This window comes from Sorex fumeus, unplaced genomic scaffold (genome assembly GCF_029834395.1).
Source record: "Sorex fumeus unplaced genomic scaffold, SorFum_2.1 ptg000063l, whole genome shotgun sequence".
NCBI classification, from domain to species: Eukaryota; Metazoa; Chordata; class Mammalia; order Eulipotyphla; family Soricidae; genus Sorex; species Sorex fumeus.
The window spans coordinates 70,981,131-71,049,707 of record NW_026606120.1 but is presented as its reverse complement, the minus strand read 5'-3'; the positions used below and the strand labels follow the sequence as shown (position 1 = coordinate 71,049,707).

General features: G+C 54.4%; 3 protein-coding genes across 7 annotated transcripts; 1 reads left to right on the top strand and 2 right to left on the bottom strand.

The window, feature by feature from the left end:
• Positions 1-9,589: 9,589 nt before the first annotated feature.
• On the bottom strand, positions 9,590-12,565 carry GNGT2 (G protein subunit gamma transducin 2). The gene is made up of 3 exons (XM_056127907.1): positions 12,338-12,565; positions 10,954-11,059; positions 9,590-10,197 (listed from the first exon to the last, which is right to left on the bottom strand). The coding sequence occupies exons 2-3, from the start codon at positions 11,035-11,037 to the stop codon at positions 10,072-10,074; spliced, it is 210 nt and encodes a 69-aa protein (XP_055983882.1). The 5' UTR covers positions 11,038-11,059; positions 12,338-12,565; the 3' UTR covers positions 9,590-10,071.
• Positions 12,566-13,746: 1,181 nt separating this feature from the next.
• On the top strand, positions 13,747-25,177 carry ABI3 (ABI family member 3). 2 transcript variants are annotated; one of them, XM_056127616.1, is made up of 8 exons: positions 13,747-14,153; positions 19,659-19,826; positions 21,113-21,289; positions 23,371-23,456; positions 23,596-23,691; positions 23,795-23,931; positions 24,329-24,466; positions 24,694-25,177. In XM_056127616.1, exons 1-8 carry the CDS (start codon positions 14,037-14,039, stop codon positions 24,855-24,857), a joined length of 1,083 nt encoding a protein of 360 aa, XP_055983591.1. In that variant the 5' UTR covers positions 13,747-14,036; the 3' UTR covers positions 24,858-25,177. The 2 variants fall into 2 exon arrangements, with proteins under 2 accessions (XP_055983591.1, XP_055983590.1); XM_056127615.1 differs by having other exon boundaries at positions 23,792-23,931.
• A 1,054-nt stretch (positions 25,178-26,231) lies between these two features.
• Positions 26,232-32,037, bottom strand: PHOSPHO1 (phosphoethanolamine/phosphocholine phosphatase 1). 4 transcript variants are annotated; one of them, XM_056126942.1, is made up of 5 exons: positions 31,819-31,911; positions 30,425-30,467; positions 28,571-28,677; positions 27,741-27,856; positions 26,232-27,208 (listed from the first exon to the last, which is right to left on the bottom strand). In XM_056126942.1, exons 3-5 carry the CDS (start codon positions 28,613-28,615, stop codon positions 26,323-26,325), a joined length of 1,047 nt encoding a protein of 348 aa, XP_055982917.1. In that variant the 5' UTR covers positions 28,616-28,677; positions 30,425-30,467; positions 31,819-31,911; the 3' UTR covers positions 26,232-26,322. The 4 variants fall into 4 exon arrangements, with proteins under 4 accessions (XP_055982917.1, XP_055982918.1, XP_055982920.1 ...); XM_056126943.1 differs by having other exon boundaries at positions 31,709-31,834; XM_056126945.1 differs by lacking the exon at positions 27,741-27,856 and having other exon boundaries at positions 26,232-27,081.
• Positions 32,038-68,577: the final 36,540 nt, after the last annotated feature.

Genomic DNA, 68,577 nt, shown 5'->3' with positions numbered 1-68,577 from the left:
TCCCATATGGTCCCCCGAGTACCTCCAGGAGTAATTATTGAGTGCAAAGCCAGGAATAACCCCTGTGCACCGCTGGGAGTGACCCCCACAAAAAAAGTATTGAGCATAATGCAGACCCACAAATATAAATCCCCTACACTGATATAACCAAATATTGCATACTGTTCAGCTTAGCCTAGATGGTAGAACTCTGAAGCAAAACAAGGAAGTGATGCACGTGTAAGTGAGGTAACTTGTAGTGTTCCTTTCAGGAAAGAAACAGAGACTTCCCCAAAGGGGGAGGGAAGGGTCCCCCAGCAGTGTCTGGGGGCATGTGGTACTGTTCTAGCTCTTTTTTTCTTTGGGGGCAGTACCAGGACTCAGACCCAGGGCCTCACACGTGCAAGGCAATTGTTCCACTACCGAACTCCAGCCCCTGTCTTTCTTCTTTATTCTATTTTAAAACTGGTAACAATTTACTAAATAGAGGCACATAATGTGTGGCGCTAGTGCAAAATGAAAATGTGAGGCCCTTGCTCAAAGCTGGGCAAGAATTCAAAGCTGGTGACATTAACCCTAGCACAGGCTTTAAAGGCAGTCTGTAAAGCAGTAACCACCTCTGTCCACCCCATTCTGTCCTCTCCAAGCCCCAGCTTCCCTGAGACTTCCTTCTGACTTCCTTTTCTTTGGGGCCCCAGAAGCTCACCCCTCTGCTTGCTCTCTGAGGGGACCCAGAAGAGGGCATTTCCCATCCTAGGAACACTCCCATTCCTGACAAGTGGCCAGCAGAGGGCGCCAGGAACGCCAGGAGAGACAGGTGTGTATTGGTCTCTGCCTCTTCCTTCACAGACATTTTAGGGTGTCCATCAACTTGTAAAACTTAATTTAAAAACTTAATTTAATTTAGTTCTAATGACAATATCCAGGGAGTGTACAATGTTCGGGGCCAGAGAGAGTACAGAGGTTGTGCTTGTCTTGTGTGGAGCTGACCCCAAGAAGATTCCTGGTACCACATGGTTTGGTGTGGGCCCCCCACGTCCCTCCAAAAGAAAAATAAGAAAGTAAAAAAAAAAAAAGAACAACACAACTGGATTCCTGCCCTCAAGGGGATTACAAATTTTTTTCCCTTTTCATTTTTTAAGCTAGTGCGATGATTCATCCATTATGTAAATGAACTAGGGCTTAAAAACTTTACTGATTCATGAAGAGTAGAGTATAAAATGAAAATAGGCAGACCCAGGTTGTCCCTCCCCGGGTTCCTGCCAGCCCAGAAGACTGTCATCTTCACAATTAGCCTCCGGGCACCATCTTAGCACACCAACAGCCCTAGCCCAGAGACACAGCAGCAAGTCCCAGATGACACCACAGCACCGGAGATCTCTCCAGGCCCCATATCAAGCCAATATTACCGGGGAACCCCAGATGGAGCAGGTGCAGTTTCCCCGCCTACTCCAGATGGAATCCAGTGACCAAGAGCTTCCACAAGCAAGGCCCAGGTATACGGGTTCCAGGACTACATCTCCAGGTCACATGGTGGCAGAGGACCTGGGCTGCACAATTTGCCTCCGATGCCATCTTAGCACCCCAACAGCCCTGGCCCAGAGGCTCCCAATTGAATCCCAAAATGGATTAGTGCCATACAGAGATGTCTCTGTAACCCAACCATTTGCAATCTAGAAATTTACATTTACAATCGCGCCTGCGTGAGCTCTCCTGACATTCGAAATGAGCTATGGAAAATATATTATCTAGTGTCTACCCCTGGCAGGTAGGCTTGAATGGTGGGGGGGAAATTTGAGCAAAATTAATGCCCCAAGTTAGAGAGAGAGTTTTGGGGAAACTGTCTGCCATAGAGGCAGGGTGAGGACTGCACTTGTGTATATATATGTGGGGGGGGGGATACTTGGGACAATGGTGGTGGAAAATGTGCACTGGTGGAGGGATGGGTGTTTCATCATTGTATGGCTGAATCTCAAACATGAAAGCTTTGTAACTCTATCTCACGTTGATACAATAAAGTAAAAAAGTAATGTGGAGTTCATGCCCAATTCAATCAGCTTAATCAATAGCTGAACGAATAGGAGTACTCCTACATTATTTTTTAAAAAATGAAAATAAGCTATGTGGACACAAAAGTAAGTGGAATTCAACCACAGAAAGTTTTTAGAAAGAAATCCAGAGCTGGAGAGAGAACATAACAAGTCGAGTGTCTGCAAGAGACCCAGGTTTGATCCCCGGCTCCCCATGGTCTCTGAGCCCCCAAGTGTGGCCCCAAAACTAAAACAATACTATACATCCAGACAATAGTATGGGGGTTAAAGTGCTTGCTTTGCATACAGCTGATCTGGGTTCAATCCACAACACCATATGGTCTCCTGAGGCCACTGCCACGAGTGACCCCCCCCACCCAGCACCAAGCCAGGAGTAAGCCCTGAGCACGGGTGGGTGTGGCCCCAAACAAGAGCAACCCAGAAACCTCTAGATAAAAAAATGACATGGAATTTCTACCATTTGTATAAAATGGGGCCATGATTCACTTTGAAGGGACAGTATAAGCCCAAAAGACCCCAAAAAGCTGCCTGAGAAATGGGAACACTGGTTTTTCTGGGAGAGAGGGCAGACAGGGGGAGGACAAGGAGGGATTGCTGACCGTTCCCTCTTTTTCTATTCAGAACCACCATGCTTAAAACTTGGGGTGAAACTGAGGTCTCGACTGTCTGGCATGTATTCCCACTGAACCATGTGGCACTGTGGAACCCAGAGCCCCCCCACTGTCAAGGCCAGCGCTCGGCACCCCGCTGTCTCCACTGCTGAGATCGTCTCCTTTGCACTGACCCATACTCACTCCTCGGAGAGCCCTGGAACATTCCCTGGTAGTGATGCTCAACCTCGATGATGTCCATAGAGTCAGCTACTGAAGACAGCCCCGAGAAGCTGCTCCATCCATGAAACAGCGGGGAAGGGGAACCAGGAGAGGATCCTAGTTAGGACCCCACCCTAGCCAGGATCAGTGGGCTGGAGGATCTGTCCAGGGGCTCCATGAGGCCACAGGGCCAAGTAGGGGTCCGTGGCCTGCTGGAAAGGCCTGGGTGTTAAACCCTAAATTCCGGACTTGACTTTAAAGAATGTGGAAAGTAGAAAGTAAGGGCACTGAGAAGAATACACTTGGTTCTCGACAGAGGGGACTCGGGGCGGGGGGTGTGATCCTGGGAGACTAAGGGGGAAGGGGTGAGTGTTTCACTGAGACTGACCAGGGCAGCAGAGGGATAAAAACTGCTGCAGGCCCGTCTGGGAATCAGCATCTGCTCAGATGACAAGGGGGAGTGGGTAGGGTCAGGAGAGTCCTGGGCCTGGCCTCGATCTCTCTCTCTCTCTCTCTCTCTCTCTGTGTGTGTGTGTGTGTGTCTCTCTCTCTCCCCTCTCCTGCCCCAGCCCCCACCCTCTGTTTTCACACCTCCCCAATGAGTCACCCCCCAGCTCATTTCTGTGGCCTGGCAGAGAATAAGAAAGTCAGCAGAACAGGATGGTGAGAAGCTCCTGGCCTGGTGAGTTATCTCCCTCTACCCGGCTCTCACCCCTCCCCCGACTCTGTGGCTTGCTGTTGTAATGGGAGTGTCCCCCTCTGCCTGGCACACACTGGTCACAACGTTAAGCTCTTGGTTGATCACACACTCTGTTGGGACACTGGAGATCCCAATCTGGGATGACACTGGGGTACCAGGGAGGGAAGGCTGAGCTCCAAGTCAGCAGAAGGGCTATGTCTCACTGAGCACCCCCAGGCCCAACCCAACCCAACCAACTTCTACCCTCAGGAATGGTGGAAGTAGACAGGGAGGGGAATTATTTGCAGGTTTTTTTTTTCTTTTTGGGTCACACCTGGCAATGCACAGGGGTTACTTCTGGCTCTGCACTCAGGAATTACTCCTGGCAGTGCTCGGGGGACCATATGGAATGCTGGAAATCAAACCCGGTTGGCTGCGTGCAAGGCAAATGCCCTACCCGTATGCTATTGCTCCAGCCCCTGATTATTTGCAGGTTTTCTGGTGGTGCTGGGGATTGAACCCAGAACCACATAGGCATGCCTAGGGCTCCATCCTTGGGTCACTTCCCTGACCCTTGAGCCCCACCTTAAAACTTGTTTCTTCCCAGGGAAGTTCCAGGAGAAGTGTTTCTACAGGCCTCTGTCTCCTGACGATGGGAATGTGGGAGGGAAGAATTGAAAGAGGAGAATATTTTTGGTTGTTGTGTTTTTGTTATTTTGGACCACACCCAGCTGGGTGCTCAGGGATCATTGCTGGCGGGACTGGAGGGACCATATAGGATTCCAGAAATCAAACCCAGGTCATTGTGTGCAAGGCCAATGACCTTCCCACAGTGTTATCCCTTCAGCGCAAGGAGAACAGTTTTATTTATTTATTTATTTATTTTGCTTTTTGGGTCACACCGGTGATGCACAGGTGTTACTCCTGGCTCTATACTCAGGGATTACTCCTGGCAGTGCTCAGGGGACAATATGGGATGTTGGGAATCGAACCCAGGTCGGCCGTGTGCAAGGCAAACACTTTACCCGCTGTGCTATCGCTCCAGCCCCAGAGAACAGTTTTAAATGATGAACTTTCCTAGAGGCTCTGAGATCAGGCAGAGTTGTCACCACGGGCTGAAGGACCACAATACTTAGCAGATAAGATCCAGTACTGCCCCACTATGACCTGGTGGCTGCCACGGGGGGTGCATTGGGGGATGCCTGATCCACTAGGAGGATTTCAAGTTGCATCACCGGAGCTGAGCCTGTATTAACGTCAGCGCTTGTCTTTCCCTCTCCCCAAAGCCCAAGGGTTCTGTCGTGGGAGGCAGGTGCATGGGAGGTGTGGAAGGAAGAGGCTTCAGGAGTTTAGACCTGGAGATTCAGCCGGGCGTGGGAGATCAGGAGTCCAGAGCGTGGCCTTCACTCCTCTCTCCTCCAGCTCCCAACCTGGCATCATGTGAGGGCTCAGGCTAATCAGAATTTCACTTCTCCATCTCTGGCCTGCAGCCTCCTCTGGCCCGCCCTCTTCTCCTCTTCTGTCCTTTTCCCAGCTCTTCCTCCCAAAAGTTGTGGATTTCAGACTCTGTTCTCTCTCTCTCTCTCTCTCTCTCTCTCTCTCTCTCTCTCTCTCTCTCTCTTTCTCTATCTCAGCGGGATCTGTCTGACATGGGCTCACACCGGCTTCTGCTGTCTCAGCTACTATCCCTCAAAGAGCAGAACGCAGAGGAGGGAGGAGGAGCCTAGGGGACGAACTCTTTTACAGTCACCTGCTAGGGTGGCTTCTAGTGGGTGCCACCAGTGTCCACTCAGCCACCCAAGGGAAAAACTCCGCTCACCCTGATGGTTTCCATCTCCCAGACACGCATCTCCAAGGCCCCAAAACTACTTCTGGATGGGCGCTCGGGCTCTTGACTCCTTATCCAGCTCCTTGGTTCTTGGCCATGTCCCCAGTTCACTTCCTGGGTGCCCAGGTCATGTAACCCCTGGCCCAGGGAGGGCCCTGACACTTAGTGCTCCTGGGAAGTGATTAAGGTTCTGACCAGATAATCCAGGACCAGGAGCCCTGAGCCCCTTCATGCGGTCACGTCAGAGACTCGGCCTCTTTTCCTTCTTTCTCCTCCACTCCCTTGGTGGTGGGGCTACTCAGCCCTGGGCCAGCAGGGGCACGCAGTGAGCACCCCCTCCAGGATGTGAGCAGGACCCTGGTGAGCCCTTACAAATCACAGTCTCAGGCTCATTCAGATTCAGGTGTCATGACTGAGGGGTTTGTGTGTGTATGGGGGGAGGGTTGAGGGGGTGATGTTTGGTCAGACCTCACTGTGCTCAGGAGTTATTCCTGACTTTTCACTCTGGAGTGACCCCTGGCAGTGCTGCTAAGGATGAGCCGGGACCAGACAGGCATGAGGCAAACGCCTTAACCCCTGTTCTAGCTCTCCTCTCTCTGGCCCTCCCCCCGCCCCCTTTTTTTTAACAACCTATAGCAGAATGCCATGGGCTGGGGAGAGTTCACAGAACAAAGCAGTCAGAGATCTGGAATGACAGATGCATGAGTGAGCCAGTTCTGCCTCCCTGCCTTAAAGCTCCATCTTTGTCCAATGAGGCAGCAAAGGTGGCGAGGTGAGACACTCCTGCCACCCCAGATCTCGGGGCATCCAGCTGGTTCCCAGTGGAAACTGAAGGAGGGGACAGAGCTGCCCTCTCTGGCATGGGCCCCTATTCAGGAATTGAACCTTGTCCCCTGCCTGGCGCAGCCCTGCCAACACCATCCCAGACCCCGACTCATGGACTAATGGGAGGTCTTGTAGTCCCCCGGTACTCTCAGCCCCTCTGTCTAACCAAGAAGCCCTTTTCAGCCATGAGGAAACAAAACACAAAGTGCAGTGTGGATCCTGGGAGGGGAAAATCTAAACGGAACTGCAGTTCACTCAACAGCGTGGCAGTAAGGTGAACCTCTGGGCTTTTCTGAAGTGCCCTGGTTATGTAAGATGTTGACATCAGGAGGAGCTGGGAGAAAGAGCTATGGGAACTCTTTGTCCTATCTTTGTAACTTCTGTAAATCTAAAATTATTTCTAAATGAAACACTGAGTTAAAAAAAAAAAGAAGAAGAAGAAGGAGAAGAAGAAGAAGAGGAAGAAGTGAGACAAGGGCAAATGCCCCAGGATTGTTGAGTTTTCTGTGTGATCATCATCTAGAAGCTGGTGACCGGGCAGAGAGATGGGCTGGCCTGATGTCAAGTCCGTGTGTCTGGGGCTAACTGGGGGCTCCCTGCTCTGCAAAGTTGAGCTTTTGCCCAAAGGCTGCCATCTGTGTTTAGTCAGAACCAAATGACACCCAGAGCTGGTCCTACCTGGCTGAAACCATGAGGTTTCAGCACCTCCCACGGTGCGGGCAGAGACATGGCTCGCAGGCTTGGCCTGTATGAGACCTGGGCCTGAAATACCAAGGCAAGCCAACTCCTCAGAACGCAAAGCTCTGTCTGGGCTGGAGAGAGATGGCATACAGCAGCTAAGACATATGGCCGACCCCAGTTCCATCATCAGCACTTGGCAGGCCCCCTGAGCATCCCAGGAGGGATCCTTGAGCGCAGAGTCAGGAGGAAGCTCTGTCTACTACCAGGTGTGTCCCACAAACAAAATCACCTCAAGGTTCTGTGCTGGGACAGGGCTCGGCAACAGAGCGTTTGCCTTGCATGTGTGTGGGGGCCCTGGGTTTGACCCCCAGAGTCACAAGGAAAGCCACACCGAAGAACCAGCGACCTATGGGAGAAAGTGGGGCTGCCCCTGAGCTGGGCTCTAGTCTCCGTTCTCCTCCTTTGAATGTTTTGATGAGAAATTCCGGGCCTGTCAGGAAGGAATGTTGATGTCCCGGCACCAAACAAGGGTTCCCCTGAGGTCCAGGGACCTACCCAAAGGGCTGCTGTGTCTTGATCCCCAACACCGTGTGGGCCCTGAGCAATGCCAGGAGCCACCCCAAGCACCAACCCGTAAGTAACCCCTGAGCACTGTTAGGTTTGCCACCCTCGAAAATCAAAAGAATGTCCCTGAGATTCTTGGGACGCTCTGAAGATGATGATTCTCCCCAGAGCAGCTAAGAGTCTCCTCAGCCATCTCCTGTCCTTCGGAAAAGAGCTCTCTGCCATGACTGGCGGAGGTTGGGGGCCAGTGGCTGTACCCACACCTAAGCTGACTGGCTGGGTAGGCTCTGGGGGAAGCCAGGCCCCGAATGGAGGTGAACAGAGGAGACTGACCTCTCCTTTGCGCAGCCCAGCCCAGGCTCCCTCTCAGGAGCAGAGACTGGCTCCAGTGGCTGGACCCAGAGTGCCAGCAACTGGCCGCTGCCCCAGTGGAGGACGTAGCCCCGGACATTCATCTGTAGCTCTGTGGCCGCAGCCCCTCTGTGGCTCCTGCCTTTCTGCCACAGCCCTGTGCAATCTTTTCTTTTCTTTTCTTTTCTTTTCTTCTAATTTTGGGGCCATACCTAGTGATGCTCAGGGTTACTCCTGGCTCTTCACTCAGGGATCACTCCTGATGGTGCTCAGGCGACCATGTGGGATCCTGGGGATCCAACCTGGGTCTGCTACATGAAATGCAGGTGCCTTACCTGCTGTATTATCGCTCCTGCACCCCTGTGGGATATTTTTTCTGAGGGAGAAAAAGACAGCAGGGGTGAAGGGGGAGGAAGACAGAGAAGGAAAGAAGGAAGGAAGGAAGTGTAAAGGGTGGGGAGGACAGGAGGAGGGAAGGGAGGAGAGGAGGAAGAAAGAAGCCAGGCCTGGCATCCCTGGAACCATTTGCTCCTCCCACCCCCACCCCAATACTGCCAGGTCCCAGGTCTCTAAGAATCCCTCTGGGTCCCATTGGGGAGGACCACATGAAAAATTGACTTTTCAGTTTTTGTCTTTTAAAACAGCTTCCTTTGATCTAGCAGACCAGCAAGATGGTTCTCCAAGACAGGACAGTTTGTTGCTAATAAAGCTCTTTTTTTTTCTTCCTTTTTTGGGTCACACCTGGTGATGCTCAGGGGTTACTCCTGGCTCTGCACCCAGGAATTATTCCTGGCAAAGGTGGGGGACCATATGGGGTGCCAGGGATTAAACCCAGGTCAGCCACATGCAAAGCAAACACTTTTCCTGTTGTATGATCACTCGGTCCCATAAAGCTCCTTCTTGACCCTTTAGGGATCATGTCTCTTGATTGGTTGACCCTCAAGCAGCCATGCCGCCATGGACTTTTGAGGTCACACTCAGCATATCCCCAAATCTAGGGTTAATTTCCCAACATGTCAATCTGGGTGATGTTGCATTTGGACTCTGTCTGTCTCTCTCTGTGTGCTTTCTCCTCTCTCCCCTCCCACTCCTATAACTCTGTTTATGTTGCCCCTTCAGCAAGTTTTGTCACCCATCCACCCATTAACAACTGAACCCTGTAGGACCCAGCCCTGGAATAGCACACCTTTCTGGAGGGCTTTCCTGCCCTTCTTCCGGGCATGCAACGTGCCCACCATCTTGGCTGAGCCAGGTGGCCCTCCTGTGGCCCCTCTGTCCCAGACCTCTTTCTTGCGCTGCTGAAGTTCTGTTGGGTGCGTGTCTGTGGGCCCTTTCAGAGGGTGACCTCCTTGCTCATGGGCCTGGGAATTGTTTTCCAGCACTGAAGCCCGTCTCCCCTCCCAGTCCTTAGCAGGATCCCAGCTTTCTTCTGTGCATCAAAGCCAGCAGCCTCCAGAGCTTTCTCAGAGCCTGAGATTGAAGAGGAAAGCGCTTTGCAGGCTCAGGGAAAGCTCCTTTAGAACCTGATCCCTCTCCCTCCCTAAGTCTTAAGTCCTCCCCTCCCCCCCCGCCCCCCCCCCCCCACACACACATACACTCCTCTCTGGCCTCTCAGCCCCCAAACAGCACCCCTCACTTCCCTTTCCCACACTTACAAATCTACTGGGGACTGGTTTATGTCTTCTCTGCTGAATCCCATGAAAGAAGGAGCCGAGTTAGTCCTGTTCACTACATCACCCCTAATGCCAGTCCATAATGGACACTCAATTATGTGACAGAGACTGGTTGATCATGAAATGACACTCTTTAATCATCATCAGGCCATCTAGAATGACTAGAAAGAGGACAAACGGGTATACCTACAAAAGGGTATAACATGAGACAGAGAAAAAGGATCCTCCCTGACAACTCTGACCCTGAGCTCAAACTAAGAGGGAAATTCTTATTCCCAGGAAGGGTGTGTGGGAAACTCTTATTCTCAGGAGGGTTTCTAGGAGGACGTTTCCTGAGGGCTGCCCTCTGGCAAGCTTTCCAGATGCCACCAGACAGGGTGTTAGCTGCTGAGCCTGGAAAGCTCTCTTCATCATTCCAGAAGGGTCCTCAGGAAGCCTGTGGTTGGAGGAGATAATGGGAGATAGCCTGGGTAGAGGTACTGGGGAGTTAATTCACAGCATAAGGGTACAGGGATCCTCCCTCGCCCTGTGACAACAAGAAGGTGAAAAGTCACTGGTCCCCTGGGGGTGTCCCAGGACATTTGGTTCTGGGTGAGTGGGGGGACAGCCACCCAGATGATAGGTGCCATCAGCTGATGACACAACCGCCTTTTTCCTTGAAGGGGTTCTTGTCCTCCGGGATGCCTCTGAGGAGAGGATCATTTCCTGCTTGGGCCTCCACATACTCCTTGATTTCCTTTCCAGTCTTAGAAACCTGTTGGGAAAACAGGGCCAGAGCGATAGTACAGCGGGTAGGGCATTTGCCTTGCATGCAGATGACCTGGGCTTAATTCCCGGCACCCCATATGGTCCCTAAGTCCACCAGGAGTGATCCCTGAGTGCAGAGCCAGGAGTAAGCCCTAAGCATCTCCAGGTGTACCCCTCCCCCCACAACAAAAAGCAAACCAAAATAAACAAACAAATCTGTGGGAAAGCAAAGGAGGGAGAGCCAGAGAGATAATTCCATGGCTGAGTTCATGCTTAGCATGCAGGAGCCCTCAGTTCCATCCCTTGCACCATGTGATTCCCTAAGCCTGAGTTGGAAGCAACCTTGAGCACAGAGCTGGGAATAGTACTGCTGACTGCGGCCCAAGAAAATCAACCAAATTAAAAAAAAAAAACACCCAAATTTTTACAAAGGAAGGTTCCAGCTCTTGCTTGTGTTTCCATATAATTTGAGAAAACACCGGGTTCCAGTAGATTGGGGAGAGAAAGTTGAAGGGGACACACAGGTGTGAGGATCGAGACCACAGAGGCTGACCAGCTTGGGGACAGCCAGCCGGGGCAGGGGCCTTCCAGCTGCCTCAGGCTCTTTACTCGGCACTTCACAGAGTCTCCACATCTCAGTTCACCCCCAGACGAGTCTGCAGCTCCTCTGCTGCCCAGAGCCAAGCTCCCACCGGCCCACCAGTACTTCCTCCCACAAGTCCTTGAGGAACCTGAGGAGAACCGGGAACAGGAGTGGCCTCACCGGAGCTCTTGGGTTCCTCACTTCCTTCTTCAGCTGCTCCACCTCCATCTTCAGCAGCTCCTTCTCGCTGAGGTCCTGGGCCATTCTGGCCTGCAGAAACCTAGGCCTGGCAAGGATTCCACAGCTGAGGAGGCAGTTTCCTCTGGACACCGCCCCCCACCCCAACCTCTACCCCTCAACCTTTACCCTCCTCCCTGTCAGGTCCCTCTGTCAGGACGGTTATTCACCGTCCCTTGCCTGAGGTCTGGCGAGGGGCAGTCACCTCGCCTCACACAAGGGCTTATCTGTGAAGGAAAAAGGAAGCAGGGCATGGAGTTGATCTCTGTGAGGAAGATTTGGGAAGCAAAGTTCTTCTTTTGCAGAAATACACAAAGAAAACTTTTTTGGGGTACCGTTTCAAGATATTTTTGCTTTATTTTGTTTTATTTTTTTAATTAATGTTTTAAAAATTAATACACCATAATATAGAATGTTACTTGTAGTCGAGTTTTAAACACACAGTGTTCCAGCACTGATCCCACCACTAGTTGGAAACCTTTTTTTTTTTTAAACTTTTTTTATTGAATCACTGTGAAATAGACCATTACAAAGCTGTTCATGATTGGATTTTAGTCATACACCCATCTCTCCACCAGTGTTCATTTCCCAGTACCAGTGTCCCCAGGTTTCCTCCCATCACCTCCCAGCTCCTACCCCCTGCCTGCCTCTATGGCAGGCACTTAATGGGAAATCTTCCATCCTGACTCCAGGACCTGTCCAGAGCATCCCCTGGGGGGTTAAGAGAAGAGGATCTGGAACCTGCCACACTTCAGCATTTATTGCAACCCTGCCACTTTCATGTGGTGTGGACTTAGGTACGTCACACACCTCTTTAAGTCATTCTTTTCTCACCTATAAAATGGGTAAAATAGTGTATGTGTGTGTGTGTGTGCATGCAGTGTTGTGTATACTGCATGCTTGTGTGCGTGTGTGTGTGCATGCAGTGTTGTGTATGCTGCATGCTTGTGTGTGTGTGCATGTGTATACACGTGTGTGTGCATGTGTACGTGTGTGTGCATATATGAGAGTGTGTGTGTGTGTGTGTGTGCACACGCGTGCGTTTGTGTGCATTGCCCAGAGTTGGAACCCAGGGACTTGTGCATGCAAGGCGGCTTCTACCCTCAGCCACATCCTCAGCCAAGAGTATGTATCTTAGATGATCCTTGTGCTAAGGAAAGAACCCTAGTCAACACTGGCTGCTCCGGCACGTCCCCGTTCACCAGCTACTGAGAGCAGCAGCATCACCACCATGGGAGAGCAGCAGCATCACTACCATGGGCTCCCGATGCCTAAACTCACTGATTCAAAGATTCCACCCCAGCCCAGGGCAACCTCAGCCCCTCACCTGCCAGAGAAGAACGCACTTCAAATCACTCTCCCCGGCCCCGTGAAGATGGTGTTGGCGTCTCCCAGCTCCTTATCTGCTGGAAGTCTCTGGATGAAGCAGATGGTCGGGAAGCCCAAATCTTTCGCAGCCTAAGCTGATCATAGGCTCAGGGTCCTAAGTCCATCCTTCGGCCTGAGTAGCCAAACTCAGAGTGCCACCAAAGCAGAGATACACGGCCCAAGGCATCTGCCCTGCCCCCTGCTCCCCAGTGACCCCCTTGGCTTAGGGAACCCCAAATGGTTCCTCTTGGCCAGTTCTCACCCTGAGGCCCTGTTCATGGCCCCTCCCCTTCCTGCAGCTTGGTGGGGCCCCATTACTCCCCTGGCCCCAGACATCTTTGTGCCCCTGGCCCCATGGAGGTCTTTGATTTTACTGTCAAGGTTCTCCCTACTCAACCGTCATTCCTTCCCCCGGGAAAAATACCTTTCCTGTTCATGATGCTGGCCAGTAGAGACTGAATGCCTGTGCCCACATTTTGCTGCCTCCAGCCTCCTCGGAAGCCCTTGGAGTGGGTTTCCCCCATCGTCCCCAGCACAGGGCGGACATGCTGATCTTTCTCTCTGCTCGAGGGACCGTGCAGGGGATAACGCTGCTTCACAGACCCCCAGCTCCCGCTCCACCAGGAAGGCCCATCCAGGAGCAGAACTGGGGATCAGTCTGCTCAGATAGGAAGCCGGTGTTCTCCCCAGGATGTGCGGCAGGAGAGATGAGGAGGAGGGCCGAGGCTGAATTCCCCTTCCAAGATCCAGGTCCCTTTCTCTTCGTTCTGGGGCATCTAAGAATCTGAGCTCTGTCCGCCAGGTCCCTGGAGGGCCTCTGGTCCTGCTCATGTAGGAAGCACAGCGCCTACCTCTGGAGACCTGCTTGCTGCTCCTTTCACCGCTGCATCTAAAAACCGCCCGTGAATCTGGAACCGGAACCTTCTCCGAGCCCAGTCCTTCCCGGCTCTGAGTGCCTCCTGCTGACCTGGGCCTGTTTCATCGCACCCTACGTCCATCGAGGCTGGGAGCATGTCCGCCAGCTCTCGGAGCCACGGAAGCTTCCAGAGACGGGCGAGAGTGCGCTTCTTGGAGCTCTTCCTACATTCAACCCGACTCCTTGGGCGGCTATGGGCGCTTTCCCATTGTTACTCCTCCACCGCCCAAGTCCGGCTGACGATGTCCATATCCTACCCGTCCACTCCTGTCCCTCGTCCCTCGGTGACTCATCCCTGTGTTTCCCAAGGAAGCCCCCACCCTCTGCCCTTTCCTCTCTTTCCCTGAGTGGAAAATCCATCCCCACCCCCCGGAGCAGGCCAGCCCCCTTCCTCCTCTTCTCCCACCCCCCACAACAATTTCCTTTCCCGGTCTAGAGAGCAATCACAGCCGCCAACCCTTGGCTTCCTCTGCTGGGAGGGATTGGGGGACTGGGCCCCCAAAGGGGCCCCTAGCTTCCCCCTTCCTCCGAGCAGGGGACAGAGAGGCGCGGGGCGTCGGGACAGACTTCCTCTTGCCCGGGACTGGCATGCCTGCTCGGAGGAGCGAGCGCGCGGCTCTGGGTCGCTCCCCTAGAGGAAACCAGAAGCAGCCGGAGGAGGGAAGAGCAGACGACCAATCGAGGGCCGCGGGAGGTGCAGAAGCCGCGGCTTCCCCGGGGAGCCAGCCCAGACCTGGGGACCATGGCCGAACTGCAGCAGCTGCAGGAGTTCGAGATCCCCACGGGCCGGGAGGCCCTGCGGGGCAACCACAGCTCCCTGCTGCGAGTGGCCGACTACTGTGAGGACAACTACGTCCAGGTAGGCAGGGCCGCCGAGGCCCGACACCCCTCCTCCCCTCCCTTACCCCTCTTGAGGGGCCAGAGTCCAGCCTCTAGGACAGGTGCTTGTCTGGACCAACCCTCCCACGCGCTGCTTCAGGCCCAGCTCCCTGCTGGCCGACTCCGGGTGACATGTCAGATGGACAGTCCAACCTTTCTGAGAATTTGAGCTGGACCCGTGAGAATAGAGACGCAGACAGACCAGGCTTCGGGCCTGGCACAGGGACAGGGGAAGGACCCAGGACTGCTGGGAGCAAATGACTAAGGTGGTGATGCTGTTCAACCACCGTCTCTGCTGTACAGGAGGGCCGGGGGGTGTATTTCTGGATTAGGGGGAGAGGCACCGGGGAAAGCTCCCCCTCCCCCATGTCATTTCACTAACCCTCATGAGCACCTGGTGAGACAAGGGACCTTCTCTCCTCCTTGCTTGGAGACCTTCAAGGAGGCGGGGAACGGCAGCAGGGGTGGGGACACAGAGCTTGGGAAATGTAGGAGACTGGCGGTGGCACCTGCCTGCCTCTCTGACCTCTGGGCTCTCTCATGGTTAATTTGCCCCCAGCCCCTTATCTGCACCTTAAAAAGAAAGTGTTGGGCCATGCTAGGGGAAAAGGCAGCTCAGATAGAGAAGGGAGCACCAAATAAAGGGTGTTGAGAGGATCCTCCCAGGATGGGAGAAGCATGCTGAAAGTAGACTATAGACCAAACATGATTGCCACTCAATGCCTCTTTTGCAAACCACAACACCCAAAAGGAGAGAGAGAACAAAAGGGAATGCCCTGCCACAGAGGGGGGAATAGGGGGTGGAAGGGATACTGGGATCCGTGGTGGTGGAAAATGGGCACTGGTGGAGGGATGGGTACTTGATCATTGTATAATTGAAACCCAAGCACAAAATTTGTAAGTCTACAACTGTACCTCATGGTATCTCACTAATAAAAAATTTTTAAAAAATATATCTTAAAATAAAAAAAAAGAAAAAGAAAGTGTTGGGCTGGAGTGATAATATAGCGGGTAGGATGTTTGCCTTGCACGTGGCTGACCTGGGTTTGATTCCCAGCATCCCTCGAGCACAGCCAGGAGTAATTCCTGAGTGCAAAGCCAGGAGTAACCCCTGTGCATCACTGGGTGTGACCCAAAAAGCAAAAATAAATAAATAGATAAATAAAATTAAAAAAAAGAAAGTGTCACCAGGGGTAAAGGTGCCTGTGGGGAAGCAGCAGAGACAGGCAGGCCAGGTGCCTTCAGACAGCCCTGGTTGGGGAGACATCCCCACTTTGACTTGGAGGCTGAGGTTCTGAGAGGTTTGGAAACCCTTGAAGGTCTCCAAGCAACTGGCAGAAGCCGGATTTGAACCCCAAACTCTGGAAACCCACCCCTCTCCCTCAGGATCTAGAAATGTTACCCCCAGGGGCAGTTTCTGCCTGTGCAGATTTGAGGGACCAACTTGTCCATGGAAGAGAGACGGGATGTGATTCGTTCTCTGGGCTCTGAGAGGCATATCCTGACCCCCGATCCCGCCACCCAAGTCTTTTCACCCTCCAGTGACTCGGGCATTTCAGCTGAGTCCTCATTTGTACATGCCGGGTTTGTGACTCTAATTTCCAATCGGCCACTCCTGCGTGTTGTTGAGCAATCTCATAAGCCCCAGGGCTGGTTTCCCTTCCGATGCTTACATGTTCCTTTGTGGTGATTGCACAGGTTAAATGTTCTAATAATGTATGGAATCCCAGGGGTGGCCTCCCACGTAAGAATATATAAAAACAAATCAGATGAGGATGAGGATGAAGACCTCCTTAGCGGAAGGGTGGAAGGCACATCCAGCTAAGGAGCCTATGCATGGCAGGGCAGCAGCCCTGACACCCAGGGCAGCAAGAAGCCTCTCCACAGACTCCTGGGGGCGGGCGTGTTGGTGGTGAGCGCTAGCAGTACTTTGGGGGAACAGAGGTCTAAACACTCGTGAGAACTTCTAAATAAGGCTTGGTTCCCACACTCGCCTTCCCTCCCCACCCCACCCGCTTCACCCCAAGCAGGTGTCAGGAAACTCAGGGGGTGTGGGGGAGGGCAGGCTGGGGTCCCCGAGGTGCCCTCTGTCAGGGCCTGGGGAGTCTGCACATGGGCTGATTTGCATGAAGAGGAAGTGGTCGCCATGGAATCCCTTGTCCCTCAGACTTAATTTTGGGTTAAGACCAGAGTCAGGAGGGGGTCTAGGCTCTAGCCTGGGGGAGCCAGGCCCGAGAAGACACTTCCTGCTGGGGCTGACCATAACACCTGTCCAGGGAGGGGCAGCCCAGGAGAGGCAGTGACAAGCCCAGGGGGAGACCGAAACAGAAGAAAGTGCTTGGCACTGGGTCCCTATGGCCTCCCCCATTTGAAAAAGATCCGGACTGAGAGCCAGACCTGCTTCCTCTCTGGTTTGAAGGGTCTGCGGTGGTTTCTGCCGCTTTTCACGGCTCTTGGTTACCTCCACCGCTGAGATACAGGCAAATGAGAGAAACAGGATTGGGGCTGTGACTCAGTGGCCAGCAGAGCCCTGACCTGGCGTGTATGAAGACCTGGGTATGATCCCCAGCACCACAGATTAAAAACGAAGAACAAGAATGAAATGTGGGGGCTGGAGCGATGGCACAGCGGGTAGAGCATTTGCCTTGTACCTGGCTGTCTTGGGTTCGATTCCCAGCATCCCATATGGTCCCCCAAGCACCACCAGGAGTAATTCCTGAGTGCATGAGCCAGGAGTAACCTCTGAGCATTGCCAGGTGTGACCCAAAAATAAGAAAAAAAAAAGAATAAAATGTTCATGTCCAATTCAATCGGTCTAATCACAGGCTGAATAAACAGCAATCCCCCTACATTAAAAGAGAAAAAGAAAAGAATGAACAGTTCAACAGGTACAGCACAATCTGTGTGCAGGTGCAGTACCACACAGCTGAGCACTGCCAGGAGTGAGTCCTGCATACAGCTGTGTGTGGCCCAAGCCCGGTAAAACGAGCAAATAAGACTAAGACAGACAAAACACAAGAGCGTGCTCAATGGACTAGACATTTTACAAGCAGGGTAATGGGTTTAATCCCTGATACCCACTGTCTCCTGAGCACCTCTGGGTATGACCCCCAAACCAAGACAAATGTTTTTAAAGAAAGGAAGGGTGAGTCCCTAAGGGAGAGCCATAGGGGCTGTCCATAGTTCTGGGTCTCTCCTTTAGCGCCCACATGGCAAGGCTCGCTCGGAGGGTCCCGGCTCTCAGCTTCTGGCTCCAACAGTATCTGACCTGTTCGCCCCGAGGAGTGTCCGAGGGCCTGAGCAAGACTTCAGTGCGAATCTGTCCTCTGTCCTCTGTCTTGCCTCCCTGCTCCCTGGGCCTGGCCCTGCCCCCACCCTGGCCCTAGGAAGGCTCAGTCACGAGCACAGCCATGCAGGCCATCTGCTGGGAGGACCAGATGACCGGAGAGTGGCCCCCGCCCCCATGCTCGGACCTGAGGCTGAGCAAAACCTCTTCTCCCTCTGCAGCTCTGGGCACCCCTCCACCACTGCCTGGCAGTGTGACTCTGGTCAGCTCTGGCACAGTGCCTGGCATGAGGAAGGAAGATGCCCAGCAAGTATTTGGGTTCACATCCAAATCATTAATCAAGTCACAAATGCGTGTGTGTGTGTGTGTGTGTGTGTTTAATTTGGATTGGGAGGTCACCCAGGACGCTGGGGGTCTAGTCTCAGTTTAGTGCTGGAGGCTGCTCCTGGCTCAGTGCTCAGGGACCGTGGGGGGAGGGGCCTGGGAATCCCAATTGGGCCTCCCACATTCAAAGCATGTACTCCTGCACGTTGAGCAATCTCTCTAGCTCCCAGATGTATTTTCTCCCACTACTTTAAACATACCTGGCAGTGCTCAGGGGCTGCTCCTACTTTGGTGCTCTGGGATCTCTCTTGGTAGTGCCGAGGAGCATCTGGTGCTGGGACCTGGGCCTTCCCCATGTAAAGCCTGTTGGGCTATCTCTCTCTGGCCCCCAGGTTCATATTTTGCTGGCTGGTTTGCTTCTGATCCTCCCAAGTGGGGCTCAGGAGCTCCAGGAGCCTCACCGGAAGTTCTGGGATGTAAGGCTGCTCAGGCCCTGTGTTCCGGGGAGACCTAGGCCAGCACTGTGCCTGCTAGTGCTTGGGAGATCACGTGGTGCCAGCATTAAATCCAAGTTGGGCATATACCAAGCATGCACCCTCACCGTTTATAGTATTTCCTCGTCCCCCAACTTTAAATATTTTTAAGTGTTGTCTGTATGTTGGGTGTTATTCTAGCGTAGGACCTGAATAAGATGAACATGCTCCCTACCCTCATTGCACTTACCTTTAAGTGTCTGTGTGTGAAGGGGAGTGAGGCGGGGGGAGGGGGGCGGCAGGGATGGATAATGAGCAAAGGGATAAGAAACTCCTGCTAGGGCTAAGTACTTTGAAGAAAAGAGTAGAGAGCAAGTTGCGATAGAAGTGGGCTGAAGTGGGCTGGGGAGATCCCAGCAGGGGGCACTACTCAGGGGTGGGCGCACTCAGAGGTTCCCACCATTCAGAGGTACAGGGTCTCTGAGATGCTGACACTTAATGAGAGGCTTCTGGGGGCTGGAGGAAAGTTCCATAGGCCAAACATCAGAGCTCTGAGCCAGAAGCAGCCACTCAGCACAGCCTGGAGGACCCCCCCCCCCCCTTGCAAATAAGGATTCTAGGGACATGGAGATGGCTCAGAAGGCTAGAGCACATAATTTGGCTGTGGGTGCTCTGGGTTTGGTCCCCAGCACTGCCAGGAGTGGGTCCTGAGCCCTGAGCTGGGAATCACCCCTAAATACTCCCCATAGAAGCAAGATTCTGGAAAGAAGTGTAGCTCATGGTCCTGAGGTGGAAAGAATCTTAGCTTGATCTAGAACATTGCCCCTAGGCCTCTGGTGCAAAGAAATAAGTGGGGGTGGCCGGTACCAGGTAAGGGTGGGAAGGAGGGTGGAAACTGAGGCAGCAGCATGCCTCTGGGGCCCGCAGATGCTGCAGTGAGAAATCTGGGTTTGATTCTGTGTGTCTCCTGGCAAACTATTGGAGGGATGAGTTAACACATGAAGTCAGTTCTCTCTGGGCCTCAGTTTCCTTGTCCATGAAATGGACACGATTATCGATTCCCAAACACCAACCTGCTGACTGAAGCCAGAGACAAAAGAGCCACCTGGGTTGCTGTTTCAGGCCCAATTCACAGCTCCCCCACCCCCAAAAACCCCACTGGAGTTGGGATTGGGGCCTGAGGTTGGTCAACTGCTTTTGAATTTGGGGAATCCGGTGGGCATTGCCTTCTTTCCTTCCTACCATTGACCCTTTAGACTCCTTATATCCCACTGCTTGGCCCAAACATTTGTGGAGGGGTCCCTTTTCCTCCAGCACCAAAGGGGGACCACTTCTTTCACACCCACCCCCACCCCAGGGCTCTCTGGGAGACACCACTCAGGCCGGGCTGTGTGTTTTGCAGGCTGCAGACAAGCGCAAGGCACTGGAGGAGACCATGGCCTTCACCACCCAGGCGCTGGCCAGCGTGGCCTACCAGGTGGGCAACCTGGCTGGGCACACACTGCGCATGTTGGACCTGCAGGCGGCTGGCCTGCGGCAGGTGGAAGCCCGAGTGAGCACGCTGAGCCAGGTAAACAGGGCAGGGAAGCTTCTGGAACAAGTTCCAAGTCTTTCCCATTTCCGTTTGTGTCCAAAGGCTGCCTTCCCACCCACAGCAAACGCTGTCCCAGCTCTGAGGCTCAGAGTTTTAACCCAGTTCCCTTTTCAGTGTGCATACCAAATTCTACCAGGGGTGTTGAGAAGCAGGGCCAGGATGCAGCTCAATCCAAAGAGAGGGCCTGGACAGACAGTACAGTGGCTATGGTACTTGCCTTTGTGTGTGCCTTTGTTACATCTCTGGTACCACCTATGGTCCCCTGAGCACAGGGCCAGGAAGAAGCCCAGAGCCCTGCAGGGTATGGCTCAAAAACTAAATACTAAAGCATGTGAGTGGCAGACAAGAGAACTGGGTTCAATCCCCAACATCACAAAAGTGAAAAACGGAACACCAAAACACATTCAGGCCGGCGAGAGGGGTAAGGGACAGAGCACATACCCAGCCTAATGTGTGTGGGGACCCCGAGTTCAATCCCCAGCTCTGCCATGGCTCCCAGTCACTGCCAGGTGGGGCCCCTCAAAATAAATAATGAAAACTGGCTGGAGCCTGTTTCCTTGCAAACACAGGCAGCAACTCAATAACATGGCCCCATCAGGGCTGCTTGGCAAGGTCATCTTTAGTCCTGGGGTGGAGGGACACTGCCACCCCACAGTGCCCCCCACCTTCTGTGCGCATGCACACACACACACACACATACACACACCCTCCTTCTTCCTTCCTGGATCCTTGGCAGAGGAATGGCCCCACGAGTCACATGTGCTGAGCCCACGCATCACCCATGTGCTTGCCACAGGCGTGTCCTTCCGTGTCACCCCCGCCTGGAGTCTTGCCCCGCCTAAGCTGGTGTTTTGATGGAGAACTCGAACGTCCCCAGAGGAATTAATTCACTTTCCTCTCCCTGAAAATCCAGCCCCACCCCCCTGTACCCCCTCCCCAGTTTCCCTGGCTGCCCCCTGGCCAACCTGGTGCTCCAATGCTTTCCCAGCAACCCCAGCAATCCTGTTTTCTCTTTTCCGTTGGTTCCCGCTCAGCTAATAATAACCCTCATTCTCTCCCACCAGGAAGTTGCTCCAAAGTGGCTCCATCCTTCCCCTGTTACCTTTTTTTTTTTTTTGCCAAATGCTATGTGGCCCTGGGGACAAAATTCTTTTTCTCTGATCCTCACAGTCTCCCCTGGTCCCTTGCCCCACCCTCAAAGTCACTTAACCACTCTTCCCTGAAGGGGCAGTGGCCCCACAATCTCAAACCCTGTTTTGCAGATGGTGAGCATACATAAGGACAAAGTGGCCCGCAGGGAGATCGGTACCTTAGCGATGGTCCAGCGGCTGCCCCCTGGCCAGAAAATCATTGCGCCTGAAAGCCTGCCTCCCCTCACACCCTATTACAGGAAACCTCTCAACTTTGGCTGCCTGGATGACATTGGCCACGGGATCAAGGTAGAAGACCAGGACAGCTCTTCTCTTCTTCCTCCCATACTCACCCTTCCCCCGTCGTGGTTTCTTCCTCTCCTGGCCCTCAGTTCTCTTGTGTCACCTGCAAGCAATTCCTTTCTTTGCTTACTCCCTAAAGTTATCACCCTAAATCCCTCTACACCGCCAAGCAAGTCCTTAGAGAACTCCTCCTCCCCACTTATTTTGGTTTGGCTTTTTGTTTTGGAGCTTCAGCCGGCAGTGCTCGGGGCTTCCTCCTGGTTTTGCACTCAGGGATCACTCCTGACCACGCTTGGGAGATGATGTGGCGTACCAGGGGTTGAACCCAGGTCAGCCTCAGGCAAATGCCCTACCTGTTGTGCTATCACTCTGTTCCCCCCCCCCCCCCCCCCACACACACTTTTTAAAAAATCCTTCATGGTGGAGCTGGAGATGTAATATAAGAGTTAAGACCTTACCATACATGCAGCAGTGTGGGGGAATAGAACCCTGGTTCTATTCCCCCACACTGCGTTTGGTCCTGAGCCCCATCAGGAGTGATCCCTGAATCCCTGAGCACAGTCAAAAAAATAAGCCTTGAATACTATTTGGTAGTCTTGAGTATTATCAACTGTGGTCCAACACCCTCCATACACACACAAAAAAAAAGAAAGAAAAGAAAAGAAATCCCTGAAGGGTCAGAGATGCTGCTCAGTAGTAGAGCAGTTGCCTTGCTTGTGTTTTCAATTTTCGTGCCACACCCAGTTGTGCTCCCACACCCTCTAACTCCTGACTCTACGCTCAGGAATCACTCCTGGTGGTGCTTGGGGAACTATATGGGATGATGGGTGGGGTTTGAACCCGGGCCAGCCGCCAGCAAGATAAGCACCTTACCCACCGTCCCGTCTCTCTGGTCCCTTGCCTTGCATGTATGAGGCCCTGGCCCCATCCCTGGCCCCATATAAATGAATGTCCTTCACAAACCACCGCCTAACTGGCCTCTCCCAGAGATTGTGACTGGCTGCTGAGCCTAGCCTCCACGTACTAGCCCTCCCCCGCCATGGGTGCTGGGTGTGTGGAAGGAAGGGGAAGAGGGAGGAGAGAGGGTGTCGGGTATGCATGAGAACTTCTCCCCAGCCACATGTGAACAGCAACTTCCTCTGTCTGGAGGTTTGAGGTCAATGCACGGAGCAGTCACCCCGAGGAGAAGCCGTTGCTCGGGAGAAGGGAGGTGATGCAGGCACTGGAAGGGGACAGGAGGAAAGAGGCATGACTAGCATTTCCCCCTGTCCTCTTGGTCCAGCTCCTGAAAAGTGGGGGAAGGTGGACACGCGCCTCTAGTCAATTCCTTGTCTCCACACTTTCACGGCCCAGACCAGATGAAAGCCCCCCCCCATGTCAGCGACCCCCACAGCATCCTAACACTCCCTGCTTCAATCGCTGAGTCTCACCATCTGTCAGCTATTCTCATCTTTCCCTGCAGGTCCAGCTTCAGTCCTTCAAGCCCCTTCAGTTAGTCTTAGGCAAGTTTCTCAGAGGACACCTTTCCCCTACACCCATGGGGGCTGGGGCTCACTGCAGGTGGGGCTGCACCCCAAGTCATTTGCACTCTCTAAACTTTGCCCTGAGCTCCCCAAAGCCAGTTCCACAGGTGTGGAAAGGACCAGTAGGGCACCCCAAGGTGTTGACCGGTTTCACTTTCCCTACTCCCAGCTCAGTTGGCGCTGGGGCTGAGGTCTCCTTTGCGTTGGGAACCAAGGCTCCCGCTCTGAGGGGGGATGGGGCGGGGCAGGGGTCTACAGTGTCTGGGGAAAGGGGTGGGGCCTGCAGCCGCGGAGGTAAACAGAGGAAGTGGACGCGAGACGGTGTCTGCACTTGGAGGTTTCCGTGGGGCTGCGGACTCGGTGCCCAGAGCGAGGCTGTGAGCAAGAGCGGATGGGGGAAGGGGGCCGGGGTGTGAAAGTGGGAACTTGCAGGGCGGGCTCTGCCTCCCACTTCTCGCCTCCCTTTGCCCCTCTCCCCCCTCCCAAGGGGACCCTGGCGGTGGTGATCCTGGGGTCCCCCATAGATGTCAGTCCCATCCCCTGCTTTCCCCCCGCCCCCCGCAGGATCTGAGCACGCAGCTGTCGCGGACCGGGACCCTGTCTCGCAAGAGCATCAAGGCACCCGCCGCACCCGCCTCCGCCACGCTGGGGTGAGGCTTCGTGGCCAGCCCACCCCCACCATCCCATAGACCACCCCCCTCCCAACGCTCACCTCCCCAGCGCCCCGTGCCCGGGCCCCGACCTCTGCCTTGCTCCAGCCCCCAACACCCCTTGTCCGTCCCCCCCCAGGAGGGCACCCCGAATCCCCGAGCGGGTGCAGCCCCCCGTGGTGCCCGACGGCAAACTCTCGGCCGCCTCCTCGGCCTCGTCCCTGGCGTCCGTCGGGTAAGCCCAGCCCCAGGTGCGGGTGCGGGGACGGGGGAGGGGGTGCGGGGCTCCCCAGGACCCCGCTGAGCGCCGCTCCCTCGGCTCTCTCGCATCTCAGCAGCGCCGACGGCGGGGTCCTCCCGGCCAGGGTCCAGGCGTCACCTCCAGCGCCCCCGCTGCCCGGCGCCGCAGCCCCGCCGCCACCACCGCCACCGCCCCCCGCCTGCCCGCCGCCCGCCGCTGCAGTCGCCCCGCCAGGTAGGAGCCGCGCTGACCGCGGGGGGAGGCGGCAGACAGCTCGCGGGCTTCCAAGCTCCAATCCCATCTTCTCTAACCGCCCCAAGAGGAGCTTTTTGAGAGCCGCCCGCGCCCCCCCCCCACCCCGGGGGGCCGAGAAGAGGTTAAGTGACCACGTCCCGGCTTGGGAGGGTCAGATCCTGACTTCCTGCAGGGCGCGGCCAGACCTGCTCAACTGGGCGCCTGCGTGCTGGAGGCCGGGCGGGAGGGGCGGAAGGGAACCGCGGGGCTGGGAAGAATCGCATTATGTGACGGTGGTGGTGGCGGGGTGCTGTCCTTTGACATCCACCAGGGGTGAGTGCGGGGGCGGGGGGGGGTCTTCTTGGTGCCCCGCGGCAGCCTTTCCGCTCTCCCCTAGCCTTGGAACTGCCCCCGCCTCTGGACCTGCCTCCACCCCCGGCCCTGGATGCTGATGGATTTGAGCTGCTGCCTCCACCCCCACCAGGCTTTGAGAATGAAGAGCCCAGCTGGGTCCCAGAATCGTACTTGGAGAAAGGTACTTGGTTCTGGGGGTGGACCCGGGCGCCCCCACTCCAGAAGTCAACCAACAATCTCATCCCTCTTCCCCCCCCCCCCCCCCATACACACATTTCCTGATGAGTTGAGCAAACGTTCACCCGGGAGCCTTCAGAGACACTGCCTTAGCATTAACTGCTAGAACTAGAAAGTCAAGACACTTTCTACCCGGCTGCCTCTCACACCCCCTCTCTTTCCACCCTGCAGTGGTGACACTGTACCCATACACCCGTCAGAAGGACAACGAGCTCTCCTTCTCAGAGGGGACCGTCATCTGCATCACCCGCCGGTACTCTGACGGCTGGTGTGAGGGCGTCAGCTCCGAGGGAACTGGATTCTTCCCTGGGAACTACGTGGAGCCCAGCTGCTGACTGCCGACCCAGGCTCTACCCCCCACTCCAAAGCCAGCTCCAAAGCCAGAGCTGGACCTGGCCTGCCCACCTGCCCCCCGTTTTGGCGGGAAGCAGCCCTTGGAGACAAAATATGCTAACTGGAGGGGCTACTATGACAGAAAGAACCTGGACCCAAGGAGCTTGGTCATCCTTTGTGACAAAGGAGCCCCAAGTCTCAGGCCAGAGGGAGGGCCTCTAGCTTTTGAAATTCCTACTTTTGGGGCCACACCTTGTGATGCTGAGGGATCAAACCTGCATGCAAAGCATGCAGTGCAGCCGAATGAGTTCCGTGTCCAGCCCATGCCAACTCTGAATAAAAAGGATGATCTGAGCGCCCTGCACGGAGTCCGAGAGGAGGGAGGTAGCCCCTCTTCCCAGGCTGGGAGGGCTCATGGCTCAAGACCATCCTTCAGCGCCCTCTAGCTGCACCCCAGACCCCAAGTACGCCTGAGCAGCCTGTGGCATGGGATCGGGTCAGTCCCGGCGCCTCTGCTCAGGCGCTTCTCCAGGAGTGAGGACCTGGAGACCACCTCCCGCCACCCCTCAGGTTGCGGCGCGGAGAGATCGCAGGCACCTCGTCCCCCTTCACCTCCTTTATAGCTCTTAAAACACCGAAGACGGAGGAGGGGCTTGGGTTGCGCTGGCTCTGCTTTAAAACATGGCTTTCTGTTCCATACGGGAGTAGGGGACGCGGGGTGGGGGTGGGGGCGTGCCCAGCCGGATGGAGCGACTTTGGTCAAGTGCCCGGTGGGCCTCGTGGTGCATAGACGAGGCTGGGGTGCGAGGAGACAGATGCGTTTGGGAGGCCCGTGACTGGTGGGACCCAAGCCCGGCCATGTGCTACCTCGTTCCACCACCAGGAGGCGACGGCTCCCTCTGGCTTTTTCCTCCGGGGGGCGCGGGAGGACGAGGGCAAGAAAGGGGGAATCGTAGGGGGAGGAACCTCGATAGGTGAAATGAGCTAGGTCTGCGGCCGTGGACTGACAGCCTCGTCTCCGTTTAGAGACCCGGGTCCTCTTGAGGCGGCGGCTGGGGGTGGGCTGTTCTGCGGGGTGCAGTGAGAGCTGGGGGAGCCGCGCCCCCCTCCCCTGGGCGAGGGTGCGCCGTCCGCCGCCTCTGCGGACCCGGTTTTGGAAAACAGTGAGGCCTTTCCAGGGCCGCGCACCACGTCGGTGGGACCCGACGCAGGCGAGGGAGGGAGGCAGCCGAGTGGGGGGGGTAACTGCATAGATAGGGGCTGCTCGGAACTCGCTCCTCCCTCCCCCTCCCCCGCCCCACCCCCACACGTACGAGCCCGGAATTCCTCGAGTACCCGGAGGGAGGGGCAGACCACAGCGAAAAGGGAAAAGGGAGTCGTAAAACTAGGTTTGTCTTTCCCGATCTCCTCCACCCTCCACTCCGCCTCCGCCCGGGGCCCGGGCGCCCCCCGCAGGCCGCCGCGTCCTCAGCTCGACTTCAGCACCTGCTGCAGATGCTGGCGCACGTCGGCGGCCGTCTCCCAGGGCACCACGTGGGCGCGGAAGGAGCTGGGCTCGGCCTTCTGCGCCTCCTGGATGAGGCGGTGCATGGGGTAGCCCCGGCGCGGGAAGGCCACGTCGCCGGCCGCCAGCAGCCCCATGGGGCAGAAGTCGTTGGCGCCGTCGCCCACGTAAAAGAGGCGCTCGAAGTGCACGCCGTCGTGGGCGCGCTCGCGCAGGTAGTCGCCGAGCACCTTGTGCTTGCACATGTTGGCGGGGCAGCGCGCGCAGCTGTGCGAGTGGAAGGGCCGCAGCGTCAGCAGCCCCCGCGCGTCGGGCCCCGACGGGTTGCTGAGGATGCGGCGGAACAGGCCGTGGTGGCCGGCGGCGCGCAGCGCGCTCTCCACGCCGAAGGTGTTGGCATCCGAGATGAGGATCACCTCGAAGCTCGAGCCCTGCTTGGCGACGAACTGCAGCAGGTCCCCCATGCCCGGCGTCAGGGGGATGGCCTCGTAGACGGCGCGCAGGTCCCGCGGCCGCACCCCCTGCTCGCCCAGGTACTTGAAGACGCGCTGCATGTACTCGTTGTAGAAGCCCTCGCGGTAGGTGGCGCGCAGGCTCTCGGGCAGCCGCTGGCCCGGCGCGGCGCGCACGATCGAGTCGTCGCTGTTCTCGTCCACGATCGTCTCGTCGAAGTCGAAGGTGAGGAGGAAGCGCGGCGAGCCCTGCGCCGCCATCCCGCCGTCCTGGGAGCGGGGAGAGGACCAGGAGGAGGAGGAGGAGGAGGAGGAGGGGGCAAGCGAGAGGGGGCGCGGCGGGAGCCGGCCCGGGAGAGGCTGGTTAGCGGGCCAGAGGCGCTGGCGCTTCCAAGACCTGGGAAGGACCCAAGGCTGGTTAAGCCGGGAGGAGAACCGCGCGGCCGCTGCCCCCGCCGCCGCCCCAGCCCTCGCAGGACAGTCCCCTGATCCCGAGGGGCTTCCTGGGCGCCTGTTCCTGCTGTCGTCACCCTGGACCGTGGAAGGGAGCACGAAGCAGCAGGAGCTGTCCCCCCCCCCCAGGGATTACCCCCTTGGGGAGCCTGCCAGGGACCCTGGGGCTGGTGGGCATGTGGCAGAGCAGAGCCCATGGCTGGCACCAGGGTGGGGGAGAGCCTGGCTTGCACCCACCACGGCCTGCACAATGGGTGCCAGGTCCTGAGATCTTGGGAGAGGGGGCTCCCACCACCCGTGGGTGATGGTGGTGGCCAACTGGTCTTCAGTGCATCATTAACCAGGTGAGTGCACCGGACAGGAGAGACCCCGTAAGGCTTCTGGGAGCTGTTTCCATCCAGATGGCACTGGACAGGGGTCCCGGGGGAGGACGAGGTTGGAGGACCCTGAGCTGACAGCTACCACTCATCACTTGCCAATTCCCCAGGAGGGTGTCAGCGGGTGGGGTTTCTACCAGGGTCCGAAGCAGGCAGGCAGCAGAAGCAGAGGGACTTGGGAAGGAAGGAGCCTCCCACGCCAGGCTGCGACATACCTGGGAGACAGGTAAGGGAGAGGAGAAAGCGGTGTGACAGAAAAGGCAGAGGTGGGGAAAGGAAGGGAGGCATGAAGGAAGGGGCCAGGCGGAAGTCAGACTGGGTAGGAAGGCAGGGAGACCAGTTGGATCCGGAGAGACAGTGCACTTGGGCACTCTGGGGACAGCTGTAGGTACAGTCACGTAGAAGATGGAGGGCCTGAGGGGCGAGTGTGAGGGCACAGGAAAAGGCGAACCAAGATCGCAGGAGGTCACCGACAGAGCCGGGCAAGCAGCATGCCATCTCTGTCCTGTCTGTCACCAGTGCGGGCCATACGTCTTCCCCTCCAGGCCTGCCCTACCACTCGGTTACTCCCTAATGCCCTCGCGAACACCTGAAAGCCTCCAGTGCCCACACCTGACCAGACTGACCCCAGGTCCTGACGTCAGAGCGGGGATTGGAGCCAGACTTGGGGCATCCCTGCCCCAACTGTCCCCTCCACCTCTGCTCTGGTGTCAACACCCACCTGTGACCCAGGGACTCTGGAGTTGGGGGTGGGGGGGATTTCAGGACTCCTACACTGGGGTGATGGCAGCTTCTGGGGATGAGTGGGGCTCCAGAGAAAGTGAGGGAAAACCTACCAAGGGCTGGATGGGGCTCTTCCCACCCATGGACAGAAAGTGGAGGTGGGGCAAAGACTTCACCCCAAGGGACCTCTGGAGGAACCCACTTACCCTAGACAGGCACCGCATGCTGGCAACTGGAAAACACCCGCTCATCGCGGCACATCACCTGGCACCACCTAGAGGCCCCTCTTGCCTGCAGTCGTCGTCCTGAGCGCCTGACAACCACACAAGGGCCATTGAAGGAGGCCCTGGGCAGCGCCTCCCACTGATGCCCACTGGCTCCATCCCCACTGCTGAGAACCACTTATGGGTTCAGGAAAGATTACCCCTGAGTAGGCAGAGCACTCGCTGACCACAGGCCCTTGCCATGGGCATCCTGACCCCCAGCCCTGGGGCCATTACGGGTGAACGATTGAAGGCCCAGGGCGACATGCAGACTTGCTCAACAGCAAGCACTGAGGGGCAGGAAAGCCCTTGGGGCCCACCCCCTGGAGTGGTTTATCTGACGCTGCACCTTTCGTGGCATGCCACCCCACGGCTCACAAACCACCTGTGTGCATGTTGGCTCACATGTGTGCATGTTGGCTCACATGTTGGCGCACAGGGGAAGGGCTCTGGGAGGTCAGTCACTTGCCCTGGGCTGTTGTTGCTGCGAGGCAGAATGAGGTTCCTGAGTGCCAGGGACACAGCCTTGTCTCCCCTGGCCAATGACAAGCTGCAGCTGGGGGATGGGGTGCCTGGGTGTTCCCGAACAGTGCCCCTAGCCCCAGGACTAGAGGCCAGCTGGAGCAGGAGCTGGGTGGAAACTTCAGGACTTCGCTACAGAGCTTCTAGAACGTCAGGATGTGACTTCGTGGGACCTTCACCGGGACAGCTACAAGGACTCCACCCCACTCCACCCTGAGGTGGAATGAGCCATCAGAGGTGGCTGGGACAGCTGGGGACAGATACTAATTCCCAGGACTGGACAGCTAAGAGAGCAAAGGTCTGGCTAGCTTCTGCCCTCTGGTGGTGACAACGTGTGACACAGGAAGCCCCTGCCTTGTCAAGGTGACTCTCCAGACCATCCCAGGACAGCAAGGAGAGCCTGCTGTCCCCAAGGAAGAGGTTGGGTCACCCCAGGGGCAGGACATGGCCGGAAGGAGGGGGGGTATTTGGCTGTGTCATCATCCTTAGGCTGCCACCTTTCCCCACTCCCTAACCACAATACACCCTTCCCCAGAAAGGCCATGGGTCTCAGCCTTTTCTGAAAGAACTTTTGTTGGTGGAGTTGAGAGGCGTCAAGGGGGCAAAAGCCAAATGAGGAGAAGGGTGATGGGGGAGAAAGGGGGAGAAGGGGAGGGAGGATGGAGAGGAGGTGGCAATAGCAGGGAGGCTGGGGGGGATGGGAGGGTTGTCCCCATGCCCTCCTAGGGTGGAAGGTACACCTTCCAGTATCCCGGATGATATCACATATCTGCCCAGAGCTGGGTGAGCCGGAGGGGAAAGGTCAGGGATGCCACTCCCGCTGTAAAAGCAAACACGGATAGAGCCGCACAGCCACGGGCACCAGAGAGGCCAGGAGCAGACAGACAGACAGACAGCAGGAGTCCAGCAGCCACCAAGGGTCCCCATATCACTGCTCTGCCTGATGACTCTGGAATCCGGTGGAATATTCACTTGCTTTTCAATCCTGCTCAAAACTTCTCACTTTTCATAGTCAAAGACTAGTCACTCACCTCCCTCCCCCTCCTAATAATAGCATTTGAGGACATCAAACATGTATTGTTTGGTGAGTTTCCCATTTTTTTTTTGTCCCCAGAGAAGAAAGCCAAGTGTCCTGGGGTTCTCTGCCCTTACACTGAAAGAGCCAGACTGGAACACTCAACACATACACCTCCCCCTTGGCACCCCCCACCCCCAGTGCCCATAGCCAGAGAGTTCCCAGGGCCTCCGTGGAACCTATTCTAAAAGACTACTCACCTCTGAGCCTTCTGTGGTCAGAGCCTTCCGTGGAGAGCAGAGTCTGTGGGAGAAGAGGGAATGGGGTGCCTGAGCTTCTGCAGGCTGGAAGTGAGGGCTTCTTCAGCACGGCAGGAGCCTGTGTACTTGCCCAACTTAGGGGGACCCACCTCCCCAAATCACACTCCTCCCCGTTCCCTTTCCTGCCCTCCTGTCTATGCCAGGGCTCTCCTCTTCCATCTTGGGGATGTGATACCTTTGGGGAAGTAGGAAGCATTTGGGCATAGACTGTCTTGTTTGAGTTTCTAAGCCACACCCAGCAGTGCTCAGGGATTACTTCTGGCTCGGTGCCAGGGCTGGCAGTGCACTCAGGGTGCCGGGAATCAAACCTGGGTTGGCAGCATGCAAGGCAAGCACTCTGCCTGCGGCACAATCTCTCCAGTCCCCTGGGCATAGGCCTTCTTCAAGGATGGATGCGCACAGATGACAGTTTGGGGACAGTTTCTGACAGGAACTATGCAGGATGGGGGGGTGGAGGTTGGGGATGATCTCAGAGAAATCATAGTCTCAGACCCAGACCAGGTCTCTCCTGTCAATCACTGGACATCAGATTTAACCTCCCAAGCTGCAAAGCTCCCTCCCCCACCTCCCCTAAAAAAATGCTCCTTGGTCCTCACTGCCAGCAGCAAATAGGAAAAGCAGGCCCAGAAAGGTCAAGCTAACATGATGGGGTCACACAGCACCCTGTCGGGATTAGTATTTAGGGGTCTCTGGTGTCTCTGGGAAAATCAGAGCCAGAACTTTCCCTGTCGCTTTGGAGACCCCTTTGGACTCCTTAGACCTGGCACCTCGGTAAGCCACACGGCGCCCTCTTTGGGCCGGCCCTGCCGGGGTGGACAAGCTGGGTCGGGGATCCTCGCTGGGCAGGGAGGTGGCAGCTGCCGGTGAAGTGGGGGGAGAGATATTTTTAGAGGTGGCTGGAAAGCAGGCACTCTGGCACACCCCCAGCTGGCGGGTGCTTCCCAATGCGGGGCGGGGGGTGGGGGGGTGCGCAGTTCGGGGAGTCAGAAGGACTCGTGGGTGGAGGGGAGCAGGGGACCTCGATCGCTTCTCTTCACCTGAATCCCGGACGGGGGTCTACCCGGGCACCGCGTCCGTGGGGCAGCAGCAGGGGACTCACTCCTCCGCTCCGGGGACTCCCCCACCGGCACCGCGCGCGAAGGAGCGCGCTCCAACTCCACGCGGCCCCCACCCCACATTGGGACCCCCTGGTCCTCCCCTTCCTCCGGGTGCCCTGGAACTCACGGAGAGAGCGGCGGCGGCAGAGGTCTGTCCCGGCCGAGTTTGGAACGTAAAGAGTGGGGAGAGGGGCTGGCTGAGGTATCTGGGCGCAGGATGGAGCAAGGGGTGCTTACGGGAATCGGAGGGGACGCGGTGTCTTGTCCGCCCCCGGATTTCTGGGTCCCAGCTCACGAATCCGTCCGGTGCCGAGGGGCCTCGGATGATGTGCGTCTGGCCCGTCCCCTCCACCTGCCCCCATCCCCCCCGGGCTGCCGCCGCGTCCCCTTTAAATGCCCGGGAGCCGGAGCCCGAGCCGCGGCTGGCGCTGCGGCTGCCGCAGCACCCGGGCCCACCGCAGTCCCCGCACGTCACAAGCGACCGGCCAATCAAGCGCGGCGCCGGCGCACATCAAAGGGGCGGGCCGCCCGCAGGCCACGCCTCCTGGCTGCTGCCCCGGAGGCTCGGGCGGAGCGCGCGAGGGTGGGCTCGGGCCCGCGGGGACGAGAGGGTCGGGACGCGGCTCGGCCCTCGGGCGGACGTGGCGGGGCCGCCCCCTCCTTGCGGCCCAGGGTCTCCCCGGGAGGGTCCCCGCCCACAAGTGCCGGCGCCGAGCACTTTCCCAAGTGCCTTCTGCCGGCGGGGCTCGGGTCCCGCAGCTTTGCGGAGATGCGCCCCGCCTCCGGCTCTGAAGTTCACCGCTCCGAGCCCGGGGGTCGGGCCCGGCCGAGCCGGCACGGGAAGGGCAGTCCCTCTGTTCCTCTCCCCCGTGCGCGTAGCTAGGTGCCCTGTGCCCTCCAGGCGGAGTCCCTGCGCCCCGCCCGGGCCCTTGGGGACCCTTCCCGGGTTACTGCTTCTGTAACCTGTGAAGGATCGCCGTGAGAGGGAGGGCCACACCCCTGCTCGGTCAACACCGTTCGGCTCTTTGCAAGTGGGGCTGTAAGTGAAGAAGAATCTCCTTTCTCCGCTTCCTCTGAGCCCGTGGCGGGCCACATGTCCCTTGTCCCCTCCCGTCCTGGAGCTGAGGAGGGAGGTGACTGACCCTTACGTACTAGAACGTACTAAGAACTGAGCATTGCCCGGGACCCTTTACCAACGCTAAGTGTTCTCAACACTTTGGAGAACTTGGGCAAAGTTCAAACCTGGGCACCCATGACTCAAGGGGTCACAAAGGGGTAGTGTGTGTTGGGGTGGGGGGAAACAGGTAAGCACCCCCCCCCCCCAACCAGGCTTGGGTCTTACTTCCTAAATCTCCCTGTTGTTCCTTTCCTTGAAGAATACCAACCAGTGCAGTGTTTGGGCATAATCTGGCAGTGGCGTGTTCCAGGAAGGAGTGAAGATGAGAGGGTTCAACCAGGAAAGACCAGGAGTCTCAGGGAGACTCAGGGTGGGGGTTGCCACGTTTGTCCCAGGGACAAAGGGGACCCTTTCAAGCTGCAAACCTGCTCTTTGCGGCGCTGTCTGTAACTCCCCAAACCCCAGCTCCTTACGCAAGGCTGCCACTTGGCTTCTTCTCCGGCTCCAGGGCTCCCCTCCCTTCCCTGCATATGCAGCCCGCAGAGCCAGAATCCAGCACAACCTCTTATGTCTGGGACCACTGCTGAGACTCCTTGTCTTGCTATTTTCACATTCTGCAGACTGAACTTATGTGCATCTCAGGTGGCCCCCTTCTCTACACTTTGTAGGTGCCTGTTAATGTACTCCCCAGCACCCTATGAAGGTGGGGGGGTGGAGGTGTTCAGTTGACTTTGGGAAATGAGGGCAAAGAGTAGAGCTGGTCCTGCGCCAGCCAGCTGGTGAGTGGTAAAGCTGGGTTCTCATCCTGGTCACCCCACCCCCCCACACCCCCGTGTCTGCCCCTCCTCTGCTGGGAGCTCCTTGCAGGTGGACACTTTGCCTTATTCATAAAGACCCCTTGTACACAGTAAATCTTTAGATCCCTGGGCCCGTGTTGGGGCAGACAAACCCTCTCCTGCAGTCAATATGAAGGCTCCATTTGGTCCCCTTGTTTGAATTATTTTATTGTGCCTGAATTAAACCCAGGGCCTCTCGGTTTAATTAAAAGTCTGAGCCCTAGGTCTCATTTCATCTGCACACAAATAGATTCCATATCACCCTCCCTACCAAACCCCCACCCCATTAAACTACTGGGGAAATAGAGATCAGTTTGCTTAAACATCCCCCACCCCCATGCCCAGGATTCAAAGCTTAATCTTTTGCTTTTTGTTTGGGTTTTGGGTCACACCCAGCCGTGTTCAAGGATTACTCCTGACTCTGCCCTCAGGAATTGTTCCTGGTGGTGCTCACGGGACCTTATGGGGTACTGGGGATGATGTCTCCAGTCCCAAATCCTGATCCTTTGAAACAACTTGTAACCCCTACAACTTTTTAACAATTCACTGGTGGGTTAGGAGAGGGGTCGGCAGATTACTTTTCTGCCTAAAACTTGTTTGCCCAAATCTGCTTTCCAGCAGGGCATGCCATCAGTCCCTGCTCTGAACCTCATATTCCACGCCCCACTGCAAAATGCCTTCACCAAGAAAGGTAGGAACACCTAGTTCTCCCTAAGTGACTCACTTCGGGACACAACCCGTACACTTTAAACTTTCCTCTGTAGGCGCTGGGAGATAGTACAGCTGCAAAAGTGCTTGCCTCACCTGTGGCTAACCCCAGTTATATCCCCGACATCGCTGTGGTCTCCCAGAACCTCCAGGAGGGATCCCTGAGAACAGAGCCAGGAATAAGCTCATGCTTCTGGGTGTGCCCACACCCCTGAAAATAATAATTAAAAAATAAAAAATACATATTTTCCCCTCTCAAAGTACCAGTGAGCAAGCAAGTTGAAATGAATTGGAGGGAGAGAGAGAAAGAAGAAAAGTGTCTGCCATAGAGGCAGTCTGGGGGTGGGGGCTGATGGGAGGGAAACTGGTCATTGGTGGTGGGTAGGTGCACTGGTGGAGGGGTGGGATGTGCATGACTGAAGCCTGATCATGAACAGCTTTGTAACTGTGTATCTCACGGTGACTCAATTTAAAAAAAATGAATTGGAGGATAGGGAAATAACCCCAAAGCCGGCCAGAGTGCATGCTTTGCATGTGGGAGGCTTGGGTATGATTCCTGGCACCCATAGCTTACTACCCATTCTCCCCAGCACTATGAGGAGTGGCCTCTGAGCATTTCAGGTTGTGTCCCCCCATTTCTTTTTTAAAGAACAAAAATGGAATAAAATTTTCATCCTACCCCAGGAGCAAGATCTCACCAGGAGCCGCAGGACTTCCTCCTCCTGCGCAAGGTTTATCTTAGGACTTGGGCCTATGATCTGGCAGAGAAAAAGTGGAGACTACAGTCATCCTAGATGACAGGACAGGTCCTGAGTGAGCCCTGACTCAGGTGCCAGACATGAACCTTTGTAGGGTCCACCTGAGGGTGGAGCTATTAAAAAAAAAAATTGGAGGCCGGAGCGATAGTACAGCACTGTAGCACTGTCCTCCCGTTGTTCATCAATTTGCTCGAGCAGGCCCAGTAACGTCTCCATTGTGAGACTTCTTGTTACTGTGTTTGGCATATTGAATACGTCACGGGGAGCTTGCCAGGCTTTGCTATGTGGGTGAGATACTCTCGGTAACTTGCTGGACTCTCCGAGAGGGGCGGGGAAATTGAACCCTGCTCGGCTGGGCCGGCCACACACAAGGCAAACGCCTTAATAGCATAAATTCGTTAACTTGGTAAAAGCATGGTCCTCCCGCTGTTCATCAATTTGCTCGAGCAGGCCCAGTAACGTCTTCATTGTGAGACTTGTTGTTACTGTGTTTGGCATATCGAATACGTCACGGGGAGCTTGCCAGGCTTTGCCATGCGGGCGAGATACTCTCGTTAGCTTGCCTGGCTCTCCGAGAGGGGCGGAGGAATCGAACTCGGGTTGGCCAAGTTGGCCATGTGCAAGGCAAACGCCCTACCCGTTGTGCTATTGCTATATATTTATAGTGGTCACTATACCCCCCCAAAATGGCAGAAAAAATCTTGAATAGCTATGAAGTTAGTAGCACTGTAGCACTGTCCTCCCATTGTTCATCGATTTGCTTGACGGGGCACAAGTAATGTCTTCATTTTGAGACTTGTTATTGTTTCTGGCATGATGATTACACCACGGGGAGCTTACCGGGTTCTGCCATGTGGGCGGGATGCTCTCTGGGGCTCTCCAAGAGGGACACAGGAATCAAACCCGAATCGGCCACATGCAAGGCAAACACCCTACCCACTGTGCTATTGCTAATAAACCTTACAAGAAATTTTTTTTTGTTATAATGCAATTTTATTCTGATAAAATTTTTTCCCCTTTATTTTATTTTATTTTATTTTTTTTACAGTTGTAAATTTATAATTTTTTGTGCTTTGGTTTCAATTATACAATGATCAGATACCCATCCCTCCACCAGTGCCCATTTTCCACCACCATGGATAATATCCCTCCCACCCCCATCCCCCCATCCCCCCTGTCTCTGTGGCAGGGCAATCCCCTGTGTTCTCTCTCTCCTTTTGGGTGTTGTGGTCTGCAAAAGAGGCATTGAGTGGCAAACATGTTCAGTCCATAGTCTACTTTCGACATGCATCTCCCCTCCTGGGAGGATCCTCTAAACATCCTTTATTTAAACCTTACAAGAAATTTGCAAGATTAATTATATAAATCTGTCAAATTCTGCGAAGTACAAAAACCAGATGTTAATAAAGAACATAACATACTTACCCTGGAAAGTTCAATTTTTATATTAATTAAAATTTCAGTAAATTTCAAAATACCAGGAAAATTTTTTGTTTAGGGGCCATATCTGGTGGTACTCAGGGCTTACTCCTGGCTCTAAGCTCAAGGATCACCTCCTGGTGATCTTGGGGTGGGGGGGTCTCATGGGGTGCTAGGGTATAAACTCAGGTCAACCATGTGCAAGGCAAGCACTCCACCTACTGTACTATCACTCTGGCCCCGTGCCAGGAAATTTGTAATTATCAGATGAAGCTTCTAAAATTCATCTTGAGGGGCTGGAATGATAGTACAGCAGGTAGGGCATTTACCTTGCACACGACTGACCCAGGTTCGATCTTTGGCATCCCATATGGTCCCCCAAGCATTGCAGTAGTAATTCCTGAGTGGAGAGCCAGGAGTAACCCCGGAGCATTGCCGGGTGTGACCCCCCACAATTTTTTTTTAAGGAGTAGAAATTTTGCCCAAGATTTTTCATTTTCTTTTCATTTTCTTTTCTTTATTATTATTTTTTAAATTTGAGGAGTCAGAGCTCTTTAATTTTTTTTTTCTTTTCAAGTAAGAGATGGTGATGCTCAGGGCTTACTGCTGGCTCTGCAGTCAGGAATTACTCCTGACGGTGCTCGGGAGACCATATGGGATGTTGGGGATCAAACCCAGGTCAGCCGTGTGCAAGGCCTCCCCCAAGATTTCTTTGTTAACTCCTGATGGCCAGGAGGCATGGATCGGAGGCCCAGAGGACAGGAGGGTAGAAGGACAGGAGGACTGGAGACCCAGAGTACAGGAGCACTTCTGGTTGGCAGGAGAAGCAACAGCAAGAGCACTAGACAGTAGAGGACTTCAGGTTCTGGTCATGTGCTCTCCCTAGGCACTGATAGACTATGGCACAGTGCCCACATGAAGTCTGGCAAGTTGGTTCCAGTATCTCACTTTTGACAAAGAGAGCATTAAGAGCTTGGTGAGGGCCAGAGCTACAGCACAGTGGGTAAGTGCTGTATACATACATATGTGCTCGCCTTGCATGCGGCGGACACAGGTTCCATCCCCGGCACCCCATATGGTCCCCTGAGCACCATCAGGCATCATCCCTGAGAGCAGAGTCAGAAGTAAGCCCTGATCACCAGCAGGTGTGGCCCCCAAACAAACAAAAAAACCAATGGCTCAAGGCCCAGGCATGTGCTAGTCAGCGTGAAGGCCACAGTCCATCTGCAGGAACTGCAGGCTGGAGGGGCGAGCCCCTTGGGGTCCTGCCCTGCAAGAACTCTGTCAGAAACTTTCCGGGACATAGTGCAAGGTTTAGAGGCCAGGGCTGAGTAAGCCTCCTTTTAGGTCTCTTCTCCTTCTTAGAGTGGGGCTTCTTCATAGCTCTCTTCTCACAACCTCTGTGCACCCCAAAAATGCAGCATAGGCCAGCGCTGACAGGGGACCTTCAGATTCATGAGGGACTGCATTTTGAATTAATTTGGGACAGTTGCACTGTTCAGTTGACCTTTCACTGTTGCCACATTTTTTTACTGCCTACGTGGTCAGATGCTTGACCCCGTATGGGGCCACAAACCACAGTTTAAGAAGGCTAAGGAGGAGTACATGTAAGGGTCAGAGATGGTACCGCAGCGGGGCACTGGCACTGCAAGCAGCTGACCCAGATTCAATCTCCAGCACCATATAGTGACCCCACACACACAAAGCATAGAAAAGAAATAAGCCCTGAGTAGTGTGGGGTTTAATCTTTACCCTTTGGGGGTAAAGAAGGTGGACTCTAGGGGCTAGAGAGATAGTAGTGGGTAGGGCAGTAGGGATTTTTTCCCCTCCTCCTCCTTCTCCTCTCCCCCCCCCCCTCCGTTTTCTTCTTTGAGTAGGGCATTTTTCTTGCATATAGCCAACCTGTGTTCAATCCCTGGCACACCCATATGATTCCCCAAGCCCGCCAGGATTGATTCCTGAGTACAGAGCCAGGAGTAAGCCCCGAGCACTGTCAGGTGAGATCTTAAAAGCCCCCTTCCCCCACCTGCCCAAAATAAAGCAGCACTCGGAGAGGTGGGGCAGAGCTATAGTCTTTTATTTTTTCAGAAACTGGCAATTGGACCCTGAATGTGGTAGGGGGACAGGATGGGGTGGTGGTGGGGATATCTTCCTTGCTTACAGAATGAATCCTGTACTGCACCCCCTATTGCTGACTGGGATCTTCAGCTCTGTCAGTCGAACCTGCAGTGGCCGGCTGTGGACTCCAATTCTCAGTGGGCACTGCTGGATGCACGTGCCTTCATCCCGGTCTGCCACCTCCAGTCGCATAGCAGTAAATGCAGGGACAGACCAGCCACCCAGAAATCCCTATGGTCCGCACCTCTTCAGAGGCAGTCTGCATTTCCTTCCCTGTCTCTTCAGGTTCTCAGTAGAAGTAGAGTTCAGGGCCAGGGAAACAGATGGTACAGATGCAAGTTCAGGCCCTTGCCTTGCATTTGCATCTGACCACTGACCCCAGTTTGATCCCTGCCCACATATGGTACCCCAGCTCTGCCAGGAGTGCCCCTGAGCACAGAGACAGGAGTAGTCCCCTTCCCCCAAGCACTACGAAGTATGATACAACTCCCCACACACACACCGTAAGAGAAGCAGAGCTCAGCATGACCCACACACACCCACCCAGGGACTTAGGGGGATAGTTCTTACGTATACAGATGCTTCCAGCTTGTAGCCAGGAAACTCATGGAGTGAGCTCCTGGCTGGAGGCTGGGGACAACTCTGAGCACTGTTAAATGTACTCAGCTGGGCACTAGTCAGCTGAGTCCTGCTGTCCAGACCTACCAAAAGTCTTGGCTCCAGGAAAGCTGCCTGGATCTGGTGAGTGAAGGTTCTGGAAGTGGCTGCAAAGATCTCAGGCACTGCGTGGTCCCAAAGCACTGCTGGGAGCTATCCAGGTCACAGAGTTGGGAGCAGGCCTTAAACATGGTTGGGTGTAGCCCAAAACACAAACAGCAGCTCAGGGAGAAGAACAAACTTCTACCCCCTCCTGGCAGCACTCCGGGCCAGATCACGCTGACAATCATTTTGCAATGGCAACCGTGGCACCAGCTGCCAAAGGAAGATTCTTTCAGCTTCTCTTCAAACTGATGATATACATGCCAATGCTTTTGAAAAAAATAAACAGGGACCAATCAGCCGTCAGTGCCAAGGGCCCAGGGCTGCTCCTGGCAGAGTCTGGCCTACCTCAGGCCCTGGTGGCCCTGGGGTCACCCAGCATCTGGCACAGTTGTGCTCAGAGGCCCCTGGGCCAGTGCCAGAGACAAAGCCCTTGAACATGCCCTTGAGTGTGGCTCTTGAATGGGGCCCTTGAACATGCCCTTGAATGTGCCAGCCATGAACCCCGCCACACGAGTTCTCTCCCCTGCCTCCCCTTCCCTGCTTGGACATCTCTCCTGTTTGATTTGGAAGGCGGAGTTGTGCTACCGAAAGGGATCCCCCTGGAGGGATTTGAGGACAGTCTGTCCTTCACTCACCACAGGTCCAGGACTCACAACAGCAGGGCTTGTACTGGGCTTGTGCTGACACTAGATTCACACCCTGATTCTGGAGCCACGGGCGCGTGGCCTGTGGCAACATTTCTTGGGAGGCAGCGGGATTTGGGCCATGCCCCACGCAGTGCTCAGGGCCTCCTCCTGACTCAGTGTTCAGGGATCCCTCCTGGCCAAGCTTGAGGTAGGGACATATGGATATTGGGGATCAAACTGCGCCCATGCATTTAAGGCAAGTGTCTTCACCCTTCACACCTCTACTCTCTCCAGCCTGACATTCCCCCTCCCCACTTCTTTTTTTTTTTCTTTTAAATAGGAATCTTCAGGGCTAGAGTGATAGTACAGAAGGTAGGGCGTTTGTCTTCTGTGTGGCAGACCCAGATTCGATCTCTGGCATCCTATATCATCCCACAGCACCACCAGGAGTAATCCCTGAGTGCAGAGCCAGGAATAATTCCTCAGCATTGCCAAATGTGACTCCAAAAGAAAAACCAATAATTAAATAAATAAATAGAAACCTGCCCAGGGGTGCTTGTGGGCCCAGGACCACTCCTTGGCAGTGCCCAACCCGGCTACCTCGGCCCTGTGTGCTGTGGGCAGACAATATCTTCTGGGCAGTGCTCAAGAGCCATGTGGTACCCAGACCTGGTGCATACAAGGCATGAGCTTTACCCCTTCACGTTTTATCTCATTCCTGAGCTGCATTCTTACCCAGTACTTCACGGGGAGTGGCATTCCATGGTTTCAAGTCAGCACCCCTGTTCTCCAGAGAGCCTGGTGATTCCCGGGTCCAAGGCTCAGCGGTGTGTGCAGGCTTCTGCTCTCCATCTTCCTACAGGACAGGCTTTGCATATTCCTGCTTCTACTCACTCAGTCCCTGCCGACTGCACCGGGTGATGGGACTCTGCACAAGACCCAGATCCTGCCTATGGGCTAGAGAGGAGACCCTGACCAACCAGAAGGCCTTCCTAAAGAGTGTTGGGACCTGGAGAGACAATACAGGGGTTAAGGCTCATGCCTTGCACGCAACTGACCCCAATTCAATTCCTAGCACTGCCAGGAGTAAGCCCTGATCACCGTCATGGGTACGAAACAAACAACAACAACAAAAAAGCAAGCACAGAGAACTAAGCCTAACTTGGAGGCCAGCCACACATGCTAGGGGAAAAGGCAGCTCAGATAGAGAAGGGAGCACCAAATAAAGGGTGTTGGGAGGATCCTCCCAGGATGGGAGATGCATGCTGAAAATAGACTATAGACCTAACATGATTGCCACTCAGTGCCTCTTTTGCAAACCACGGGGCCCAAAAGAAGAGAGAGAACAAAAGGGAATGCCCTGCCACAGAGGCAGGGGGGGCTGGGGGGCTGGGGGGTGGGAGAGATACTGGGATCAGTGGTGGTGGAAAATGGGCACTGGTGGAGGGGTGGGTACTCGATAATTGCATAACTGAAACCCAAGCACAAAAATTTGTAGGTCTACAATTGTACCTCATGGTGTTTCACTAATAAAAATTTAAAAAAAAAAAAGAAAGAAAGAAAAAACAAAACTAAGCCTAAATAAATAAAAGCATGTCTGAGAAGGGGCACCTGTGTCACTATGACCACCTCCTCAGCAGGTGAGGAGTCTGTGGGATTGGGGAGCACGCATCCCAAAAATTCCCACACCACTCTCTTCCCTGTCCCATCCCCAGCGCCTGTTCTCAGCTGTCTCTGCTGGCTGACTGTCCTCACATTTGTTCTCTCCCTCCCCTTCCATAGTAGCCCTGAGATACCCCAGACAACACCGCCACCCACATCTTTCCCTCCCTGCCCTCCCCTTCATAGCTGCCACTGCCCACCTTGACAGCCAGGCCACGAACCACATGCAAGAGCCCCCCACCCCATCCCACCACCGTCTGCTCCCCAGAACTGTGGCCCATCAGGGGAGGTAAGGAAAGCAGTCCCCTGAGCCGGAAGCCCACCAGAGCTGACCCCAGTTACATACACTCTCTGATGGCACTCGGATTCAGAGACCGGAAGGCAGTCCCTTCAGTCCCTTGATCTCAGCAAAGGCCACATTCAAGAGAACTCTCTCCTCCCGTTGTTCATCGATTTGCTTGAGTGGGGCCAGTAACGTCTCCATTGTGAGACTTGTTGTTACTGTGTTTGGCATATTGAATACGTCACGGGGAGATTGCCAAGCTTTGCCATGTAGGTGAGATACTCTCGGTAGCTTTCCGGGCTCTCTGAGAGGGGCGGAGCTCGGCTGACCTGGCTGCGTGCAAGGCAAACGCCCTACTGCTGTGCTATTGCTCCAGCCCTTCAAGAGAACAGGCACTTTTTTTTTTTTTTTTTGCTCTTTGGGTCACACCCGGCAATGCTCAGGGGTTCCTTCTGGAACTGCACTCAGGAATCACTTCTGGCGGTGCTCAGGGGACCATATGGGATGCTGGGAATCAAACCCGGGTTGGCCGCAGGTAAGGCAAATGCCCTACCCGCTGAGCTATCTCTCCAACCCCGAGAACAGGCACTTTCACATCTGCCCCTGTTGTCCCCAGTCACCTCTCCTATGACAGTTCCCCTCAGTCTCTGCTCTCACCACATCAGCCTGTCACATTCCCAAAGGTGCCACCTCAGGCCCTTTGCACATGTAGATGCCTCTGCCCAGAGACTTTGCACCCCTCCCTGGCCTCTCCCTGAGCCAGGGCCTAGCTCATAAGTCCCTTCTAGAAGGAAACTTGGAGCTCTGGGGCCAGCCCAAAGGCTTGAAGCACATGGTTTGCATGCAAGAGGCTCAGGTTTGATCCCTGACACCACCTGGACCTCCAAATACCCGCCAGGAGCAACTTCCCAAACCACAGTGGAAGAAACAAGGGGTGGCTCAACATTGGTTGAGCTCAATAAAATAGAATAAAATAATGAAAGGGAGACTGGAGAGAGTGTGTGTGTGGAGGACTGAGCGCATGCTTTGCATGCAAGAGACCTGGGGTCAACAGCTGGCACCCTGAGCACTGCTGAGTGTGGCCCCCAAATAAGAACAAACAATCTAAAGTAAGAGAAGCTTCTCTGCTCACCCTCCAGATCAGGGTCCCCCCATAATTCCCCACCTCTGAAGCACACTGTACAGTGCTCAGGCAGTGATTAGGCTGTTCCTGTCAGCCACACCACCAAACTGCCAGCTCCAAGAGGAATGGCTTGTTCCCATAGAATCCTCATATTTGGCAATGGGGTGATTTAGGATTCTCCTTCTCCTCCTCCTCCTCCTCCGCCTCCTCCTCCTCCTCCTCCTCCTCCTCTTCTTCCTCCTCCGCCTCCTCCTCCTCCTCCTCCTCCTCCTCCTCCTCTTCCTCCTCCTCCTCCTCCTCCTCCTCCTTCTCTTCCTCCTTCTCCTCCTCCTCCTCCTCCTCCTTCTCCTTTTCCATTTTTGAGTCACCCACCCATTTTTGGGACTACACAGAGGCTACTCTTAGCTAGGTGCTCAAGGGTCACTCCTGGTGGTGCCCAGGAATGGGACCTGGGTAGGCCCCCTGCATACGAAGCATGTGCTCCAATCCATCTGAACTCTGTCTGTCTGTCTGTCTCTCTCTCTCCCGCCCCCCGCAATTTCAGGGTCCTTAATCTAGTGTAATTGTATTGGGGTGCAGCCTTTGAGCTGTGAGGAGATACACCTGCACCCACAGCCACTGTATGTCCCAGATCAGGACCGACAGAGCAAGGTGGTTGGCATTGGTGGTGGAAGCTGCTTCCCACCTGGCCGAGTGGACTAACAAAGGCCAGGCCGTCCCTTCTAGTCAGAGGCAAGTCTGCTCCGCTTGGCTGAGGCCTGGAGGGCGGCCTGATTGCAACATTTAAGTCCTTTCGCTCAGTCCAACTGCTCATGCCAGAGTAAGAGCCCAGTCCAGAGGAGAGTCACACTTTCATCAGGCATCGGAGCTTTAGACACTCTCTGCTTCTAAACACTCACTTTCCCAATGGAGAACTGAGAGAGATCAGAGAAGCTCGAGGTCAGTCAGTTTGTAAGGTGCCCAAGACTCATTAACACAGGCCTTTTGCCCCCAAGCACAGGCCCAAGCACAGCCCTTCTGAAGCCAGTTTTCCTGAGATAATTTCATCAGGGCAAAGACCAGCTGCAGTTCGCCAAGATACCAAGATTCTGGCCTTGGAGGGGTGGTTGTTTGGCTCCTGTGTCTTTTTTAATCATGTGTGAACACATCTATTGACGACAATCCTCAGTCCTCACCTTTAAGGAGGCCACACCCACTGGGAGGATTTCCAGTCTCCTCTGTGCCTTGTCCAGGGGATTTGAGCTTATATTCTGCCTTTAGTGAGTTTGTGTACAAATGAGCCTTTGGGTATAAACTCTCAAAGTTTCCACGTCCCTCTGCGCCCCCCGCGCCCTGTGTCACCTGCAGTTTGGTACTCCCCATCTTGCCATTCAGGCATGACTCAGGCTTGTGTCTATCCCAGACCCCCAAGACACAAAACTGTGTGTGGCGGGGAGGGAAGGGCACGTGGCATGTCCAAGGCTCACAGCTCGAGATGGTTCCTCTGAGCCACTGCCCTGGAGGGCTGGACAGACACACACCCTCACAGCCACACCCCCAGCCCCTGATCCCCCAAGAAACCCTTCAGCTTCCCCTCTGGAATCAGGAACCTGTGGTACTGCCTAGGTGAAGGCTGAATTTCCTGAGTCCTTGTGCGGCAGACACTTATCTCTGCCCATCCCAGGCCTGGGTGGCCTGCCCGTCCCCACCCAGGCCTGGGACTGTAGGAACTTGTGCAAGTCACAGGAGTGAGAAGAGGCAGAGTTGGATAAGGAGAGGCCTGGTGGGGGCTGGCTGGGGATGGTTTGAAGAAAAGTTGAGAAACTTTTGGGCCTTTGGGGGAAGGCAGAAGGGTCGGGGCTATTAGCCACTCCTGAGAACTGAAGCCCAGACAGGCATTAGGCTGAAGTCATTTCTCCTTTCTGTCCGCAGCAATCTCTTGAGCATCTTCTCTGTGCCTATGATCCTGGGTCAGGGCTTGTGGGGGATCAGCCTCCAAGATGGCGCCAACACTGCCCACTTCCTGATGTCCATAGGGAGGGCCTCGGAGAGCTGCAGCGTGGGCGGAAACAGAGGCACATCTCTGCCAGCGTGGGCTGTGGCGGGCATAGCTCATGTTGCCCTCACTCTTTTGCTTGCCCCCTTCCTCTCTTTTATTTTCTCACTGTGCTGGGAGGTGAGCCCAGGGCCTCCCCCACAGAAAGCAGGCCCTCTGTTGTTGAGCTACATCCCCTGGCCTGCACTCACTCATTCTGGATCACAAGCTATAAAATTGAGGGCGGCCCTCGAGGGAGGCCTGCAAAACAAGATCGGAGGGCCTGTCACCAACCCATGACAGAACCCACACGCTCTGGAGGCTCTGCTCCAGCCCAGATCACCCCTAGCGGGGATTTGTGGTTCCCAGAAACTTCTTTGCACCCAGATTTGATCCCTAGCTGTAGGATAACCTTGCCACAGGGAGCTTAGGTTTATCGGTTACACCCATCACAGTGCTCCTGAGTCACTTCCATTCCTCTGTTTATCTGTAAACTCTTCTCTGTGCTCTCCTCCCCAGCCAGTTAATCACCTTTTCTCCCTAATCAGATTCTGTTAGCTTGTAAAATCAGATCCTTCTAAGGACACTGAACTTGGTAAATTATATCTTTTGCAGTTTACCTTAAAGCAATGTCCTTTCTGTATGGACACAGGAAGACAGTTAATATTATGCTTTGTAACTTGGGAGTTGATTAACTCTGAATAATATTCACTCCTGGGCATCTGCTTTCTTTCTTTCTTTTTTTTTTAAATTTTTATTAGTGAAACACCATGAGGTACAATTGTAGACTTACAAATTTTTGTGCTTGGGCTTCAGTTATACAATGATCCAGTACCCATCCCTCCACCAGGCATCTGCTTTCTTGACTCAGTTGCCCTTAGTTCCTAGCACCCCAAAAGCAGGGTTCCACTGAGGGACTGAATGGACCCAGGACAAGCTGTGAGCTACCCTGGCATCGAAATGGGCCAGGCCAAAGAGCCACGATACTTTAACTATAAATTGAGGGCATGATCATGGACAAATGCTGTCATGATCCAAAAGTAAGTAACGACAAGACTAGGACCCTGCTGGGGCTAGGAAGACTAACCTGGCCTGAGGATTGCGGAATATATAGTGAAGTGTCCTCAGGAAGAGCCAAACTGTAAGTTTATATCTCTTACTGTGCTCATACATAATGACATTGCTAGAAATATTGGAGGTAGATTTACTACAACTATTTAAGTAGATTACTAGCTGAGGAAAGGACACACCCTTGTTGGGATCCTAGTAATCTGGAATAATCTCTTTAGATGAGATTTTATCCTTGAGTTAATCTCCTTGAGGAGTGGTCTTACCTCTCTTTGTTGATTTGTTAATGTTCAACCCACCTTTGGGTCACCATCCTACGTGATTGCTATATAAACTAAGACTGTAAGATCGGAGTTGGCTGAGGCACAGACTGGGGCTCAGGTGGAGGCTCGGACTCGGGCTTGGGCTCCAGAGGGCAGAGTCAGAAGTGAGAGGGGCTCAGGCTTGAGAGAGAGAAGCAGAAGGGGAGTGAAGATTGGACTAAACTACAATTGATACCGACCAGCCTGGCCCTTGTTCCTTACTTCTCCTGCCCATCGCCATCGACCTCCCCAGGGTGGGGCATGCGGCCCAAGACTACCAACGCAGGCGGTTGGAGAGATAGAATGCCGCTGGACCTTTGAAAACATATACCCAGCACCACTTCTGGTCTGCCAGGAATGACCCCTGAATACAGAGCCAGGAGCGAGCCCTAAGCACCACCAGGTGTAGCCCTCAAACAAATACAGCAAAAACAAAAACAAAAACAAAAACAAAAAAAACGGCTGAGAGGGAGCTGGAGCAATAGCAAAGCGGGTAGGGTGTTTGCCTTGCACGCGGCCAACTCGGGTTCGATTCCCAGCATCCCAAATGGCCCCCTGAGCACCACCAGGAGTAATTCCTGAGTGGAGAGCCAGGAGTAACCCCTGTGCATCGTGGGTTTGACCCAAAAAGCAAAACAAAAGCAAAAAACAAAAACTGCTGAGAGAAGGGGTGGTTAGAGTGATAGCACAGCAAGTAGGGCATTTGCCTTGCACGCTGCCTGACCGGGTTCGATCCCCAGCATCCCATATGGTCCCCCAAGCCCGGCCAGGAGTAATTCCTGAGTGCATGAACCAGGAGTAACCCCTGTGCATCACTGGATGTGACCCAAAAAGAAAAAAAAAAAAACTTGCTGAGAGAAGTTGTGCTGTATCCCACTGCGTTGCCCCTGTGATCTGTGACGCACAGTAAAGAACTCAACCAGACATGAATCTGTAAACAAAATCAATGTGGCTCTTACATTCTGTACACAGGAAACAGACAAGAGAGGAAATTAGAAAGTAGGGCCAGGCCTGCAGCCCAAGGGCAGAGAACATATAGGAAGGAGGCCCCTGAGTTCAATCCTCAGCATCCCCTCTCCAAGTAAGAAAGAGTGAAAGAGAGAAAGAGAGGGAGGTAGGGAAGAAGGAAGGAAGGAAGGAAGGAAGGAAGGAAGGAAGGAAGGATGGGAGGGAGGAAAGAAGAGAGGAAGAGATAGGGTGGAATGGGCCCAGTATCACTGTTACAGTCCTCCCATTGTTTATCTATTTGCCCGAGTGGGCCCAGTAACGTCTCCATTGTGACAACTGTTATTGTGTTTGGCATATTGAATACGTCATGGGTAGCTTGCCAGGCTTTGCCGTGTGGGCGAGATACTCTCGGTAGCTTGTCAGGCTCTCCAAGAGGGGCGGAGGAACCGAACTCAGGTCGGCCATGTTGGCTGCGTGCAAGGCAAACGCCCTACCTGCTGTGCTATCGCTCCAGCCCAGAACCAGTATGAAGAAAATAAAACAAGGCAATGGACAAGTGCTGATGCCAAGAGGTAGCAAGTACAAAGGCCCCAGAGGAACATTCCAGATCACATGACAAGCCCTCAACTCAAACTTCGACTACTTTGCTCCTACACTGACAGACCACCCTGAACCTGGCTCTGGCTCCTCCTTGTACGGTGTAGGAGTGGGAGGTGGAAAGCTGGGCCGGTGCCATCCTCTTCGCTGAGCTGGACCCAGACTCGTGACTCCCTTTCTGAGGCGGGTCTCCACCCTCGGGAACTGGAAGGAACTGCGTGTAGTGAGCTGAACTTTTGCTGCCTCCAGTTTGAGGTCAGAGGTAATCTTGGAACAGATGCCAGTAGGGGAGACACAGTGGAAGAAGCCATTGGAGGAAATCTAGGTGCAGGAAGATTCTGGAATCTTCTGGTGATTCATGGAGATCAAGGGTCGGGTAATCTTGCTTCAGCCTCGCAGCTGCACTTGTAAGTTCTTGTTGGCAAATTCACTTCTGGGAGTAAGCAAGATGCAGTGTGTGTTTGTGGGGTTTTGTTGCTACTGCTGTAAGGGGAAGTGGGAGAAAGGGCACACAGGGAGCCATCACCTGTGAGGCATTCACTTGACCACGGAGCCACAGCCCGAGCATGTCTCTGATCCCAGAAAAGTGCCAGACAGAGACGGGGGCCTACCAGTAGCGAGCACCCACGCTTCCTCCCAGACTTCCTCCCAGAACTGCTGCCAGGAAGGGACCCGCAGCCGCGGAAGCCCTTGTCGGGTCTTCCTGTCTCTCTTGCCTGAGCCTGCCTCTCCTGCCCACGTGCTCCATGCCCCAGGGCTGCCCCACACCCCACACCCACCACTGTGTGTCCCAGATCAGGACCGACAGACGGGGAGCAATCCTGAAGTTAGCGGACAAAGGGACAGAGCTCTGGAGACCTGGTTTTCCAGAAAATCCACAGGTACAAGGCAGCGAATCCTGAGTGTCGGAGATTGCATTCAGTGACGCCTTTGTGCTTCCTTCAGCTCCTTGTCCCGGATGTCTGCTGTGGGCCGAGACCGGGTGAGCAGAGCCCAGGAACACGGTGGATGGTGGCCTCCTACCCTGCCCAAGGTATGTGTGTCCAGCAGGGGGTGGGGGTGGTTTAGAGCTGTCACATCTGCTTCAAAAATTGCAGGAGATGCCACAGTAGCTGAGGCTGGGAGCCAGCAAAACTGGGGCTGAGACTGGGGAAAGGGGTGCCACGATCGCTAGAAATTCCTCTTTCTTGGAATTTGGAGCTGCATCTGGCAGGACTCAGGGGATACTCCTGGCTTTGTATCAGAGGTTGTTTCTGCAGAGCTCAGGCGACCCTACATGGTGCCTGGGATGGAACCAGGGTCACCTGCCACGTGCAAAGCAAGCGCCCTCCCCGCTGAGCTCTCTCTCCAGCCCTGGAAAGTTCTGCTGCCATTGCCTGCCCAGCCCTTTCTCCTTCCCTGACCTTGTGGCTAAGTCTTTGTGTGACCATGGCCAGACTGCCCTTTCCCCACCCCGCGGGAAGCTAATGACAGGCTCTGTCCTCCCTGCGCCCCAGCCCACTCGGCTGGCTCCAGGCTCAGGTCTGAGGGCGGCTATATGGGGTTCTTGTGGCCGAGGGCTCCCTCCCACTCTGCCCACATCAGGCTGGCCTCTCAGGGGATGGAGGGCTTCTCTGTATCTCCAGGGTGGCACGGGGCCCCTCCCCAGAGCCAAAGCACCCAAGATAACAGGGCAGCGTAGAAGCTGTTTATGAAAACGCAGTCTCATGGGGGTGGGCAGGGCCTGGAGGACAGGGACGGCAGCCACCGATAGCAACCAGGGTGGGGAGGGAAATTACAGCTCCCAGAATAGAGGGGCCACGGGGAATGGCAGGGCGCTCTACGGAGGAAGGCCTGGCTGCTGGCCAGGCATGATCCAGCTCCAGGCCCTGCCTGCCGCAGGCCGAGGTGGGGTGACCACAGCAGCCCTCTGCCTGTGGGGTGCCACGAATCTTTGGCCAAGGCAGACAGGCGCTGCAGGGATGAGGGGGCAGGCAGTGACTGGGAGAGAGTCAACCTGACGTGACTTGCTGTTTCATTTTGCTATTTGGGGGGCTTGGAGGGGCCACATCTAATGGTGCTGAGTGGCTACTCTCAGTTCAGTGTTTAAGGAACTACACCATGCTGAGCACTGGTTCCTGAATGCAAAGCGTGTGCCCCAGCCCCTTGAGCCATGTCCTCCGCCCACGTGTGACCTTCTGGAAGCATGGAAGGTGGTCAGGAGAGGGCAAGGCAGGTTCTGGGAGCAGGAACACCTCACCCTCCCCTGTCGAAGACGCCGTGGCCTGTTGTGGATACTTCCAATAAGGCATAACCAATGCACAAGCAGCCACTTTGGGCTTTGCTCTGCCTGGTCACCTCCAGTGTAGGGTCCTGCCTCGAGGCTCCTCAGAGGTAGGAATCAACATCCGCTGTAGATGACACCATGGAGGTCAAGTGTGTGATACGGGGAAGACGAATAGCCGTGAACCTGGCTTGTGAGTCCAGGTTGTGGAGGGAATCCATTCTATCCCTCACATGCCGTTGTCTCCTCTGTCACATGGGGCCGAAACTCCTAGAATCACATGGGCACTGTGTGACGTGCTGGGAACTCGGAACTCGGAAGGCCCAGCTGAACAGCGTGGTTTCCCCAATGAAGCCTTGGTGTTCTCTGTAAGAGGGGGTCATCAGGCCGGAGCGATAGCACAGTGGGTGGGGCGTTTGCCCTGCATGTAGCCAACCCAGGTTCAATCTGCAGCATCACATATGGTCCTTCAAGTACTGCCAGGAATAATTCCTGAGTGCAGAGCCAGACCCGAAAAGAAAAAAAAATTATAAAAATATAAAATAAAATAAAAGGGAGTCATCTTAGGTCCTTCCTAGGAGCCTCAGAGAATGTGATGAGACTCTAAGTGAGAGAAGGCTCAGAAAGACGCCCTTCTCAGGCCTCTCAAGCTGTGACTACGTGTGCATGTGTAAGCTGAGTACTTATAAAGGCAAACATGGCTGGGTCTGGGGCTAGAGAGACAGTGGGGAGGGCATTTGCCTTGCATGGAGCTGACCAAGGCTCAAGCCTCCCCACCACATATGGTCCCCCAAGCTCTGCCAGAAATGATCCTAAAGCAAGAAGTTCAGAGCCAGGAGTAAATCCTGAGCAACACTGGGTGTGGTTCCCAAACAAATTTTAAAAATGACTTCCAACCCACAAGGGGTACTCACAGAACCACACCCCCAACTCCCACCATGGAACCTTGGGAGTGGTGGCTTATATATAAAAATGGGGGGGGGCATAATTGAGCATGGTGCTTGGAGGCTACTCCCAGCTCTGTGCTCAGGGGTCACTTCTGGCAGTGTACAGTGGGCCTGCTGGGGAGCAACCCCAGGCCTGCATGTGAAGCACAGGCTCAGCCGTGAGCTTGCCATTCCCCTCCAAGGTGGTTTAAAGTGAGGCACACCTGCTTCCCTGTTTCCGTTTTCTGTGTGACTCAGCTGCCACAAAAACTGTGTTTGCTTCTCCTGCATATACCTGAGTTGCTTTTTTTTTTTTTTTTTTTTTTTGCTTTTTGCTTTTTTGGGTCTGGAGTGATAGCACAGCGGTAGGGAGTTTGCCTTGCACGCAGCCAGCCCGGATGAGCCGGGTTCGATTCCTCCACCCCTCTCGGAGAGCCCAGCAAGCTACCGAGAGTATCTCGCCCGCACGGCAGAGCCTGGCAAGCTCCCCATGACGTATTCAATATGCCAAACACAGTAACAACAAGTCTCACGAAGGAGACGTTACTGGGCCCGCTCGAACAAATCGATGAGCAACAGGAGGACAGTTGCGTTTTTGGGTCTGGAGTGATAGCACAGCAGTAGGGCGTCTGCCTTGCGTGCAGCCAGCCAAGCCAGGTTCGATTCTTTCGCCCCTCTCGGAGAGCCCGGCAAGCTACCAAGAGTATCTCGCCCATACGGCAAAGCCTGGCGAGCTACCCATGATGTATTCAATATACCAAACGCAGTAACAAGTCTCAAAATGGAGATGTTACTGAGCCTGCTTGAGCAAATAGATGAACAATGAAAGGACATACAGACAGACAGACAGACAGACAGTGGGTCACACCCAGGGATGCACAGGTGTTATTCCTGACTCATGCACTCAGGAATTACTCCTTGCAGTGCTCAGGGGACCATATGGGATGCTGGGAATCGAACCCGGGTCAGCCGCGTGCAAGGCAAACGCCCTACCCGCTGTGCTATTGCTCTAGCCCGAGTTGCCGATCTTCACCCAAGGCTGAGGCTCCCCCATGTTCCCGGGATCAGCTGTTTCTTGTGCTCAGGCTTTTGCCCAGGGATCCAGCTCGGCCCTGGCTGACCCCAGTCCCCAGGTTGCAGCTGCCTCTCGGAGTCTCCTGCACTCCCAGATGTGTTACTTCACGTTGTGCGAGATCCGCCGCTCGGTCCCAAGGGAAGTGGTGCAACTCCAGAGGCTGGAACTTGCTGATTCATCTGGGGAGCCAAGGGCAGGTTAAGGGCACTGAGCAAGGGACACTTGGCTGCTGGCCTCACCAATGCTGCCACCATGCCTGACTTCCTGTTCTCCATCCTGGCCCCTGGTTCAGCCTCTGGAGACTGAGAACAGCCCCGGGAGCACGGAAGGGTCTCCCACCAGTCTCTCCAACCCTGCGGTGAGTGGACCCTTCCGAGGCTAGCTTGTTCCTCTGTTCCCAAGAGCCCTATTGTCCAACTGGAGTTGCTGATTTCAACCTGGCACTTGTGCCTTCTGATGAGATTAGAGTTGGGCTGTTTTGCGAGTGCTGTGGTGAAATCACACCAAGCTGTCTATGAAATCACAGCTCTGGGCCCACATGAGCACCCTCTGGGCCCCATGGAATTCAGGTCTAGCGTGAAAAGCAATCTACAAGCTCACATGGGGGAGGTGGGGGTGGGGAGGGTTACCTGACGGCAGCCTAGGAGAAGGAGGGGGCGAGGAGCAGTGAGTGTGGATGGGTGGTGAGACCATAGTTCGAGACAGTCTAGCTGATCAGGCACAGTGGGGGATCCCGCATACAGAGTTGGGGGAAGAGGCTTCTGGTGAGGAGAATGGGGGGTAAGGTGGTCAGCACGCAGGCAGAGGAACAGTCGAGTGAGTTGTGATGGCTCAAAGGGTAGGGGTGTGATCTGTGGAGAGGCCCCTGGGAGTATTTGCGGATCTGCGGCAAACACCTTCCTCAGCACCTCAGCAGGGCTGGAGAGACAGCACAGGTGGAGGGCACTTGCCTTGCATGCTGCAAACCCCAGTTAGGTTCCCAGCACCACAGAGGGTCCCTCGCGCACGTCTAGGAAAGATGCCTGAACATAGAGCCTGAGTAGTCCTGAGTACCAAGTATGCCCCTCCCCCACAAAGGATCTTGCTTAATGGGAACATAAGATCTTCAAGCAAGGAGCTTGCTTAAACTGGGGTGAAGGATTGGGGTCCTGATGTGCCACTTCTTTTTTGGGCTCCCAAACAAAAAGTTTTATTCAAGAACTCATACGAAACATTCCAGATAAAAGAGCTTTAATCCTCATCCTCCTCCTCCTCCTCCCTCTTCCTCCTCCTCGTCCTCTTCCTCATATTCATCCCGCTTCATCAGGAAGCGGCACAGCTCGTAGCTCCCTTTGCTGTTGGCCACCACCCACAACCAACCACGCAGGTTCTTCTTTTTCAAATATTTTCTGGTGAGATATTTCAAGTACCTTTTGGAAAAAGGCACCTCCGACATGACAGTGATCTTGGCTGGAGCGATAGCACAGTGGTAGGGTGTTTGCCTTGCACACAGTCAGCCCGGCTGAACCAAGTTCGATTCCCCCGGCCCTCTCGAAGAGCCCGGCAAGCTACCGAGAGTATCTCGCCTGCACGGCAGAGCCTGGCAAGCTACCCGTGGCGTGTTCGATATGCCAAACACGGTAACAAGTCTCAAAATGGAGATGTTACTGGGCCAGCTCAAGAAAATCGACGAACAACGGGAGGACAGTGACAGTGATCTTCTGGAAAAAAGGCACCTCCGACATGACAGTGATCTTGCTCTTGCTTCCTTCAATGGTGACCGCCACCCAGATTCGCCACCCAGCTTGACTTCTGAAGAAACTGTTTGAAATCAGCATCCATGATCTCTTCTTTCTTCTTCCTTCTCCTCCTCCTCCTTCTTCCTCTTCCTCCTTCTCCTCTTCTTCCTCTTCTTCTTTTCTTTGAACCCCTTTGCTACAAGTTTTTTCACAGGCCCCGTGGCAGCAGAAAGGGAGGTGGGCACAGTGCCTGATGAGCCCCTTCTATTCTGACTGTATCTGTGGGGGTGGGGGGCAACCCCGCCTCCCTGGAAGGTTCCTTCCCTCTAGTCTAGGCTGCCCACGTCCATGGCCCACTCACCTGCCCAGCCCCCCATGCACCCTTCTATTGTCCTCTCCTGCCCTTGTGTGAGCACGGGAGGGCGGGCATGAGCTTTCCACAGCTTGGAGCTGATGCTGAGGGTGCTCTGCAGGTTTCCAGGGAAGCCTGGGCATCCTCCAGGAGGCAGAGGCTGAGGCCTCCCTCTTCTCAGGGACTCCTGACCCAATGCAGCTTCTCCCTATAATTGTCCTCCGTGGCAGCCTAAAGGCATCTGGGCCCTGAGGAGCCCGGGGTTCACAGGTAGAGTCAGGTGGAACTTCCTATTCCCTTCTCCCACCTGGGATTTGGCAATCTGAATATCAGATTGAGGATGTCACTCACCATGAAACTGCAGTCAACCCCAGAGTTCCAAGGGAGAGGCCACCAGGACTGCCCTAAGGCCAGGGAGGCCCCTGAGTTATTCCCCAGTGTAACTCCACCCCCACTTCCTCTCAGCAGGAACTCTGCTTTTGTTTATTTCACATGTAAGTTTCTAGGTCCTGTGTCACTGGGAAAGAGGATTTGCTTCTAAGGAAACACAGTCTGCAAAACACTGGTGGAGACCAAGGGGCTGGAATCTGGTTCTAGATGGGACAGGAGTGGGCTCAGGTCTGGCCTCAGGTCTGGCCTATTCTCTCCTCTTGAGATGGATGAGGATACTCCCGCCTCAGAACCGGAAGCTGTCATTGCAAAGTAGCCCTATCCGTGCCGCAGAGATGGAGCAGTGGGTGAGGCACCTGCCTGAATGCGGCCAACCTGGGTTCAGTCCCTAGCACTGCAGTGCATAAGATCCCTGAGCCCCACCAGAAATGCTGAGACACTTAGGAATAAGCCCTGAACACCCCCAGGTGTGACCCTGAGCACCCCAAAACAAAGTGGGGCTCTTTCACTTCAGTGCACAATATTGCGACTTGGGGCTCCAGACCTCATCTTGAGAAATGTTTAGAATAAATTCCTAGGGGCCAGAGAGATATTATAGTATAGGGTTGGGTGCTCGCCTTGAACACAGTTGAGTGATCTCTGAATTCAGAGCCAGGAGTAAGCCCTGGCACAGCTGGGTGTAGTCCCAAAAACAAACAACAACAACAACAAATAAGTAAAATAAAAAATAAATTCCTTCCAGAGAGGAGCCAGAGTGCTAGTATGCAAATAGGGTTCTTACCTTACCTTGCTTGTGGCTGACCCTGGTTCAATCCCTGGTACCCCATATGGTCACTCAAGAACCATCAAGAGTGATTCCTGAGCAAAGAACTTGGAGTAAGCCCTGAGGACCACCACTAAGTGTGGCTTAAAAAAAAATGGAAAGACGGAGAGACTATTTGATTTTTAAGAAGGATATATTATATGATAAACTAATAAGAGATAAGAGAAATGGAAGGTCTGAGGCAAAGGTGGGAAGAATAATTCCTTTTACTATATTCACCTAATCATTTGCATGCATAAATAAATGTACATTTACTTGAAAAATAAATTTAAGATATCTAGAACTTTCTTCAAATTTAAGGTTAGGAATCAAACACCCCAGGCCAGCACAGCGGGTAGGTTACATGCCTTGCACACAGCTGACCCAGATTCAATCTTTGACACCCGCTATGGTCTCACCAACTTTGTCAGGGCCATGAGAGACCCCTAAGTGCAAAGCCAGGAATAAACCCCAAGCGCCACTGAATTTGACCCCAACCCCCAAAATAAATAAACAAGAACAAAATACCCCAAATCTGACCACATACTGGGTCCCCAGTGTAGGAGTGGCATGCAAACTGGGTGAAGGGTGTCAGATCCAACTGCCCAAGATCCCTTGGGGGAGGTGCCAAAGATGATAGAACAAAACAAAACAAAACAAAACAAAACAAAACAAAACCAACTAACCTAGCTCCCTCTCAGGCTGTCTCCATGGTCTCTGAGGTCCAGAGCACTCTCGCTGGGGCTCATCGCTTTACAGAAACCGCCTGGGGCAGTGGCACTAATCTGGGTCTTGGCTGTTCCCTGCCTCCAGTCAATTCCTCCAAGGCAAAGACCATGTCCAGTTCCTCCAGTTCCTGTGCATGGACCAGGTGCCAATGCTGAGGAAAGCGGCCTCAGAGGCTGCCCCACACAGCTCGGCTTCCCACTGTCCCGCCAGCACACTGGCCTGATTGGCAGAGGAGGAAACAGCCTCTGATCCGGCCTACCACTTGGGTATTCTGTGTTGTGCTCTTCGCTAAGTCACTTGTCCGGGTTGTCTGTAAACTCGAATAGGTCCACAGGCTGGGAACCCTGGAACCAGCTTACAACAGCTCAGCGGTCAGAAGTCAGAGTTAACCCCACTTATGAACTGAACTATCTAGTGGCTATCAGCATCTCCCTCTCTTTAAAAACAAAACTAGGGGATGGGGTGGGCTGGAGAGATCAGTACAGCGGGTAGGGTGCTTACCTTGCATGTGGCTGACCTGGGTTCCATTCCCAGCACCCCATATGGTTTTCCGAGTTTGCCAGGAGTAATTCCTGAGCACAGAACCAGAGGTAACCCCTGTGTATGGCCCAAAAACCTAAAAAAAAAAAATTGAGGGGCTAGATGCTCTGGGGTGGCTCCCCATTGTGACGATGCTTTGCCAGGGATTAAACCCAGACTTCCTGCATGAAGGCAATTGATTTGACCCCTGGGACATTGCCTGAATTCTTTTTTTGTTTGCTTTTGTTTTTTGAGCCACACCTGGCAATGCTCAGGGCTTACTCCTAGCTCTGTATTCAGGAGTTACTGCTGGCGGTGCTTGAGGGACAATATGGGATGCTGGGGTTCGAACCTGGGTTGGTTGCATGCAAGGCAAGCACCCTGCCTGCTGTTCTCTCTCTCTCTCTCTCTCTCTCTCTGTCCATATGTCTATCTGTCTCTGCCTGTTGTACTCTGTTTCTGTCTGTCTGTCTCTGTCTCTCTGCCATCTGTACGCTCTCTGTCTCTGTCTTTCTCTTTTAGAGGGGGTTCCAAGTGGTGCTCAGGGAGCTCTGGAGCCATCTTGGCCGCACCCAACCATGGGGCAGGGAGGAGGTGGGGTACCAGCACTGAAGAGCCTCACTCCAGCCCTTTGAATCATCTCCCCAGCTCAGCAGGGATTCTTGCAAAGGGCTGCTTTTTCTCTCCTTGCTCTTGGTCATCATTAGGAATGTAGCAGGAGAGAGAAAACAGGACAGGTCAAGGCGTATCAGATGACTAATTAATAAGCTCTGATAACCACAGTGTCCACAGGCGCTGGGAAGCAAGTATCATTGTGATGGGGGCAAAGCAAAACCATCTTGATACTAGGCAGTGGCCTGCAGAGAAGGGGTGAGTCAGAACTCTGGACGCCTGCTTCCCCAGGGTCAGCCCAGTCATACTTAGAGGAAGAAACCGGTGCCTGCAGTAGGGAAGGGGCCTGCTCGGGTTCTGCTGTGAGACCACTCAGGCGGCCTTTAGCTGGATATCTCAATAGAAATGTTATTTACCTACTGATTGAGGGTTTGGGGGGTGGACTGGGCCACGCCTCGAGCTGCTCAGGTTTACTCTGGGCTCTGTGCTCAGGGAATCATGTAGTGCTGGGGATTGAACCTGGGTCAGCTGTGTGCAAGGTCAGCACTTTGCCAGCTGTATTCTGTCTGGGCCCTAAAGACAAATTTTATGTATTTACTTACTTTTGAGGGGCATTTGGTTTTTAGAGGGGTCACACCCTGAGCTATTCCCTGCTCAAGGAGGTTACTCCCAGCAGTTCTCAGGAGCCCATGTACTGTAGGGGACAGAATCCAGGCCTCCCACATTCAGAGCCTGCCCATTGAGTCACCTTGCCAAGTCCAGAGATCTCACTAAGGACCGTGACCTGTTACAGACAAAGCAGGGCAGGGAAAGGCACAGAAATAAGAAATGGGGGCCGGAGTGAAAGTACAGTGAGTAGAGCATTTGCCTTGCATATGGCAAGTGGCATCCCATAGGGTCCCTCGTCCAACACCAGGAGTAATTCCTGAGTGCAGAGCCGGAAGTAAGCCCTGAGCATCACCGGGCATGGCCCGAAAACCAAAAGAAGGGGGGGGGGGGAAGGGAAAAAAAAAAAGATGTCGGGTGAGAGGTGGAAGAGGTAGTTTCCGATCCTGCCCCAGGGTGGAGGGGCAGAATCGGAAACCCCCGGCCACCCTCCTTCCTGGCTTGGGGTTCCTGGAGGCATTCCAGTCCGTCAACAGCGGCTACAGCCAGAAAAGCGTTCTAGGAGGTCCGATTCGGTTCTCTGGAGCCCACTCTGGGGTGTCGGCCAGCGGAGGGCTAACAAGTCCCCCTTGCTTCCCTTATTGTCCCGCTCGTGCTTTTGGGGGGCCAAGTCACCAGCACACCCCTCAATTTTGCCATCCGCGCAGTCGGGTCACACCCGCAGGCAGGCCAGGGCGGGCCTAGGCAGAGCAAGGAGGGGCGCGCGGATTTGCGCCTGGTTTTCCTGCAGCCCCGCTTGTTTCTCGCCCTCCCCCCACGGCCTGTGCCCCCAGAGGCATCTGGAAATTCATCAGAGCCAGCCAGTCTGGGAGCGAAACAATCGGCCGCCCCGACGGACGGAGGCGCGGGGCGCGTCTCCCCGCGGCGCCGCCCGGCCTCCGCGCGCGCGTTGCCGTGGCCACCCCGTCCCCGCGCCGCGCCCCCGAGCTCCAGCGGGGCGCGTGTCACGTCCAGGAAGGACGCGCTCGGCCGACGGGCAGCGGCCCAGCCCGGCCCCGCCTCTGCCGGCGCCACGTCCGTCCCGGGAACGACGACGCCCTCCGGGGACTGCGCCCTGCACGGGACCCCGCCAGCCGGGTCTCAGCTCCCTGCTCCCCACCCCCCACCAGACGTGGTGGCCTCCCGGGACGCGGGGTGCGGGCTCCTGGTTGGAAGGTGGTGTTTCTCGCCGGCCGCCTGGACTTAACCGAGAGTGGACAGTCTGGGGGGATTCAAAAGCCAATGGGGAAGGGTCCAGAGAGTGCAGTGGGTCCCCAGCATCCCAGATGGTCCCCAGCACTGCCAGGTGTGATCGATCCATGAGCACAGAGCCAGGAGTAACCCTGGAAATTGCCAGATGTGGGTCCCATCCCTCCCCCGCAGAAAAGCCAGTGGGGGAAGGACCTTAATCCCCCTCCTACCACTCACTGCCTTGGGTTGGGCCTGGGAAGGGGGGGAGGGGGGCTTCTTTTGTCTCAGACCGACCAATCAGTAGGGTGACTTTAGATGGCAGAGGGGTTGGGGACAGCCTTGGGTCAGCATTGTGCCTCTGGGGTTTGATCCTCATCAAACCCCAGGCCTAGTGAAAGAGGACCTGGCCAGCCCTTTCTCCAGCACCCCTGCCCACCCCCCACACAAGGCCAGGGGGGCAGCTGTGGACCACTAAGCTTTGTCCACTGCCCCCACCAGTGGCCTGCAGTCCCTGGCTGATTTTGGCAGCCTGGTAGCAGCAGCCTCCCTAAAGCCCACTCCTCCCCTTCCCATTTCCCCCACCCCTGACATTTTCTTCTCTGGCACAGAGGAGTGGCAGAAATGCCCAGAGACCTGGTATGACCCCTCTGGCTGTGTTTTTCCTCTACCTTCGAAACTGGCCTGAGCTAGAAAGGTGGGGGTGGAACACGGGTTTGAGCTCTCTGCTATCCTCTGCTTCTCCTTAGATGGGGGCAAATGTCTTCCTTTCTACCCGCAGGTACTTCTCAAGCTGTTGTCCCAGTTTTATTTATGTCATCTATTTGTTTATTTTATTTATGGTTCCCTGGGGGTGGAGGGAAGTTCCTGCGGTGTTTTTTTGTTTTGTTTTGTGGTGGTGGGGATGGAACCCAGGGCGTCCCACGTGTGTGGCCTGTGATCTGCCGCTGGGCCACGTGCCCAGCCCCCTGGGGTTATATTTAGTTGTTCCTTCATGCCCAGCCTTTCTGTGGTGACGTGTCAGACCCTCCCAAGGAGGAGTCCCTGCTTGAAAGATCCACATCAGAAGTGGCTCTGAGCTTCGGTCCTGCTGGCAGACAGTTCAGGAAGCCTTCGTGAGCTCAGGTCTTTCCCGGGTCAGGATGCCCAGGAGGGGTGGCTGAGATTCTGGGCGAACCCTGTCCCCCCCACCCCCAGTGTGTGGTGGAGTCCATCACTCCACCCCCTTAGTATTCCAACCCCATTCGGAGAGCTGCCCTGACTCCCGGGTTCCTAGCCCAAGGTCCGTTTCCTAGGGAGTTGTTCCTTCAGGTCAGATGTTCAGGACAGACCTTGGCAGGCGCCCAGACAAACTTCTGACCCCTGCATCCTTGTGCAGTGATCTATTTTGTTTGTTTCTGTTTGGGGGCTACACCTGATGATGCTCAGGGGACTCAGGAATTCCTCCTGGCGGTGCTCAGGGCACCATATGGTAGCTGGGGAAGGAACCCGGGTCTGTGGCGTACGAGGCAAGCAACCTTCTCTGCTATACTATTGCTCCGGCCCCTTGTGCTGTGGTTTTTACTAGGCCAAGAAATCGGAGGTCATCTCCATTTCCAGTCTATTCAGAGGCTCCACTCTGCACACTTCATGTTTGTTTGGGTTTTTTCTTTAGTTTGATTGTTTTGGGGCCTTACCTGGCTGTGCTCAGGGTTCAGGGGATCAGATGGCATTCCAGGGCAAGGCAAATGCCTTACTCACTGTACTACCCAGCCCCCTTTTAAGGTGATGTCTAACAGTGCTCAAGGGTCACTCTCGCTTGGTGCTGTGGTAGTTTCAAAGATGCGTGTCAGTGAGATGAGCTTGGAAACCTGTTGCTCTGTTCTGGAGATCAGCTTCTGTATTGGTTCCTTTCCTTTAAAATATCACCAAATTAGGGGCCGGAGCGATAGCACAGCTGGTAGGGCATTTGCCTTGCATGCGGCCGACCTGGGCTTGATCCCTGGCATCCCATATGGTCCCCCAAGCACCGCCAGGAATAATTCCTGAGTGCAGAGCCAGGAATAATGCCTAAGCATCGCTGGGTGTGACCCAAAAAGCAAAAAAAAAAAAAAATCACCAAATTAGATTTCCCCATAATAATTTTGACTGGAAAAAGAGCAATACTGCTACGATGGGAAAAGGATGAGAAAGAAGTGCTAGAGGGAGGCCAGAACCAGTTTCCCTAGGGCTGGGGCTTGTGGTCAGTTATGAACTTGCTGTGTGACCCTTAGGGGTCACTTAACTGCAGGAGTTGGTCTTGTCCCTGATAAGACCAGGCTGGGGTAGGAGGTGCAGGGGACAGGAGCGGAGAAAGAGGAGTTCTGACTCAGGAATCTGGAACCTGCCCACATGACATGGGGAAAACAGTGTCTGCATGTGATCTAAGGCCCACACCCACACCTTTTGTTCTTTGAGTGAGAAAACAAAGAAAATTCTAGAACTGAACACCAACAGGAAGGAAGGAGGAGAGAGGTCTCCAAGGAGGGGCTCAGGCCCGAGGCCCTGGGGGGTCAGAGGGCTTAGTTGTTCTGAGGGTTAATGGCCAAGTCGATGGGGAAGACTGCACAGCCCTTGTCCTCATTGGAGTAGGTCCTCATTGGATGAGAATCTCAGCACCCCTCTCGACCCCCCATCCAGGGGTCTCCTGAGCTCACATCCCCAGCTCTCTCCATGGCCTCTCCCTGGGCTCTGGAAAGTTGGATCGCAAGGAGGTGGAAAAAGCCAAATTCTTTGAAAAAGGGCCTGTTCTTTCACTCAAAACAGGGGTGTGGGGCTCCGGAGACCCAATGCAAACATGTCACTTCATCCCGAGCTCCTAACTCTATTCATTCTCCTCGCGGCCGCAGACTGGGCAGAAAGATGCAGCTCCCGTCAATAAAAGTCTTCATATGTGACTGGTGAATGTTTGAAGTTCTAATTTTGTAGCTTTCCGGGCTGAGCACTATTTTGAGGCGTAGAATGGCCTGGGCTATCATGTGCCAAGTCACCGTCCTCCACCTCTGTCTGCCTGCGTTTCTGGTCAAAGTTTGGCAGCCAAGGGCCTGTGCTGGGTCCCATGCACCCCCCATCCCGGCCCACAGGAGTGAAGGATCCTTTCCCTGCACCCCCACTGGGACACAGCAGCACCTCTCAGAGAGTATCGATAACTTCAGAAACAGATTTCGTGTGTGTGTGTGTGTGTGTGTGTGTGTGTGTGTGTGTGTGTGTGCCTTTTGGTTTGGACTCTGGGCTGGCAGGGAGGGTCCCTGTCACATGGGATGGAGGCCATTGCTGCTGTTGCAGAGAATCTCCTCAGCCTGAAGCACCGTCTCTCCAGCATCCACAGTCTCCGCACACCGCTGACCCCTCTCCTCTTCAGGGCTTTTATGTCTGTGTTTCTGGCCTGCGGGGCGGGGGGGGGGGGGTTCCTTAGGACTCGACCTGAGAGTCTGTGCCTATTCTTCTGACTGCTGGTCTGGCTGCTTCACCCGTGAGGGCGGCACAAGGACCCCAACCCCAGCCCCAGGATCCTTCACTCAAGACAGAGACAGCAGGGGGTGGACAGATAGAGCAGGGAGGGCACTAGCCTTGCTAGCACCCCATAGGGTCCCCCAATTCCTGTCAGACTATCTCTGAGCTCAGAGCCAGGGGTAAGCCCTGAGCACCAGCAATAAATAAAATTAAAAAAAAAACCCCAAAAACTCAGGGCTCCTTGGGGAGCTGTCTGAACACAACATTTCACATGGGAGCCCAGGGTTCAAGCCCAGGACAACATGAACCCCCTCCTCCACCACCGAGCACTGCCAGGGGCCCTTAGCAACTTGTCAGGAGGAGCCCCTGAACACTGCCAAGTATGGACCCTGCAAACTCCAAGAAATCTCGGGGCCCTACCCTGATGTTGCAGTAGGCTCGTGGTAGATGAAAATTCTACCATGTGAGGAGCTCTGCTTTTCTGTGAGGGAGCCAGGGAGGAAATAACTAACAGTGTTCAAGGACTACCCTGACTGGACTCTGGGGGTGCTCCCAACAGTGCCTAGGGGCCCTCATGGTGTCTCCTCCAAACCAGGGACCCCAGCGCTTTAAACGATCTCTCTGGCGGCTCTGCTCCTTTTGTTTGCTTGTGTTGTGGGCCACACCCTGCAGTGCTCCAGGCTTACTTCTGACCCTGTTCAGGGGTCACTCCTGGCAATGCTCATGGGACCGACCCTAGGTGGTGCTGGGGCCAGACCTGGGTCAGCTGCACACAAGGCAAGTGCCTGCCCCAGGGGGGCTAGCTCCCTGCCCCATCCCCATTCTTTTTTCTGATCCTCCGTTTTGCTGCTCTGTGGCTGAAGAAGAGTTTTTCTTGTCAGCTGCCCAGCCAGTGCCTTTCCTCCCGCTGCCTGACTGATGAGCGTGAACAGCTGCTTCCATCCGTGTCCATAGAGCTTCTCGCAGGCCAGACAGCGTTCTGCTCAGGGCATCGCATCTTGGTGCCAGGAACATAACCCTGGGAGTAGTCACTCGCATCTCGGTGCCAGGAACATAACCCTGGGAGTAGTCACTCGTCAGAGTAACAAGAGAAGGAAGTAGGAACTGGAATCATGTGGGTGAGGAACAGATTTTTTATTTTTTTTATTTTTTCTGGTGGGGGATGCAGCTTTAGAATTCTGCCTACCACATCTAACTTCTTGACCCCCCAAATTGACATCCCTCCCCAAAGCAAAATAGATTCCCGCCCATACAAGGTTTAATCCCTGAGGGTTTAATCCTGTTATAGCATCAACTAAGAGTTCAGCTCCTCATCCAGATAGTATCAACTCTAGAGCCCCCGAATTTCATGATCTAAATCGGGTTTAGAATTCCCTGGTTTTAACACATGACGTGCAGTGACTGGGCATAATCCTCGCCACAGAGATACCATGAAGCTGCTGCAGGAAGATAGCCGGGTCATGTACTTTTGGGAAATAAAAAACAGATTTCCTAGTCCTAAAGTAGTCCAAAGGCATGAAGACCACATTCCTTTGACATGTAAATTCTAAGGTCTTTGGGGAGTAGAAACTGAGGAACCACCCAGATGCAGAAATCCAAGGCCCCATCGAGAAAAAAGTAGACCCCTAAGAAAATGAGAAGCTACAGAAATAATCGATAAGATTTACAAACAATGAGAAGACCATGAGATTATAAGAAGAGATTATGAGAATAATGAGATTAAGAGAATGATGAGATTATGAGAATGATGAGGTTATGAGAAGACCATCAACAGTTCAAAGCTTTCCTTTGCCAACACCATTTTTACTTTTGTTTTTGCCTTTTGGGCTACACACGGTGGTACTCAGAGTTTATTCCTAGCTCTGCATTCAAGGATCACTCCTGGCAAGGCTTGGGGGGGACCATATGTGGTATCAGGGATTGAACCCAGGTTAGCCTCACGTAGGGCACGCACCCTACCCGCTGTACTACTGCTTTGGCAATAGTAGGCAAAACTCCAGGAAAAACAATTTGGAAGAATTGTATAAAATTTCCTCCCTTGAACCATTCAGGGCTTGCTCTTCAAGCCTGTGTCCCCCCTTGAATAGGTATCTCACTTGCTTTCTCTTTCAAGCCTCTCTGCTTTTTCCACTCTGGTCATGTCTGTGTTCTTTCTTGAACACTTGCTTCCTTTCTCTCCCCTCACATCTATGTAAGTTTTAATTGAAAAATGAGGGGCTAGAACGATAGCACAGCGGGTAGGGCATTTGCCTTGCACACGGCCGACCTGGGTTCAATTCCCAGCATCCCATATTGTCCCCCGATCACCGCCAGGGGTAATTCCTGAGTGCAGAGCCAGGCGTAACCCCTCTGCATCGCCAGGTGTGACCCAAAGAGAAAAAAAAGATTTTGCTTCACTCTTGCCTCCTCCTGAAATTCTTTCCTCTGAAAGAAGGAGACAGGGGCTGGAGAGATATCACAGCGGGTAGGGTGTTTGCCTTGCACGCGACTGACCAGGGTTCGATTCCCAGCATCCCATATGGCCCCCCAAGCACCACCATGAGTAATTCCTGAGTGCAGAGCCAGGAGTAACCTCTGAACATCACTGGGTGTGGCCCGAAAAGAAAAAAAAAAAAAGAAGGCGACAGATCTGGAACGTTTGTGCCAAGGTTAGGCCTGACTTTCCTTTCATACACAGAGCAATTCCTTGCTCCAGCCTGAGTCTGCCGCTCCCCACAGGAACTGGGTGACTGGGATCAGCTTCCTCAAGGTGCAGAACAAGCGGGCTCCAGGCGCAGCTGGCCTTGTGCCTGGCCGTGTTGGTGGTCGTGGCCGGCTTTACCAGTCCTGACCCATACCAGGCATTTCCTCAGGTGTGTGTGACCGTCGTGGGTTGAGCAGAGAGGCGGAAACACTCCTCTTGAGTCTACCCACTTTTACCGAGCAACAAAGCTAAAGAAAGAAGTCTTATGCCACCCCTACCCCCTGCTCCTCCAAAACCACGCTGGGACAGGCACAGAGCAGGCCTGGTTCATAGCCGGGAGAGGCAAGAGCAAGGTCACTGCCAGTGGGGAGGAGCCTCTTCCGCCTGGTTTCAAGGCCTGGGGCTGAGCCTGCATGTTCTCGACTGTGCCTGGGGCCTTGGAGCCAAGCCTTGACTCACTCTACCTTCTTGGAAGGTAGCATTTGCAGCTGAAAAGGTTTATCGGTTTGATTTCTGCCCACAAACAATGGGGGTGGAGGACGGAAAGTTACCACAGGGGTTACTGCACTTGCCTTGCACACACCTGGGCCCAGTTAGATCCCCAGCCCCACAGATGGTCCTCTGAGCCCCACTGGGTGTGATCCCTGAGCACCTCTTGGTATGGTCCACTCCCATCCCCAAACAATTTTTTTTGTAGTACCCAAAAACCTCCTTTTGTTTTTTGACTGTCTCTTTTAGTCCAGGCTCACAGTGTTTTCGTGGGTGTAAATTTCTCAATAGGCTCATGGGGTTTTGCATGAATTGTGCAGAAGATCTGAACAAAAGATTCACCCACACATCTTCCTGGGCTGATCCCTTCTCGGGGTTGACTACTGAGAAAGCTGTGGACAATAGTCCCAAAATCGGGTGCTGCCAAGAGGACCCTTTATTTGAGATCTGTAGAGAATACCCCTGAGATAGAGTAAATTGGGCCTCTGACCCCCAAATTTCTCTGCTGAAGTCCTAACCCTTGAGTTCCTCAAAAGTGACCTTATTTCACGGTTGGAGCAATAGTACAGCAGAGGACACTTGCTGTGCACGCAGCCAACCTGGGTTCTATCCCTGGCCCCCCATACAGTTCCCCAAGCCACCAGGAGGGATCTCTGAGAGAAAAGCCAGGAATCAGCCTTGAGCATGGGCAGGTATGGCAAACAAGCAAACAAACAACAAACAAACAAAAACAGGATGTGTCTTTATGTGAAAATAAGTTGTGGGAACAACAGTTAAGCTCAATTCCACCTGGAAACCTGGACTAGGGTGGACTCAGTCCAAAATGGTTAATTTTCTTCTGGAAAAGGGAATTGTGGGCTCAGGAGTGTGGCGCAGTGGTAGGGTACGTTCTTCATGTGTGTGAGTCTCTGGCTTCGATCCCTGTACCAGGAAAAAAAAATGGGGGCGGGGGTAGGGAGTTGGGGCACAGACATGCCCGCAGGAAGAACGCCATGTTAAACTGGTGGCAGTGCTTCTGTGAGCCGAGGAACAGCGCAGATGGCCTGCGTTCTGCCAAAGCACCAGCAGCTCGGTCTTCAGAAGGAGCCACCCTCCTGCTGGCATCGTGGTCTGGGTCCTGGAGCCTCCCGAACTGTGGAGGAGACTTTTTTATTTTTTGCTTTTTGGGTCACACCCGGCGATACACAGGGGATGGCTCCTGGCTCTGCACTCGGGAATTACTCCTGGCAGTACTCGGGGGACCATATGGGATGCTGGGAATAGAATCCGGGTCGGCCGCGTGCAAGGCAAACGTCCTACCCACTGTGCTATCGCTCCAGCCCCTATGGGGGAGACTTTTACGTGATCTAAGTTACCTCGCAAACTGGCAACAGCCCCGCCTGACTGGTGCTGGGCCTTTGGTCTTCCAGAAGTGGCAGCTAAAATGCACAGCCACTAACTGACTGGGACTTTTTTCTTTAGGCCAGTTTTGGGGAATCATTTCTGAATTGGGAGATGGAGCAGGCAGGCCATGCCTGGCGGTACTCAGGGCTTACTCCTGTACATGCAAGGCAAGTGCTTCACTCAGGGCGCTATCTCTCTAACTCATCGTTTCTGAATTTTAGTATTTATTTGTTGAGGGAGAGAGCCACACCCAGAAAATACTTGAGAGCTATGGTTGGGGGTCATACCTGGCAATGCTCTGGGGATCATTATGGGCCATAGGATCTAATCCAAAGTTCCTATGTGCATAGCACATACTCAGTCTGATGAGCTCTCAGGCTCTGTTCTGTGTGTGTGTGTGTACGTGCATGTGCGCGTGTGTGTGGTGCTGGGGTCTTAACCTAGGGTCTCACCTCTCTAAGTCACATGCTATAACACCGAGCCATATCCCTGGGTTCTGAATTTTTATTTATTTATGTATTTCCTTTTTAGGTCACACCCGGCAATGCACAGGGGTTACTCCTGGCTCTGCACTCAGGAATTACTCCTGGTGGTGCTTGGGGGACCATATGGGATGCAGGGAATCAAACCTGGGTCGGCCGCGTGCTAGGCAAATGCCTGACCTGCTGTGCTATCACTCCAGTCCTGGGGCTCTGAATTTTTAGCCTTTTTACAAGCTGAATGAGACTTTGCTAGATTTTCCTAAACCATCGTGTTCTGATAGCTCTGGGTTCAACAGTCCTTCCTCTGGTTGCTTTGTCTCCTCTTCATCTCAGGAGAGGCAGCAAAGAGAAACCAAACTTTTCTAGAAAGGCTCCTGAGCCCCGTGCCCAGGTGCGCTGCTTTAGGGGTGTTTCCACACCAGTAGGCGTGATTTGGCCACATGCCCGCCCTCCTGCTCCCAGTGACCCCTGGCTCTCCGGAACCACCCAGGCTTCAGCTAGCTGCTGTTCCGACATTGATGATTTCTCCCAGGCAGTTGAGGGTCACTCTAGAATTTTTCTCCCATTCCTCTGGCCAGCGCATCACTGACAAGCATGTCACTACTAAAGATCCGTTCAAGTCAGCCTCAGTTTTTTCTCCGTGCTCCCCACCGTTCCTCTGGCCTCTGCCCACCACCAGTCTCTCGGCCCACAGTCATGTCCAGGACCCCATGTCTGTGTTTGGGAGTTCTACCACTTTGTAGCAAAGAGTAAACAAATATTCTGACTGTAGGTAACAGGAGGTCCTTATATGGCTTTCGGGAGTGGGTGAGCCCCTCAACTCAGCATTATTTGCCCTAATCTATAGGAGCACATAACAGTCTACAGAGCCACTATCCATGGGTTGGTGTCCCTGTCCCCTAACACGGCTGTTTTGTAGCATACACCT

Excerpts from the sequence above, each read along its gene's own strand:
- GNGT2 (XM_056127907.1), bottom strand. The coding sequence starts at position 11,037 with ATGGCCCAGGACCTCAGCGAGAAGGAGCTGCTGAAGATGGAGGTGGAG. Across the intron at positions 10,198-10,953 it reads TGAGGAACCCAAGAGCTCCG|GTTTCTAAGACTGGAAAGGA; the intron begins GTGAGGCCACTC and ends TTTTCCCAACAG.
- ABI3 (XM_056127615.1), top strand. The coding sequence starts at position 14,037 with ATGGCCGAACTGCAGCAGCTGCAGGAGTTCGAGATCCCCACGGGCCGG. Across the intron at positions 14,154-19,658 it reads GTGAGGACAACTACGTCCAG|GCTGCAGACAAGCGCAAGGC; the intron begins GTAGGCAGGGCC and ends TGTGTTTTGCAG. Across the intron at positions 23,932-24,328 it reads CGCTGCAGTCGCCCCGCCAG|CCTTGGAACTGCCCCCGCCT; the intron begins GTAGGAGCCGCG and ends GCTCTCCCCTAG.
- PHOSPHO1 (XM_056126942.1), bottom strand. The coding sequence starts at position 28,615 with ATGAGCGGGTGTTTTCCAGTTGCCAGCATGCGGTGCCTGTCTAGG. Across the intron at positions 27,857-28,570 it reads GCATGCGGTGCCTGTCTAGG|GTATGTCGCAGCCTGGCGTG; the intron begins GTAAGTGGGTTC and ends CCTGTCTCCCAG. Across the intron at positions 27,209-27,740 it reads GACACCCTCCTGGGGAATTG|GTCTTGGAAGCGCCAGCGCC; the intron begins GCAAGTGATGAG and ends GGTCCTTCCCAG.